This window comes from Tachyglossus aculeatus, chromosome 15 (genome assembly GCF_015852505.1).
Source record: "Tachyglossus aculeatus isolate mTacAcu1 chromosome 15, mTacAcu1.pri, whole genome shotgun sequence".
In the NCBI taxonomy this organism is placed as follows: Eukaryota; Metazoa; Chordata; class Mammalia; order Monotremata; family Tachyglossidae; genus Tachyglossus; species Tachyglossus aculeatus.
In genome coordinates this window covers 21212230-21284318 of record NC_052080.1, presented here as the reverse complement: position 1 = coordinate 21284318, position 72089 = coordinate 21212230, and the positions used below count along the sequence as shown (strand labels likewise).

Here is a 72089-nt window from a genome sequence, read left to right as displayed (position 1 = left end):
GCCGCTCGGAGGGCTGATCCGTCCTGGTTCGTTAGAAGCCAGACATTTGATGTTGGTGGCCAGATGTCACTGATGCGGATTATTTGGGGGAAAATGAAGTAATTGCAACGTAAACTCAGCTATGGAGCAGTCAGGGTGGCTGGAATCTTTCTACCTCCTCCTCTCCCTTGTGTTCAATAGAAAATGCCAACGCTAATTCATCCAAAAAAAAAAAAAATAATCACAGTCCTTGGACTCCGAATTTAAAACAATTCTTCAAATGCAGCAACAGAAATATGACAGGGAAGGAAGAGTGGAAGGTCACCAAGAAAGAAGAGCATTTCCTTTGTAAGAGAGAGCCCAGCTGACGGGGGAGGGAAAAGAAAGCCAAAACACAGAAGGAGAGTTCAAAGTAAAGACAGAAGGGGTAGCGGATAAAGGTAGATAGAACACCAGATCTAGCATTGAATTACACCTCAGCATTATCAGGGTCCAGCAAACGACAACCTGAATGAAACCCAAGATTCAGCATCTGGTAACTCCAATTAGAAGTCCCAACTTTTTATTTTAAGTGTAGGAGTGAACAGGAGAGATACGAGAGTGGGGTGGAGAGGCCAGGGGAAAAAATGACAGACAAACCCAACTGTGGTCTGAGAGGCAGACATGCAGGTATATGCAAAGGGGCACATAAGAAACAGTGTGGCCTAGCAGATTGAGTGTGGGTTTAGGAGTCAGAAGGACCTAAATTCTAATCCCAGCCCCTGTCCCACATGGGGCTCATAGCCTTAATCCCCGTTTTACAGATGAGGTAATTGAGGCAGAGAGAAGTGAAGTGACTTTCCCAAGGTCACACAGCAGGCAAGTGCTAGGGCCAAGACTAGACCCCAGGTCCTTCTGACTTGCAGGCCCCTGCTCTAGCAACTAGATCATATGGCATATTTCTGACTACTTCTATTGCTACTACTAACTACTACTACTAATAATAATGATAGCATTTATTAAGTGCTTACTGTTTGCAAAGCACTCTTCTAAGCGCTGGGGAGGTTACAAGGTAATGAGGTTGTCCCACGGGGGGCTCACAGTCTTAATCCCCATTTTCCAGATGAGGGCACTGAGGCCCAGAGAAGTGAAGTGACTTCCCCAAAGTCACACAGCTGACAAGTGGCGGAGCCGGGATTTGAACCCATGACCCCTGACTCCAAAGCCCGTGCTCTTTCCACTGAGCCATGCTGTTTCTCTACTACCACGACTAATTTCAGTAATAATAACGATACTAATGGTATTTGGAGAGTGTTTACTGAGTGTTTACTAAGCTGAGAAGCTGACTGGCCTAGTGGAAAGACCATGGGCCTGGGATGCAGAGGACCTGAGTTCTAATCCCAGCTCTTTATTTCTCTGGGCCTCTCAATTCCCCCATCTGCAAAATGGGGATTCAACAGCTGTTCTCCCTTCAACTTAGACTGGGAGCTGCATGTGGGACCTGATGATCTTGAATCTATCCCAGCGCTTAGTACAGTGCTTGGCACACAAAAAACACTACAAATACCACAGTTATTATTATTAATTATATCCTAGATCAGCAGGTTGGACAAAGTCCCTGTCCACATGGGGCTCACAGTTAAAGAGACAGGAGAGGAATTTTATCCTCATTTTCAGATGAGGAACCTGAAGCACAGAGAAGAGAAGTGACTTGCCTCAGGTCACATAGCAGGCAAGGGGCAGAGGTGGAATTAGAACCCAGATCCCCGGACTCCCCAGTTCTGCACTCTTTCCATTGGGCCAAGCTGCTTCCTACCATTACACCTGCTTAAAATATTCATTTATTGCTAGGAGAGTTTCTGAAAGTTGTGGACACTGAATATTTCTGTTTTCTTTTACTCTCCACACAGAGCAACTTACTGTATCACTGAATAGCAAGTGAGTCCTGAGAGAGGCCTAGTTGCTTTAAATTATGCCACGCACCTGTTCCAACGTGACCTGGGAGAGGCTGTATTCCTCCAGGTTAGGGATCTGCTTTGCTGCAGAAGGATCAGCCTGGGTGAGAGGATGCCATTTTCACTTTCACCCCAATCTTGTCAAATTACAAGCGAGAGTCACAGACCAATCTAGGCTGCAGAAAAACCCACCAATGTGGGAAGAACACAAAGTTGATCAATGATGGAAGGTCATTTTGGTCTGAGTACAAAAGTCTTCCAAGATCCCTGAAGAAGGAAATGAAGTCTTTTGTTGCCTAGACTCTTGCTCTGGGCAACAGTAGTGTGGCTTACCTCCTTTTAAATTGAAAAAGGCCTTGCCCACTGCACATCGAAGAGGAATGCCTAGGGGAAGAAAATATAAAATGGGATTGACTGCCACAGACACAATAAGCAGTCAAGAAAGGATTCTTTGTAAAATCAACTAGTAGATTTGCTTTAAACCTTTGTGGATATCAGACAGTGCACAGTCCTGGGAGAATACTTTCTGGAAGCCATGGAAAAATTCAATTTCATTTGTCAATGGAAAAAAAAAGCCCAAAAAATATAATTGTAGAGTTTTATTTGTTCTCCTCCAAATTCCTTTCTCCTATGCCTCTTGCTGGACATTTCAAACTGTTTAACTATTATAAACCTCCCTGAAGCATTGCCCAGTTTATCCCTAAAACGACAAGCTTTCTGACAATTTCTAATTCTATTTTGCAAAAGTGTTTCATATGCCTCCACTTTTCCGATGAGCTGTTCTGGCTGGTATTCCTTACAATCTTCCAACTCAACCGTATCACGTTTTCTAGGCCAGCTCGTTGGCTATTTCCTCCCATTCATCACTCAAACACTTTCAGTCCTCTTTTTGTTAGCTCCTGCAACAATTCCCTTGATCCCCGAGAACTCACAAACCAACCTTGAACGCTTCGAGGACTCTCAACACCCAGCTGGGTCGGGGTGGGGAAGGGGCAGAGGGGGTGGGGGGCGAGGTAATGATGGCCTTAAGGATTGTCCTCTCGTCTGATCCACCCACATTGCCACCTAACCGCCGTCGCAGACTGCAGGTCACCCAGCTCCTGGTTGGCCAGTTGGCCTTCAGTCTGAATATCGCAGGAAGTGCTCATATCCCCTTTAGGATAAGGCCTTATTCACAGCCAAGAGCCTACCTCAAAGCTCATCTGACCACCAACAGAAACGAGGCTCCCACCTCAAGCTGTGTGGCAACACCGCGGCTATCAAAGGTGACCTCTCCCGCAGGGTCGTCTGGGAAACGAGCCAAAGAATCTCAGTGTGAAGGGCCTCCATTTGACCAGTCTCCTTTGCCTTCATTTCTAGGACGTCACCTCTACCGAACTTGCTCTTCGGATGTTGGATAAAGCCGATACAGCTGGAGTAGAATAAGGTGAAAAGGACAGAAAGATGTTAAGAAAAGGAGCCACCCCTCATGGAACTCCTCATATTTAGAGGGCCAGGCTTCCTCCGCTCTGTAAATAACTAGGTTTGCCTCCCAAGTTTTATCTTAATAATAATAATAGTAATGATTGCGGTATTTGTTAAAGTGCTTTCTCTGTGCTAAACACTGTGGTGGATCCACTATCATCAAACCTAACACTGATCCTGACCCATAGTTTAAGGGGATGGCCACCTCTGAGACCCAGAATTGTCTTTCCCTCAATACCAAGAAGCAGCATGGATACGTGGCTAGAGCACGGGCCTGAGAGTCGGAAGGACCTGGGTTCTAATCTCGGCTCAGCCGCATGTCTGCTGTATCACCTGGGCAAATCACTTGACTTCTCTGTGCCTCAGTTACCTCAGCTGCAAAATGGGGATTAAGAGTGTGAGCTCCTTGTGGGACAGGAGCTCCTGTGTCCCACCTCGTTAACTTGTGCCCCGGGGCTTAGAACAGTGCTTGGCACATAGTAAGCGCTTAACAAATACCATATTAATCATCATCATCATCATCATCATCAATCATATTTATTGAGCGCTTACTATGTGCAGAGCACTGTACTAAGCGCTTGGGAAGTACAAATTGGCAACATATAATAATAATAATAATTAATAATAATAAAAAATTACTGCATGATGGAGATAGCATGCAGCATCTTCTTTCCTCATCCCTTTCACAGCTGTGTGTTTCTCCAGATGTTCTCTCTCTGTGAGGTTCAGCAACAGGGCGTTCCTCCTGAGGAAAAGTACCAGAAAAATCCAGGCCTCTCTTCTCCTGAGGGACTCATCAGCAACACCTGCATGGAACAATCTGTTCTGCTTGGGAAACTGGGAAAAAATTCATTCACTGTAGCATTAGTGCCAAGAAGGAGGGTGGAAAGATGGAATGGGGAAAAAGGGTGAAAAAAAGATGGGAGCCATGAGGGAGAAAGAGGAAGAAAGAAGAGAGGAGAGGATGAAGGGAGGGGAAGAGGGAACACTAGTAATGAGATAATGAAAACAGAATTATTCTCACGGGATTGGGTCTTTGTATAAGCAAGGAGATAAGACATCCTGATTTGGGTGGGACGGTCCTCAAATTTCAGGGCCTGCACAAACTTCCATTCTATGTCCTACAGGAAGACCGATGGTCCCGGGAGGTTCAGGCCCATCTCACCCAACGGAGGTTGGGAGACAGGGGGCTGAGATCACCTTGTAAGCTCCTGGCCCACTGATTTGCTGTAGCCTCGCAAGATTCTTGTCTCAGAATGAGCCAGTCCCACCCTGCTACCACTGAGCCAAAGCAGCAGTGAGATTAGGACACGAGCGAGAAAAGGACGTGAGTGTCAGAATCCCAGTGATATACAACAACGGCTCAGACCATTATGCTGATGTCAATGTACAGCATCAATTAAAATGAAGGGAATGATAAGACAAGAGCAAAGAGATTCCATGCACTTGATGTGAAGGTAACCAGGAAGAACAGCAGAGATGTCTAAAGCGCAGAGATCAAGTGTAATAGTTCTAGTGGACAAGACCCATATTTACACAGTTTTTTGTCTGCTGGGTGACCTTGACCGCCACTTCTTTTTCCTATTTTTTTTATGGTCTTTATTAAGCACTTACTATGTCCCAAACACTGTACCTCAGTCCTGGGGTAGATACAAGCTAGTCAGGTTGGACACAGTTTTTGGCCAACATGGGTCTCACAGAATAACTAGGAGGGAGTAGGATTTAATCTCCATCTTACAGATGATTTAATTAAGGCACAGAGAAGTTAAATGACGTGTCCAAGGCCACACAGCAGGCACGTGGCCATACTACTAATTGACTGATTGATATCAGCCCAAACAAGCATATTTTACAAAGAATAATTTCTAGCAGTGGTGATACATTAGTCTGATGTCTGCTAGTGTGATAGTTTTTTTCTCAATCATCAGTAACTCAAAGAGGCTTCTAGCCAACCAAAAGAAAGCAAGCACTCAATGCAATGGTTTATACTTGAACACAATCATTTTACTTTGTGTTGTTATCCTCATAGTTAATGGGCAGTATTTTGTTGAAATATAAAGCCAACCCCAGTTAAAGCACTGCATCAACAATCTATACACACATCTTCATATGAGAAACAACATTGTCTAATGCAAAGAGCATGAGCTTGGGTGTCAGAAGTCCGGGATTCTAATTCTCTCTCTGTCAAATGCTTGCTGCGTGACCTTGGGCAAATCACTTCACTTCTCTGGGCCTCAGTTCTCCTGTTTTCCCTCCCTTTTAGCCTTCGAGACCCATATGGGATAGAGACTGTGTCCAACCTGGAAAACTGGTATTTACCACACACTTGGAATAGTCTTGACACACAGTAAGCACTTAAATACCATAAAACAAACAGATGAAATGATACGACTGGAGAAGAGTCTCCTGAACCAACTGGAAAGATGATAATTACCTTGTAGCTGATTACCTTGGATCTCCCCCAACACTTAGAACAGTGCTTGGCACATAGTAAGCACTTAACAAATACCATTATTATTATTATTATTATTATTATCATGTTCAGTTCACTATCCACTTGGGAAAACTAAACCAGTAAACAGAGTAACTGTAAGAGGCCTGACTTTGAGGGGGAACAGTTTGGCAGAGGGAGAAAGATTCAGCTAGTACCAAAAAGTACATTATTTGGCCATATTTCCTGGGCCAGTTCACCCATGGTGGAAAGGAGACACCGGTCAGTCAGTCAATGGTATTTATTGAGCTCTCACTATGTGCAGAACACTGTATTAAGTACTCGGGAGAGTTCAATGTAACAGTATAACAAATACATTCTCTGCCCACAGTTTAGAGGAAGCTCACAGTCTAGGAAGCTACATTCACTCTTGGTTTTTGTTCATCCAATTCCCTATCATGGAGTGGCTATAAATCCCCCAGCCCCCCACTCCAGGAAGCCTTCCCCGGTTAATCCCCTTACAAATATTGCCAACCCAACAGCCACCTTTAGCACTTCTCTAAGCTTATATAAGGATCTGGGTTCTAATCCCAGTTCTACCACTTCTGTGATGTGTGACCTTGATAAATACTATTGATTGATTGAACACACTGACTGACAAGACAAAGCGGTTCACAGCTCTCTATATGTTCCGAACTCTCTTGAAAACACTTAGGTGTGCAGAGCACTGTAAGAAGCACTTGTGAGAGTTCAGCCCAACAGAGTTAGTAGACATGTTCCCTGCCCACAACGAGCTTACAGTCTAGACACCACTGTTTAATTAACGGGCACCCCCTGAGTTGTCACTCACCCCAGCCCCCCATTACGTGGCTTGGGCTTTTCTGAGGGGCATATGCGAACCCCAGTTTCAGGTGTTGTACTCACTTGTGTAATAGCAGCACTGATGGAGGATTGCCAAGAGATGAATCCTCTCTGCCAGAAATGCGAAACCACACAAGTCATGCTACCCCGCTCCTCAATGTCTGTGTCTTTGCTGTGGCCTTCAATAGGGAGGAAGCAAACAAAACAACTTGAGTGAAAGAGACTGAAAGGAGAAGGCTGGAGGTTGAATCTCTCATGATCGTGAATCGATCGATCAATGCTATTCACCGAGCACTTACTGGGTATGAAGTAATCTATAGATGGTATTTATTGAGATCTTACTGTGTGCGGAGCACTGTACTAAGTGCTTGGGAGAGTATGATACAATAGAATTAGTACACACGTTCCCTGCCCATAATGAGCATACTTAATCCAGGGCTCCAAGGCCTCCCGTGTGTACACTGTGTTAGCATGTTCCCCACCCACCAGGAGCTTGCTATCTAGAGCGGGTCAACACATCTCTCTCCTGATGCCTGCTCCCATTTTAGATGGCCCAAGGGGCTGGCTCGTATCCGGTTCCATTGAGGTTGAGGAGAGGCCAAATATAATCTTGTTTAATATAATTTGTTTTCATTTTCAGGAATTGCTGCTAGATATTTTCCTCTTTGTTATCTTTTCCACCCACATTTGAGAATGAGTAAACCCCGAGGAACATCTGGTGAAAACAATCAACAGTGATTTGAAACGCTCTTTCGTTAAATAACCCTCACCCTGTCTTTCAGAGTCTCTTAGGTCGGCTTTTGAAAGGAAGTGTCTTAATTAGGTGGGGGACGGGAGAAACTGCTTTTAAACAACTGCTCTTCCCCTGACATAATCTCAGCACAACAAGAATGTGGCCTTTTGGCCAAGAGCTATTTCTATCCACATTAGAAGGTTTCTAATAAATCTCCCTTTCCTCTTACTTTGCTTCCATGAGGGAATGACCACTGCTCAGGAAGCCCCTTTTGAAGGGCTGGCCTTTACTATTTTTTGATGGTATTTATTAACTAAGTGCTTACTACCTGCCAAGCACTGTTTTAAGTGCTAGAGGGTTATTTTCCCATCCTCAACCTCAATAATCTTTACACCTTCATACTTAAAAAGAAACATGACAAGATTCCTGGATCACTGTTATGAGCACTGGGGTAGATACAAGGTAGATACTATATTGATAATAATGGTATCTGTTAAGCGATTACTATGTACCAGGCACTGTACTAAATGCTGGGGTGGTTACAAGCACATTGGGTTGGACATAGGGCTCACCGTCTCAATCTCCATTATTCAGAGGAGAACTGAGACCCAGAAAAGTGAAGTGACTGGCCCAAGGTCCCACAGCGGACAAGTGGAGGATTCTGACGCTCAGGCCTCTGCTTCATCAAGCATTGGCCCCACTGCTTCTCCTATTTATTATCTGTTTACTACATGCCAGGCACTGTACTAAGCACTGGGGTAGATATAAGTTAACCTTTTAGACTGTGAGCCCACTGTTGGGTAGGGACTGTCTCTATATGTTGCCAACTTGTACTTCCCAAGCGCTTAGTACAGTGCTCTGCACACAGTAAGCACTCAATAAATATGATTGATGATGATGATGATCAGATTGGACACAGTCCCTGTCCCATGTGAGGCTCATGGTCATAATTGCCATTTTACAGATAAGGTAAGCGAAGCCCAAAGAAATTATGTGATTTGTCCAAGGTCACCTTGGCAAACAAGTAGAAGAACCAGGACGAGAACCCAGGTCTTTCTGACCCCCAGACTCATGGTCTATCCATTAGGCCGTGCCGTATTCTCAGCTCTGTACACATAAAGTGCTGAATAAATACCACCAACTGGTTCATTCAAAGCTACCTCCCGCTGGGATTTTCTTAAGACTTTGGTGCTTGTCATACAACAATTCCTTCAGCCAGATTTGGAAACACTAATGACCCCAAAGGGCTACAGAGTCACAAATTGGTGGTGTTCACTGGGGATGGCATTCTCAATTGGTTGATAGATAGGAACGCTTGGTCTTAAAGTTCACCTGGACATCTTAAAGATTCACCTGGACAGTCTCCTCCTCTTTTCTCCATTTTCCAAGTGTGTTTAATTGGTTTATTGGCTCGTGCTTAAATCTAGCTGCTGTAACAACTTGATCACTGCTCTGGAAAACACACAGACTCAAGCAAAGGCAAAGGTTAGATCCTCAAAACACAGCAGGTGGCAGGGCAGAAGGGGGGCAAGGTCGATTGGTGGGCTGAGCAAACCCCAAAGGAGCTGGGTTGTCTGCTTTGTGACCTTGGGCAAGTCACCTCACCGCTCTGGGTCTCAGTTCCCTCATCTGTAAAATGGGGATTGAGACTGTGAGCCCCACGTGGGACAGGGACTGTGTCCAACCTGATTTTCTTGTATCCACCCCAGCGCTTAGAACACTGCCTGGCACAAATCCCTGATGGGAGGCTGTGTGGCTTGGGAACAGAGCTGGATTTGGAATCCCTACCTGTCCAGCCCTCCAAATCAACTCATTACTTAGACGGTGACTCCCACGTGGAACCAGCTCTGGATACACTCTGAAGAATTTGTATTTACCTTAGGGCTTTCCCTCTCAGGATGGCACCTGGAATGTTTCCAGTACTCTACCATCTCGGTTATAGGAGGAATAGTCAACCAGAGACATACCAGCCCATTCATAGCTTGGGCAGTGGCTAGCGAGTGGAAGGCAAATCTGCTAAAAGTCAAAACTTACCTGTGCTGGGCAGCAGCGGCACGGGAGAGTCGATGGTGGAGATTCAAGTTTACTGTGTGGAAGAAGGCAACGGTAAACCACTTCCGTATTTTTACCAAGAAAACTCTACGGATTCAATACCAGAATGATTGCAGATGCAGAGTTGGGAATTCTGGGAGAGATGTATCCACGGAGTTGCTATGGGATGGATATGACTTGACAGCATAAGACCCCAGTGCTTAAAACAGTGCTTAACACATAGTAAGTGCTTAAAGATACCATAATCATGATGATAATCATAATTCCAGGTGATCCATACCTCCTTACTCAAATTCTTGAACATTTCTTATTTTTAACAGAAGCCGAGTGGCCTACTGGGAAGAGCCTGGGCCCAGACTGTAATTCTGGCTACACCTTTCACCTGCTCTGTCGCCTTGGGCGATTCAATCATTCAATCAACCAATCAATCATATTTATTCTATGCTTACCGTATACTGAACAATGTGCAAAGCGCTTGGGAGAGGATACTATAGTAGAATTGGCGGACACGTTCCCTGCCCTTAACACGTTTACTGTCTAGGGCCAGGAGACAGACATTACTATAAATTACAGGTAGGTACCTAAGTGCCGTGGGGCTGAAGGAGGGTTGAATAATACGTGCAAATCCAAGTACAAGGGTGATGCAGAATGGAGTGGGAGAAGAGTCGCTTAACTTCTCTGGGCCTCATCATCATCATCATCATCATCAATCGTATTTATTGAGCGCTTACTGTGTGCAGAGCACTGTACTAAGCACTTGGGAAGTACAAGTTGGCAACATATAGAGACAGTCCCTACCCAACAGTGGGCTCACAGTCTAAAAGACTTAGTTAAAACTTAGTCTAAAAGACTCAGTTTCCTCAGCTGTAAAAGGGGGATTCAGTACCTATTCTCCTTTCCTCTTAGGCTGTGAGGTCCACGGGGGACAGGGACTGAGTCCAATCAGACTACCTTTATCTACCCCAGTGCTTAGGACGCAGTAAGAACGTACAAACACCTCCTTTCCCAAGCGCTTAATACAGTGCTCCGCACACAGTAAGCGCTCAGTAAATACTAACAATCGACCGATTCCATGCTTACAACATCTCAGCCTTCGCCGTACACAATATTGAAGCACTCTGTACTGGGGGGAAAAAAGCAAGCCGGGCCAAGTTACATTCCTGCACAGGAGACGCGGGAGATTGTGAAATGCGTCCAGTCCCACTGGGCAGGATGACTCAGGACCAGCTGACCCAGCCTGGCACCTGGGGACCAGTCATGGTACCCTAGGACTTTTCAAAGATAACATACAACGTGGGGCAACTTCACCAACCTCCTTCTGTTGACTTTATAAAGACCGGTGATCTGTGTCGTCTGCGATGCCAGTGGTCTGAACTGCTGAAAAGAAGGTGCCGTAACTGCGACAAGTGTGTGTTTGGAGAACCTGTGTAAACGTTGGCGGCTGAGTTTCACCGGTGGAGCCGGGCTATTAACATGACCGTTTCTTGTTGACTCGTTTCTCCCTCGATACTTTTGTAGGCCAGCCCTTCTCTTTGTTTGAGAAGCAGCGTGGCTTAGCGGACAAGAGCATGGGCCTGCGAGTCAGAAGGACTTGGGTTCTAATCCTGGCTCCGCCACATGCCTGCTGTGTGACCTTGGGCAATCGCCTCTGTGCCTCAGTTACCTCAAGTGTAAAAGGGACTGTGTCCAAGTGATTAACTTGTATCTACCCCAGTGTTTAGAACAGTGTTTGGCACATAGTAAGCGCTGAACAAGTACCAAAATTATTGTGATTATTATTAATTCTGTGCCCTGTTTAAACCACAGCTCCAGATTTTGGGTGGCAGCTGCAAATAATTTTGAAAAACTACTCAACTATTCCAGAATTGGGAATATTCTGGATAAATTAATAAATTTATCTCCCTTCTTTTTGGCTGACTCTAGAAGGTTGGGTAATAACACTAATGATAATAATGGTGACGGTGATTAATTGTGTTACTTGTTAAGCACTTATACTATGTTCCAAGCACTGTACTAAGCACTGGAGTAGATACAGTACAGGAATCTAACATTTCTTCTCCAACCAGGCTTCTCTCTTATCTGAAAACATCCAGGAGGTAGGTACGCAGTTTGAGAAATGCGCTCATTCTTCTAGAGTGGCATTTGGTGCCTTCTGAAGTCTGGAGATAGTTATTGCCCAACCCAACCCTTCCAAGTGGCAAAGTTATTAATACAGGTAAAAATAATAACTAGAAAAATCATGGTATTTGTTAAGCATTTACTATGTGCCAAGCACCGTTTTAAGCCCTGGGGTCGATCCAAGGTAATCAGGTTCGACCCAATCCCTATCCGACATGGGGCTCACGGTCTTAATCCCCATTTTACAGATGAGGTAACTGAGGCCCAGAGAAGATAAGTGACTTGCCCAAGGCACACAGCAGATAAGTGGCTGTGAGAGACCAATTCATTTACTCATCTAATGATTACTAGTAATATTAGGAATTTAAGATTTGGCATTTCCCAACTTTTGCTACATAACATGGACACCATTCAAAGCCCCTGAAATGACCTTGGTTTTGTTTAATCCATGTTCATTTATTCATTCAATCATATTTATTGAGCGCTTACTGTGTGCAAACTTTTGTACTAAGTGCTTGGGTGAGTACAATATAACAATAAACAACTCCCTGAAAGGATCATGGAGTCCAACAGGACAGGACTGTTGTCTATTGTATTCTCTCAAGCACTTAGAACAGTGCTCTGCACCCAATCAAGTGCTCAGTAAGTACCACTGACTGACTGAACAGGAGTAAGATTCATCATCTAAGAGATTAACCAGCACTATTCTTGCTACTTAGCATCACTCCCAAGACCCATCATTCATTGAGCGAGGTTTCTTTTATTTCTTACACTACATTTAATGAAAAGGAGAAGATACAAGAAAAAGGAGGAGGGGAGAGATAAGCTCAAATTATTTTGTAAGTTTTCCTTTCCACTTTCTCTGAGTCCAGCTTCTGGGACAGGACACAGATATCAAGTTCTCTTCCTACTGTTTATTTTTTTTTCTTGGTACGACTATTCTCAGGACTTCCCCAATTCCTGAGAACAGAGCAGGGCACCCAGTAGATGTTCAGCGTTCACCACCACCAAACCAACCCACACCTCCTCGATCTGTTACGGGTAACAGCTGAAACCAGGGCTGTGACGAAGAAAGATAAAAATTGGCCAGGAGGGTCAAATGGAAACGAGGCTGCTACAAATATGAAAGAAAAGTCCATTATATTGGTATTTTATTGGCTTCATTTCATGCAGAATATATAGCCAGGATGGTATTTAAAACGCACAGAACTACTCCAACCTCTATACCTCTTCCATTACTGTCCTGAGGGCTCCTTTCGCTCCAGCCAACCAGAAAACAAGCACTTACCTCAGGGTCTATCTTATTGTGATAAACATAATCCATCCTTTGGTAAAAATATAAAATAGATTTCACGATGCTATTGTATTCTTTGAGACCGTGTACAAGTGTAATTACTGTTAATGCATCGAACTGCTATGTAAATTAGAGAAGAAGAGAGTTAGGCTCTAGGGGTCTTCCGAGGGAAGGAGCTTCCACTTTACTGTAAGGTCCAATTCCTCATCCAAGCATTCCAGGTCCTGTTCCCTTGTGAGTTCTAAGAATACCTGATATGCAAACAGGGAAGGAGAAAGAAATTCAAGTTTTTCCCCTAGTCCACGATAGTTGGGGACTACTGAAACAACATTGCTGGCAAATTAACAGTGCAAATCAGCCAACAGTTCTGATACAGAAGCCTTCTTCTTGGGAACAGCAAATGGTTAAGCGATCATCTGAAGCAATCCCCTTCACTACTGAGCAAATAATATTTCTATTCCAATTCTTTCCGTTCTCTCTTTCACCTGAGGATAATGAATCAGTCACATTTCAGTCAGGTTAAGATACTGATTCCAATTCCCCAAGGCAATGCTTGTGAGTAGATCCTTTATTATTTATCAATAATTAATAGTATTTATAGAGCGCTTATTCACTGCAGAGCACTGTACTTAGCGCTTAAGGTTTCTGCCCTCAAGGAGCCAACAATCTATTATCCCCCAATGTGGAGAGGGAGTTCAATGGGCAAAAATCTAGGAGGTTTAATTTGGATTCAAGTGGACAAACTTTTCTAAAATATACAATTACACTGTGCGAATGCTCTTATATTGTAAATGATGCACAGTCTCTTTTGCTACCATAAGAAAGCAGTGGCTTGATACTTTGTCACTATGATATCAGAACTTAACATTTGATGTGGGGATGAAGGGACAGATTTTAGTCACTTACGATGACGTACCTGTTCGAACGTACACTGAGAAAGGCTGTAATTCTCCAAGTCGAAGCCTTGTTTCACTGCAAAGAAAATGGCACATGGCGGACCTTCAGATCTTCACTTTTTTTAAATGCAAGTTCAGCGCTGGATGGCAATAGACTATCCAAATTGAGCTTGGGCCTTTATGGATGCCCTCTCATTCCACGACAATGTCTATGCTCTTCAGTTGAGAGTTGCCTTTTTCTATTACTAGGCGAATCTCCCAGGTAACTGGCTAGCTATGTCATTTCAACCTACCCGTGTCACGTTTGATCCACTTGAAGCATGAATTTGAGTTTCCCTATTAGCTAGATCCCGACTTTGAAGGAAGTCACTCTTACCTTCCTCCAGTTTCATAAAGGCCGCTGAGAGAGGGCACACATCGGTCATGGGTAATTTGTAGACCATCAGTGAGGAATACCTGTGCAGGGAATGAAGGGTGAGGGCAATCGATCAAGTGGCTTAAATACAGTAAAAAAAAAAATTGGTGTTATTTATTCAGAGTCTACTGAGAGCAATGGCTTCTTGATGGGATGTGTGTGTGTGAGTGTGTTATGGAGGGAAGGGGGCTTTCATTCTCTGCAAATACAAATCTCAACATGCATTGCCCCATATCCACAGACATGGGGCCCTTTCTGTTGGCTAGCACTGTCCTTGAAGACCTGTGAATTCAACCGAGATATTAATTGGCTGATGTGATGACTCTCAAGCCCACCTTTACCCCAAGACATGTGGGTCAACCTGAAGTTTAACTGGTTCCCACCCCAAACTCTAGGGTAACACCATGGCTAGCTATAGTATTCCCTTATTAAAATCCCCCTTCCTCCAGTTAGCCTTCCTAACTAAGCCCTCATTTCCCTTACTCCCTCTCCCGCCTGCCTCTCCCTTGCTCCTGGATTTGTACTCTTTCTTCACCCCGCCCTCAGCCCCAGAAGCACTCATGAATGTATCACGTAATTTATATATTTATATTAATCTCTGTCTCCCTCTCTGGACTGCAAGCTCCTTGTGGGCATGAAATGGATCTACTGAATCTGTCATATCGTATTCTGCTCAGTACAGTGTGCTTAGTACAGTGCTCTGCACACAGTAAGCGCTCAGTAAATACCATTTACCGATGGACTAATCGACGGTTTACCTCTCCTGCCGGGCCGCCTGGGGAAAGAGCCTAAGAATCTCGGCGTGAAGAGGCTCCATTTGACCAGGCTCCCTCGCCTTCATTTCCAGTACGTAATCGCTGCCAAACTTGCTCTTCAGGTGTTGGATGGAACCGATAAAGCTGGAGTAGAAGAAGAGGGGAAAGAACAGAAAGAAGATGGTGAGAAAAGTACCGGCCCCGTAAGGCGAACATGCCGAAGCTTGGCCACGGAGGGTGATATTTAAAAGCCTGGCCGTAGTTGATCGTGAGGTGGAACCTTCGGAGGATGAGGAGGGAATTGCCTTAGGTTACCACTTGGGCTTCAGGTGCCCTCATCTTGGGAGAGAGGAAGAGTTAGGACCTTGGCTTTATGAGGGCAAGTCCGGGCTGGCACCCACCGTAGCTGTCCCGCCACCACGATGGCCACCCGGTCACACACGGCCTCTGCCTCTGCCATGTTGTGAGTCGACAGGATGGCGCCTTTCTCCTTGCTTTTGCAGGTCGCGCGGATCATCTGCCTGCACACAAGTCAGTTAAAAACACAAACACACACATGTAATTAACGCACTCAAATTTAACTTGGAAAAAGAGGTTTGAACTGGCACAGATATGCGGGTGGGCATTAAGGAGAGACTCTTGGTTCAGCCGGTTCATGTCGGGGGGGCCCTTCAGTGGTACTTATTGAGCGCTTACTGTAGTCAGAATGATGTACTAACCGCTTGGGAAAATTAGCAGAGCTCGGCTAGGTTACAGAATTGGAGTCAGGGGGTAGAAAGGGCTGAGTGGGGAGTTTTCTGTTGGAAGCGGATTGAAGATGGGTTAAGCATCGGGGGAGCTCTAAGCTAAATTCTGTTCTATATTCAAACAGGAATCAAGACACAGAAAAATACATTTTGTCAATGAAAATTTACAGGAACCTAAACAAATGAATATTTTTGGGTACACCCCTGTAAGAGGAGCGTGGGTGTTGAGAAAACCCGAGACGGTGGTGCGTTTTCCTGGACTGATGTCACACACATGCTTATGACCACGGTTTCGTATCACACCCTATCTAAAGAGACGAGGTTTGCCAGAAGCACCTGCTCTAATTCCCCAAAGGCATTTCATCCATCCAAACCTCGTGTTACGGAGGAACAGGATATGCCTTACAAGGTTAGTTTAGGCCTCCCTCACGGAAAGAATTGGGTGTGAAATGGCAGTAACTCAAGAATTCACACTCTAGATTAAATTTGCTCATCAGTAGCCAACTGCATGGACTGGTCCCAATAATATCTATTAGAAAGTCCCTTTGAAAAAGTCTCATGCTGTTGGAGTAGACAACAATAGCACTTATTAAGCACTTACTATGTGCCAAGCATTGTTCTAAGACTTAGGGTTGGACACAGTCCATAGAGGGCTTACATTCTTAATTCCCTTCTTTTTTAGATGAGGTAACTGAGGCACTGAGAAGTTAAGTGACTTGTCCAAGGTCACAGAGCAGGTGTGTGGTGGAGCACGGATTAGAACACAGGACATCAGACTCCCAGGCCTGAGCTCCTTTAAAGCCCTACTGAGAGCTCACCTCCTCCAGGAGGCCTTCCCAGACTGAGCCCCCTCCTTCCTCTCCCCCACCTCCTCCTTCCCCTCCCCACAGCACCTGTATATACGTATATATGTTTGTACATATTTATTACTCTATTTATTTTACTTGTACATATTTATTCTATTTATTTTACTTAGTTTATATGTTTTGTTTTGTTGTCTGTCTCCCCCTTCTAGACTGTGAGCCCGCTGTTGGGTAGGGACCATCTCTATATGTTGCAAACTTGTACTTCCCAAGCACTTAGTACAGTGCTCTGCACTCAGTAAGCGCTCAATAAATATGATTGAATGAATGAATTCAATGCTCTTTCCATTACACCATGTTGCTTCCAGACTACTCACCAGATCTGCTGCTGCCCTTTTGGGTCCATTCCGGTCGATGGTTCATCCAGAAGAACGACTGTGGGATTTCCCAGCATGCTCAAAGCAAAGCACAGCTAAAATCATGATTATTATTGTTATTGTTATTAGTATGACATCTGGTAGGAGCTTACTACGTGTCAAGCAGTGTACTAAGCGCAGGGGTAAAATAAGTTTATCAGATTGGACACAGTCCCTGTGCCTCATGGCACTCACAGTCTGAGAAGGAAGGAGGACAGGTAAAATTTGTAAAATCCTCATTTTACAAATGAGGAAACTGAAGCCCAGATAAGTTAAGTGACTTGTCCAAGGTCACATGGCAGGCAGCTGATGGACCCAGGGTTAGAAGCCAGATCCTCTGACTGCCAGGCCCAAGCTCTTTCCACTAGGCTAGGCTGCTTACCATGTAACAAGTCCCTAAGCAGAAAACCTCATGAGGACTTGACCCGTTTTTAAGTGTCATTTGTTAGCGCTTACTATGTGCCAGGAAAAGTACTGAGTGCTGGGGAGATGCAGGATGATCAGGTTGGACACAGTCCACGTCCCACACAGGGCTCACATTCTTAATCCCCATTTTCCCAAAGAGGTAACTGAGGGACGGAGAAGTGAAGCGACTTGCACCAGATCACGCAGCAGACAAGTGGCGGAGCTGGGATTAGAATCCAAGTCATTCTGAGACCCAGGCCAATGCTCTTTCCACTGGGCAATGCTACTCCTCATGGGTAATGTACATAATAATAATAATAATAATAATAATAATAATAATAATAATAATGGTATTTGTTAAGCGCTTACTATGTGCCAAGCACTGTTCTAAGCGCTGGGGTAGACACAGGGTAATCAGGTTGTCCCCCGTGGGGGCTCACACTTTTAATCCCCATTTTACAGATGAGGTAACTGAGGCCCAGAGAAGTGAAGTGAATTGCCCAAGGTCACGCAGCAAACATGTGGCAGAGGCGGGATTAGAACTCACATCCTCTGAGTCCCAGGCCCGAGCTCTTTCCACTAAGCCAGGCTGCTTCTCCAACATGATAGACCCTTTCTAGAAACGGCCTGGCCTAGTGGATATGGCACGGGCCTGAGAGTCAGAAGGAACTGGGTTCTAGTCCTGTTTCTGCCACTTGTCTGCTGTGTGAACTAGGGCAAGTCACTTTACTTCTCTGGGCCTCAGAGTGCTCATCTGTAAAGTGGGGATTAAGACTGTGAGCCCCATATGGGACAGGGACTGTGTCCAATTCAATTACCTTGTATCTACCCCAGCGCTTGGTACAGCATAGCAAGTGCTTAACAACTACCACAATTAGTATTGTTATTATTATTATCAGCATTCCACTCCGAGCCTCTGAGGAAGTGGACCCCCGGCCCACATCCTCCCCCTGGCCTGGAATGCCCTCCCTCTGCACATCAGCCAAGCTAGCTCTCTTCCTCCCTTCAAAGCCCTACTGAGAGCTCACCTCCTCCAGGAGGCCTTCCCAGACTGAGCCCCCTCCTTCCTCCCCCCCCCTCCCCACAGCACCTGTATATATGTATGTAAATATTTATTACTCTATTTATTTATTTTACTTGTACATATTCATTCTATTTATTTTATTTTGTTAATACGCTTTGTTTTGTCGTCTGTCTCCCCCTTCTAGACTGTGAACCCGCTGTTGGGTAGGGACCATCTCTATATGTTGCCAACTTGTACTTCCCAAGTGCTTAGTACAGTGCTCTGCACACAGTAAGCACTCAATAAATACGATTGAATGAATGAATGAATGGAAGTCCTTAGAGCACAGCCTCAGCCAGTTAACTAGCCCAACAAATCCCGTCTGACTGAGGAACCGCAAAGAGCAGGGGACGTACCTTCCGGATTATCCCCACAGACAGTTTCTTGACCGGAACTTTCAGATGTTCCTGCAGCTTGAGGATCTCAGAAATTCTGGAAGAGAGCAAAGGAAACGTTTGCTCACATCCCAGGGGCCGGTGAAAACCTGAATCAACAACAAACAGCCAATATCTTTGGAGAAGCGACTCTTCATTGCGAAAATGATCAACCCGGTCATACTAAGACGAACTCTCTGAGGCATGGAAGAAGTGCTCGTGTTCCTTGGAAACTTGAAATCAATCAAATTGAGCTCTTTCTATGTGCACAGCATTGTGCGAAGCTCTTGGGAGCATACGATACAATAGAAATAAGAAGCTCAGAGTCTAGAGGATATCTGATCACTGTACTTGGATTGAGTTACTTGTGGATTAACTTTTTAGCAAATTTGGATGGCCTGATAAGGTCATCAAAATCGTTAGGCTACTCCAATAGTATGGTTGATAAATCAATGGTTTGTACCGAATGCTTACTGGGCACAGAGCACTGTTCTGAGCGTTTGGGAAAGTACAATACAACTGACTGGGTAGACTGTGTCCAACCCTATTATCTTCTATCTAACCCAGCACTCAGTATAGTGCCTGGCACTAAGTGCTTAACAAATACTATTAAAAAGTACCTTGTTATGGAGGCAGTGGCATCTTCCTTTGTCATTCCTTTCACAGCTGCATAAACCTCCAGGTGTTCTCTCACCGTAAAGTCTGGCCAAAGGGCTTCCTCCTGGGGACAGTACGCAGGGAATCTCCTCTCCTCATCTCCCCGCAGGCTCCCAGAAACTAATTCATTCTGTTTGAGTATCACCTATGCACACACACACACACAAAAAAAAACCTCTCTGAAATTCAGATTCCACACTTAACCCATTTTCGCCCATCTATTTTTAAGATAGATTTTTGCCAGGAGGCTTTTGTCAATAGTCAAAAATAGGTCAGGAATAATCTAGAGGTAAAGATTGTCCTCCATCATTCAACATTGTCAACCTGCATGAAATGATGTCTGTATCACGGTTAATCTAGTCGTAGTAATACTACTTCTAATAGTAATAATATTCAAGTGTTTACTAAGTGCTAAGCACTGTTCTAAGCACTGGGGTAGAAATAAAATAATCAGATTGGACACAGGCCTCACTCCACATAGGGCTCACAGTCTAAGTAGAAGAGGGAACAGGAACTGAAACCCTGTATTTCAGAGGAGGAAACTGAGGCACAGAGAAGTGACTTGCCCAAGGGCATACAGCAAGCCACTGGCAGAACTGGAATTAGAACTCAGGTTCTCTGACTTCCGGGCTGGTGTGCTTTCCACTAGGCCATACCGTTTCCTAGTAGTCGCACTAGCAGCGTGGCTCAATGGAAAGAGCAAAGGCTTGGGAGTCAGAGGTCATGGGTTCAAATCCCGGCTCCACCAATTGTCAGCTGTGTGGCCTTGGGCAAGCCACTTAACTTCTCTGTGCCTCAGTTACCTCATCTGTAAAATGTGGATTAAGACTGTGAGCCCCACGTGGGACAACCTGATCACTTTGTATCCTCCCCAGCGCTTAGAACAGTGCTTGGATAAATAAATGCCATTATTATTATTATTATTAGTAGTAGTAGTAAAAATATTTGCCGAGTACCTGTTTGGTGAAATGCATTGTACTAGGTGCTTGGGAATTACTATGGAAGAATAAAGCATGGAATAACATACAGAAGAATAAAGAAATAACATGCTCCCTGCTCTCAGGGAGTTTATACTCTAACAGGGGAGACAGATGTAAAATTTATTGTTAATATATAATTCCTGTGTTGATAGGAATGGCACTAGGGAAGCACACATGAGGTGACTGTCAGAACATCTTGTGAGATTTGATCCCGGGGGTTCAGAAACCACTCAAGACCCCAAATCCTTCCTTCTGTTTGACCCACCTTCCCTGCAGAAGGTGTCGTTTCTCCAACAATCATCCTGAGCAATGTACTTTTCCCAGCTCCGCTGTGTCCGAGCAACCCCAACACTTCTCCTGGAAGGAAAAATAAAGGAAAATCAGTCACCTGACTGCTGGATAACCCTTCTTCAGTGGCAGAGAGCCCGGTGTGTAATAAACCCTCACATCATGATGACAATCCCCTCTGACAGAGTCCGCTACTTCCTAAAGTGGAACTATAATTTGGATGTAAATGAACTGCTGTCATCCCTGGCAATGAGCCAAATGGATTGCAGTTGAGGCATGTTAATGTGGTGGAGGAAGCCCCTTTGCTATCTGCTTCTCCTAGTGAAATGGACAGACAGAGATGGCACCTGGCTCCTTGCCCACAATGCCTACCCATCCCTTCCACCTCTCTGACTCAAAATTCCAGTCCTGAGACTTTAGAACTGCAAACCTGTGCAGAGGAGTTGATTACAGTGAGGGTGGCTTGCCACTCTCCTAAAGGCCTCTGATGATTTCGACTGCCCAGATTTCCCTCCATTTCAGGTTGAAAAATCCACCATGAGTCCTGCACGAATTCTGTGGCCTGACCAGCGTATGAAACTTTAGCTACTTAGTTGGAGGGGGTTTGCTATTAGAACTTTTTCATGTAATTCGGGACAGAGGGTTTTCCCAACTGAACTGGTGCAGATTTTCGTGTGAGATTGATCGATGGGCTTACCATGGAACTGCTGAGGTGGGGAGGAGGGCACCCCACTGCCAGGCTGCTGGGACTTTGGGAGACCACCAATAATAGCAGGGAGGTCCTGATGGAGTCCCCTATCTAGAGCGTGCAATGAACTCCGATCCTCAGACTTCAGGATCGAGAAGACACACAGAGGAATAGACTCTTGTGTTTCCTTTGGAGCACAGAGCAGGGAAAATGGGGTTCATCTATCCACTGGATGGGTCAAAGCTTACAGTCCTGAGCAGGCTTAGAAATGCCATCAGGGGCTTCTCTCGTCAGCCCAGCCACAATCCCCTGGAATTCAAGTGCACAGCTAGCCCTTTGGATTCTGGCAAAACCCTCAAATTCCACGTAAAAAATCCCTTTTAAAGACCACGCTTCTCCCAGGCAGTGCCTTCAAACCTTGTTTTACGCAGAAAGAGACATTCCTTGAAGCCACTTTCTTCTTTCTCTTTGAGAAGCAATTTCTCTTCTTGCCTTCATATTCCTTGCATAGACAACTAGCGATGATAACTGGTTTCTGGGGAAAGAGGGTAAAGCATTAGAATATTTGTGTTGACTAAACTGTCAGAGCCCAGCTATCACTTCTGCATTAGATTCCCTTAAACGCTTCTCCTTCTAGTTCCTCTCTAAAAACCAAGAAAAATGAAAAAGACAACTGAACAATGCCAAACTTCAGAGTCTGCTCCTTGAACTTTAGATGCTCAAAAGGCTCTCCCAAACGATGCACGTTTGGCGAATGTGAGAATTAAAGGATCCCATTTTGAAAAATTTAAGGCAGAATCAACCAACTTCAAGTGTCTCAAATATTTCTGGGAAAGTCTTTTCCCAAATTTTCACCTCCTGAGCATTTGAAGAATCCAGGGCATCTGCCGTTCTTGCTCTTTCGGCTGAAACGTCGTCATCTTCTCCCTCGGGTTCTTCCAGGCTGGGATATGCACTATTGATTCTTGGGGAAATTCTGCATTGGAGAAGGAAACATCAGACGCATCTGGGGCCTCTGATTTGAGTCTATACCCTGATCTCGGGTCTCATGATCCTGAGGATTAAATTGACGTGATTTTAGGGCTGGTGTCAAGAATCTCTAGTTTTGCAACTGGAGCTTCTGGCCAAAACCGGGCTTTGGTACCTTGCCTAGACTGTTAGGCAATGTTGGATGCTGCTCTGGCTCTGACGCGGATTGAGCAGTGTTAATGCCAGAGTCCAGGGAGGTGTGGGTTCTTACATAGGACTGGGGGCAGGTCTGCGAAGAATGCAGCATGATGTGAAACCAATTCATCAATCCTAGTTATTGATCACTTACTGTGAACAGAGCACGGCACTTAGCGCTTGGGAGAGTACAGCATATCCAAGTTGGTAGACACAACAAGTTTAGGGTCTAGTGGGAGAGACAGTCATTATTATAAATACGGATATAAAGAAACTTAGGAAATGAAACGACACATGAGGGAGCATCTTGTCTTGCTCCTATTATACTTTACAGAGCTCTGAATATAGTGTCTCTGGACCATAAGCCCATTATAAGCGGGGAATGTGTCTACCAATTCCGTAGTATGGTACTCTCCCAAGAGCTTAATACAGTACTCTGCACAGAATAAGTGCTCTATCAATACCGTTGATGATGGGGATAGTATCTGTATCTGTGACTTTAGGGGGAGACTTTAGGTGTTCAGACAATCAGACAGACACATTGGCTGAATAACGGGAGGGAGGATGCAGAGACACAGAGAAGATATTTATCCATCGATCGATCAATCAATGGCATTTTTTGAGCACCTTCCCAAAAGAAGAGGTCCTGTATTCACCCTGCAGCATTAGACTGTAAGCTTCTTCGGGGAAGGGAACACGGATTCAGGTCCTGCAGTGCTCTCACAAGCACTTATTACAGTGACGGACTTGTATTAGGGTTCTCAATAAATGCCAAGGATTTATTCATTCATTCAGGGTGTTTTTTCCCCTACCTGAAAATAGGATCCCTTTTCATCATTTTCTTCCCTTTCTTAGCCTCCAGGCAGCGCAGGATAAAAAGGAAAAGGAGGCACTGGAGGCAGGGCTGAGAAAGATAAAGAAGTCCACTATTTGCAATTCCACAGCTACCACTTAAAACTTACCGCTATAGCAGGAAGCAATGGAAAGCAGTAGGTCAAGAGGATCGGTTGCTTGCACATTTGAGAGAAAAATCAGGCTGACGCTTGAGATCAAAATCCAGCTACGACCTATTAACTTTTGACTTGACTGCAAGCTCGCTGTGGGCAGGGAATGTGACTGTTACATTTTATTCTCCCAAACGCCTACTACAGTGCTCTGCACACCGTAAACATTCAATAAATATGACTGACTGGCTTGTGGGAAGCCGGCATGCACAGGCCTGGGCGTCAGAGGACCTGGGTTCTAATCCTGGCTCCACCACTCGTCTGCTGCGAGACCTTGGGCAAGTCACTTGGACTTCTCCGTGCCTCAGTGTCCTCTTCTGCCTAATGGGGATTCAATAACCGTTTGCCCACCTGCCTAAACCTGCCTAGAGTGAACAGGGATGGTATCCGGCCTGACAATCTGACATCTACCCCAGAGTAACAGTGCTGGGCACACAATAAGCACTCAACCGACACCACACTGTCGTTAACTTTGTTCCCTTCAATAGAAATCTACATTGAGTGACGGAGTTTCCCATCAGAGATGAGGGTCGAACGCATGCCCCGAAACTCCAGGACAGAGAACCTGCTCCGAGCATTTGACTGTAGAGTGTGATGGTTGGTGAGCATCACCACTCCCTCTCTCGCCAGTCGAGTTCGTTCGTTCATTTAATCATACTTAGCGAGGGCTTACTGTGTGCAGAACACTGTACTAAGCGCTTGGGAGAGTACAATATAACAATAAACAGAGACGCTCCCCGCTCACAATGAGCTCACAAAGTCTAATCCACTGGGGCCAGGAGCGTAATGAGGAGGAAGGCGAGGAGCAGTGCACCCCACTGCCCAGTACATGTGCGGTTATTGCTCTACTGAGCTTCTTGTGGGCAGGGATCGTGTCTACCAACTCAACTGTACTGTACTCTCCTGGACAGCATGGCCTCATGGATAGAGCACGGGCTCTGCTGCTTTTTTGTTGTGTGACCTTGGCCAAGTCGCTTCACTTCTCTGGGCCTCAGTTATCTTGCCTGTAAAACGGGGGATGAGACCGTGAGCCGCATGAGCTACAGGGACTGTGACCATTCTGATAGCTTGTATCTACATCAGCTTTCAGGACGGTGCTTGGCACAGAGGAAGCGCTTAACAAATACCATAATTTATTTTTTTTTCATTATTTTTACAGTGCCCTGCACACAGTAGGAAAAGATGAAGAAGGAAAAGGAGAAGGGGGGAGCAGGGGGAGGAGAATATTTGTTACAAGGTGCCAAGCACTGTTCTACAAGCTGGGGTAGATATAAGATAATCAGGTTGGACACAGTCCCTGTCCCACGTGGGGCTCAAAGTCCCGATCCTCACTTTACGGATGTGGTAACTGGCACAGAGAAGTTAAGGGACTTACCAAAGGTCACACAGCAGACTCATGGAGGAGCAGTGATTAGAAACCAGGTCCTTAGGACTCCCAGGCTCAGATTCTTTCCACTAGGCCATACTGCTTTCTCAGTAAATCCTATTGATTGGCTGGCTAGAGGCAGAATCAATAGACAGTGAGCTCCTTGGGGTACATTTGATTCCCTCTTGTCTATTATTTCCCAGTCCTTAGTTCAACGCTCTGCACGGAGTAAGCATTTAATAAATACAATTACTTCTATTACTACCAAGAAGCAGCATGGCCTAATGGCAAAGGTCATGAGCCTCAGAGTCAGAGGACCTGGGTGCTAATCTCAGCTTTGCCACTTATCTTCTGCATGACTTCACTTCACTGTGCCTCAGTTCCCTCCACTGTAAAATGGGGATTAAGACTGTGAACTTCACGTGGAACAGAAGCGGTGTGGCTTAGAGAAGCGGCGTGGCTCAGTGGAAAGAGCCCGGGCTTTGGAGTCAGAGGTCATAGGTTCGAATCCCGGCTCCGCCAATTGTCAGCTGTGTGACCTTGGGCAAGTCACTTCACTTCTCTGGGCCTCAGTTCCCTTATCTGTAAAATGGGGATTAAGACTGTGAGCCCCCCGTGGGACAACCTGATCACCTTGTAACTTCCCCAGCACTTAGAACAGTGCTCTGCATATAGTAAGTGCTTAATAAATGTCATCATCATTATTATTATTAGTATTCAAACCTGATTATCTTCTATTTCCTTCAGTACTTAGTACAGTGGCTGGCAAAGAGTAAGTGTGTAAAATACCATTTCAAAGGTACCCTTAGAACCCAAGTCTTTGCCCTGGAGACCCAGGAGGGCTTTAGTGTACAGAACAGCAGAGAACAGCGTAATACATCTGTTGCAAGCATACGCCCGAATTCTGGGAAGCATCTCTTTACTACCAATAATAACAGGAGAAAATAGTCACTGTTTTCTCTGTAGGTATCATCGTCCGGCGCTACGGGTCCCAAGTACATAATGGTGAGCTGCCAAAAAACAAAAACAAAACAGAACAGAACAGTAGAAATCACATTCCATTTCCTTTCGCATGCTCACCCCCATTCTTCACTAATAGGAAATCTGGGCCAGTGCAGATGGGGTCCCTCAGGGCAATTTTTAATACTGAACCCCACCCCCGAGCTCACAGCACTTATGTTGAAATCCCTATCCTCTGCCACTTCCTCTCTCTGTAAGTTTAGCGTCTTCATCCATCAATCGTATTGATTGAGTGCTTACTGTGTGCAGAGCACTGAAATAAGTGCTTGGGAGGGTACAGAGTTGGCAGATATGTTCCTTGCCCCAAATGAGCTTAAGGTCTAGAGGGGGAGACAGACAGTAATAGAAATAAATTACCGATCTGTAAGTGCTGTGGTGCTGAGGGAGGAGGGGTGAATAAAGGGTGCAAATCCAAGTGTGATCTGCAGTCTTGATTTAATACACTTAGTCTCTATTGAATGGTAATCTCCTTGAGGGACGGAACTCCTTGAGGGACTCGTATTGTACTGTACTCTTCCAATTGCTCAGTACAGTGGAAACTTCAATAAATACCGCTAATCAGGCAGGGCGACTAATCCATACCCCTAAACCCCACAGAGTTATGCCCTGATGGATGCCAGGATTCCATGCCCCTAATAATAATAATAATAATGGCATTTATTAAGCACTTACTATGTGCAAAGCACTGTTCTAAGTGCTAGGGAGGCTACAAGGTGATCAGGTTGTACCACGGGGGGCTCACAGTCTTCACTCCCATTTTACAGAAGAGGGAACTGAGGCACAGAGAAGTTAAGTGACTGGCCCAAAGTCACACAGCCGACAATTGGCGCAGAGTCAGAATTTGAACCCATGACCTCTTGACTCCAAAGCCCGTGCTCTTTCCACTGAGCCACACTGCTTCTCGCTGACCTTGTGGCAGACTGGTAGGGGTAGGAGACAGGGCAGATCTGCTCTTGAAACAACTATGCCAGAAGGGATGGTAATGGTATTTCTTGAACATCCGCTATGCTTTGCTACTTTCAATGAATTCATTCATTCATTCATTCAATCATATTTACTGAGCGCTTAGTGTGTGAAGAGCACTGTACTAAGCGCTTGGGAAGTACAAGTTGGCAACATATAGAGACGGTCCCTACCCAACAGCGGGCTCACAGTCTAGAAGGTGGGGGGGGAACTTCTGCCCTCTGTCTTCTTCTGCCTAATGGGGATTTGATAACTGTTTGCCCACCTGCCTAAACCATGAACCCTAAAGGGAACAGGGATGGCATCCGGCCTGACAATCTTACATCTACCCCAGAGTAACAGTGAATGCAATCTCCTTGTGGACAAGGAATGTATCTGGTGCTTCTGTTACACTTTCCCATGTGTTTACTGCAGTGTTCTGCACCCTGGAGGAATGCAACAGCGCTTAGAACAGTGCTTTGCGCATAGTAAGCACTTAATAAATGCCATCATTATCATTCTTCTGGGGGAGCAGGTGTTGGGCCAAGAAATGGCATTCATTCATTCATTCACTCAATCATATTTATTCATTCATATTTATTATTCATATTTATTCATTCATTGGAGCCCCTTCCTTCCTCTCCCCCTCGTCCCCCTCTCCATCCCCCGCATCTTACCTCCTTCCCTTCCCCACAGCACCTGTATATATGTATATATGTTTGCACACATTTATTACTCTATCTATTTATTTATTTATTTTACTTGCACATATCTATTCTATTTATTTTATTTTGTTAGTATGTTTGGTTTTGTTCTCTGTCTCCCCCTTTTAGACCGTGAGCCCACTGTTGGGTAGGGACTGTCTCTATATGTTGCCAATTTATACTTCCCAAGCGCTTAGTACAGTGCTCTGCACATAGTAAGCGCTCAATAAATATGATTGATGATGATGATGATGATGATGCAAATACTCAAACCCAAGTACTCCCTTCTCAGTAGACTCCTGCTGCCCTACTGAGAGCTCACCTCCTCCAGGAGGCCTTCCTAAACTGAGCCCCCTTTGTCCTCTCCTCCTCCCCATCCCCCCCACCCTACCTCCTTCCCCTCCCCACAGCACCTGTATATATGTTAGTACATATTTATTACTCTCTTTATTTTACTTGTACATATTTACTATTCTATTTATTTTGTTAATGATGTGCATCTGGCTTTACTTCTATTTATTCTGATGACTTGACACCTGTCCACGTGTTTTGTTTTGTTGTCTGTCTCCCCCTTCTAGACTGTGAGCCCGTTTTTGGGTAGGGACCATCTCTATATGTTGCTGACTTGTACTTCCCAAGTGCTTAGTACAGTGTTCTGCACACAGTAAGCGCTCGATAAATACGATTGAGTGAATGAATGAATGAATGCCATTTCTGGGCCCAACACCTGCTCCCCCAGAAGAATGATAATGATGGCATTTATTAAGTGCTTACTATGCACAAAGGACTGTTCTAAGCGTTGTTGGAAGTTCCCCGGTTTGCACCTTACTGAATGTGCAGCAGGAGTTGGCATTCATTAGTCACAAGCATCCAAGCACAACCGACTGAACACCTACAGAATACAAACCACACTACTAAGCACTTCAAAGCGTTCCAGCATGGCTCAGTGAGGAAGCATCACTTGGTAGTAAGAAGGACTTGGGTTCAAATCCCAGCTCCTCTACTTGTCTGCTGTGTGACCTGGGGCAAATCACTTCATTTCTCTGTGCCTCAGTTCCCTCATCAGTAAAATGGGCATTGACCGTGTGAGCCCTAGGTGGGACAGGGAATGTGTCCAACCTGATTGCTCGTATCCTCCCCAGTGCTTAGTACAATGCCTGGCACATAGTAAGCGCTTAACAAAAACCACAATTGTTATTAACTCATTATGGGCCGGCTTGTCAACCTTGGGCGGGCAGCCTATTCTGATCCTCGGATCGGTGTTCCCCAATTCCCGGACAGATGGAAGTGTTACTTACATGGAAGAAAAGGATTGTGCAGCCAATCAATGTGCAGAAAGGAACCAATATAATGCAAGGCAGCATGAGGAATAAGGAGAAGTTGAATTGCACGAAGAGCATAAATGAGAAAATAGAGATCTGAAAGAAAGGACGTGACAAAGAGATATCACCACACACGAATCACGATCCATTTGGAGAATTTTCTTATGCTGCTAAGTAAAATGAATTTGTTAGAACCCCGCACCATCTCTGTGAGCCCGTTGTTGGGTAGGGACTGTCTCTGTATGTTGTCGATTTGTACTTCCCAAGCACTTAGTACAGTGCTCTGCACACAGTAAGCGCTCAATAAATACGATTGAATGAATGAATGAATATCTTTCCAGAGGTGGCTGGTTTTCTGGGCACATCAAGACCATCCCCTATACTGGGTCTATACGATCCTGAAATTCATCAATGAGGAAACATTCTTCGACGATATCGACACATGCAAGGATATGGCAAAAATACCCCTCTGTAGGATGGGAAGGAATCTACCTGCTCTCAGCCATCCTTCTTCCTGAAATCCTAATGAACCAATGGCATTTACTGAGTGCTTATTGGGAACACAGGACTCTATTCAGTGCTTGGGAGAGTACAGATACCGTCCCTGCCCACAAGAAGCTTACAGTTGACAAGGACCCCTCCCTTCACATCTCTCAATCCAACCATCAACTGTATTTTCTGAATGCCTACTGTGTGTCGAGCGCTGTAGTGAGCACTTGGGAGAGTACGATATAATGATATGACAGAGTTGGTCGGCATGTTTCCTGCCCACATGGAGCTTACAGTCTAGAGGGTGAAACAGACCTTAATATAAATGAGTTACAGAGTTGTACCTAAGTGCCGTGAGGCTGATGGAGGGGTGAAGTAAGGGAGCAAATCCAAGCATAAGGCGATGCAGAAAGCAGTCCCTATGCTGTTGTGTAGGGACTGTCTCTATGTGTTGCCGACTTGTACTTCCCAAGCGCTTGGTACAGTGCTCTGCACACAGTAAGCGCTCAATAAATACAATTGATTGATTGATTGGAAGACACTCCATCCCCATTGCCCCCTGCCTTACTTCCTTCCCCTCCCCGCAGCACCTGTATACATGTATATATGCTTATACATATTTATTACTCTATTTATTTTATTCGTACATATTTATTCTATTTATTTTATTTTGTAAATATGTTTTGTTTTATTCTCTGTCTCCCCCTTCTAGACTGTGAGCCCACTGTTGGGTAGGGACCGTCTCTATATGTTGCCAACTTGTACTTCCCAAGCGCTTAGTACAGTGCTCTGCACACAGTAAGCGCTCAATAAATATGATTGAATGAACGAATGAATGAACAAAATGACAGCTTGGTCTGGGAAGGCCTCTTGGAGGCCATGTGGCTTCAATAAGGCTTTGAAGGTGGGGAGAATAATCGTCTGTTGCATATGATATATCTGACAGACCACCACCGTCCCCCCCCCATCTTCAAAGCCTTACTAATATGCTATGTCCTCCAGGAAGCCTTCCCTGACTAATATCTCATCTTTCAACCCTGTTCTTCCTCCTGACCAAGTGGCCTTCGCGTTTGGGGCCGCACCCCTCCCTTATACTCTGTCGCTTCCCCTACCTGTAATTTATTTTCATGTCTCCCTCCTTCACTAGGTTGTAATCTTCAGGGCAAGGATGACACCTACCAACTCTCCCATCCTCTTCCACATGCTTCCAGTGATCTGCACACTTTAAGTGCTCAATAAATACCACTGAGTGCTTGATGGATACAAGAGCCTCTCTGGTACCTCGTTTTCCTCAAATGACCTATGGGAGACTGGACTGGGAATCGTACTTACGACAAAGAAGCACAGGCACCAGAAATCATTACTACTCCTCTTGCGAGACATGAACGAGACCACGTACATGAACGCCACCATCGAAGCCGTACAGCTAATAATGCCCGCCACCTGGAACAACAGAAATGGAAAACCAGCATCAGACACTCTAGTAAGCTCCGTGGTTTTTTTAATGGCATCTGTTAATCGCTTATTATGTGTCAAGCACTGTTCTAAGAGCTGGGGTAGCGCTTAGTACAGTGCTCGGCATACAGTAAGCGCTCAATAAATACAACTGAATGAATATAAGATAATCAGGACAGACTTGGTTCCTGTCCTATATGGGGCTCAGAGTCTACATAGGGAGGAAGAACAGGTATTGAATCCCCATTCTGTAGTTGAGGAAACGGACGCACAGAGAAGTTAAGTGACCTGTCCAACATCACACAGCAGTTAAGTGGCAGAGTTGGGATTAGAACTCAGATCCTCTGGCTCCCAGGCCCGTGCTTTATCTGCTAAACCACAATGACTGCCCTTCAGGGCAGGGAACACGTCAACCAACTCTGTTATAATGTATTTCCCTAGCACTTTTCACAGTGCTCTGCACCCAATAAGCGCTCAGTGAATACCACTGATGGATTGATGGAACGGATAGTCACATACCCTTTAGCGGAGTTGCAGCAACTTCTAAGTATTCGCAAACACGGTGTTGCAACTCCCAAGTCGTAAGCCTGTCCTATCAAGGTGTACATTTCTGTATTGTATCTTTAGGGGGCCTATTTCTCCAGTGGTTTCTGCTCACAAAGAAGGGCTTTTAACCTAGCCATTACCACTGTACAGATGATGACGGTTGGCAGCATCAAACTGTTCAGCGCCAGAAAGTAGTTAGGTGCTGACATGCAGATGAGGATGAACATGTTCAGGGGCATGTCCACGGCAGCTTGCCCGCACCAGTATGCAGAAGGGAAGAGCCCCGAGAAATGCAGCCGGGAACGGATTTTTAGCTGAAAAAGAAATGAGAGAGAGAGAGGTGGAAAAGGCTTTAGGAAGAACGACGGGATTAAGTGAGCATACGTACTAGACATCAGGACACAGTCCCTGTCCTCTACCTCAGGGCTCTAGAAGGCAAAAGACACGGACAGGAACAATCTTTTATCCATTTTGCAGGTGAGAGAACTGAGACCCAGAACAGATACGTGACCCACTCCAAGTCACACAGCAGGCCAGGACCACAGTTGTGATTAGAACTCAGGTCTTCAGGCTCCCAAACACCCAGTTTGTTCATTAAGCCACAATTTGCTTTCAAGGTTTGGTTTCATCTAACAAACTCTCATCGAGAACTCTTGGAGATATGGGGAGCAGAAGGCACAAGCTAATTTAGATGGTCAGTTACACATCAGTTTTCTCATTTGATCCTCAAAAATATGCCGATGAGATGGGATGAAGCGGTTACTATTATCTCTATTTTACAGATGAAGAACATGAGGCCCAGAGAGATTAAATGACTCGCCTAAGGACACTTAGTAGAGCTGGAACTAGAACACAGGTCTCATGGCAAGTAGAATGACATGATTTTCAAGAGTTTACAGCAGGGAAGGGTTATCAGATCAGAAACAATCCACGACAATGTAAAGAGGAGGAAAAACAGTCATTTAATACCCATTTTACTGATGAGGTAACCGAGGAAAAGGACAAAAAGAAGTATGTGTGTGGGGCTGCGGGGGAAAGAATGGTCATGGGGCAGAAGGGAGAGGGGAAAAGTCTGACAAGGAAGGGAGAAAGAGCAAAGAGAGAGAGAACCAAAATGGGAGAAGGGGAGAATCACTTTGGTTGCAAAAAGGTACTGGATGTTTGGAAAGCTCGAATGAGCACCGATCCGTTACAAAAACCTACCTCCGACTATATGCAGTCAGTGATCTTTTTAAATTGTTACCTTATAGTCACCGATACTGCTCATTCCAATGTAAGGAGAGATGCTTGCTGCCATGAATATCCAGAAAAATGAGCTCTCAAAACTTTCAAATCCCATGTAAAAGTCTCTCTGAAAAAGGGAAATACACTGTGAGCTGACAGTCACTCCTGGAGTTGTTGCCAATGTGGGAAGGGAGTGGAGGGTAGTTCTGCGTGAAGAATGGCAGGGACCACTTATTAAGCCAAAATTTAAACAGAAATCACTTCTAGTTGAAATGTACAAACCATAGTATACAACAGTAGAGATATGATCATTTACTGTGAGCAGGGAATATGTTGATCAGTTCTACGGAATTGTATTTTCCCAAGTGCTTAGAACAGTGCTCTGCACAAAGTAAGCACAAAATAAATACCATTACTGATGATAATAATTGTGATGTTTGTTAAATTCTTACTATGTGCCAGGCACTGAGGTAAGTGCTGGGGTAATCAATCAATCAATCAATAGTATATATTGAGCACTTATTGTATGCAGAGCACTGCACTAAGCACTTGAGTACAATTTAATAGTTAGGAGACATGCTCCCTGCCCACAAGCTTCCAGTCTAGAGGAGGACCCAGGCATTAATATAAATAAATTATGGATATGTACATAAATGCTGTGGGACTAGGGAGAAGCTGAATAAGCGGTGAAAATCCAAGTGCAAGAGTGACACAAAAGGGAGTGTGAGAAAAGGAAACGAGGGCCTAGTTGGGGAAGCCCTCCTGGAGGAGATGTGCCTTCATTAAGACTTTGAAGGTGGGGAGAATGATTGTCAGTTGGGTATGGAGAGGGAGGGAGTTCCTGGCCAGAGGCAGGATGTGGGTGAGAGGCTGGTGGCGAGATACAGTGCTCTGCACATAGTAAGCGCTCAATTAATACGATTGATGATAGAGGGACAGTGACTAAGTTGGCTTTAAAGGAGTGAAGTGTGCAGGCTGGACTGTTCTAGGAAATCAGGGAGGCGAATAAGAGGGGGCAAGGTGATCGAGAGCTTTAAAACAGAGGTGGATAGGCAACCACCAGAGGTTCCTGAGGAGTGGGGAAACATGGCCTGAATGTTTTTGAGGAAACTTAGGCAACCGAGAAGTTAAGAGATTTGCCCAAGGACCCACAGCAGGCGAGTGGTGGAGTCAGGGTTAGACCCCAGATCCTCTGACTTCTACGCCCATGCCATTTCCCCCCAACCATGAGAAGGATAGTGCCGAGCTTCCCCCTACGTACCTCTGCAAAATAGCCTCTCTGGATTTGAATCTGTTCGGTAGAGTTAAGAATCCCAAGTAACGCATTGCTGATTATGTTGATGAGGACAGGAAAGCAATTCAGTCTCTTGGTATGACATACGGCTGAGAACCTGTAATCCTGAATTCGGGGAAGACAAAATGTCAGTTTGGAAGGATAGGTGAAACGACCACAAACGTAAGCGTTGGACTGCTCTAATCCTTTTCCATCATTGTGGCCATTTTGGTTTCATTTGGAATCTCCCTTAATCAATCAATAGTATTTATTGAGCGCTTCTTGTATATAAGTGCTGGGAAGAGTACAATACAACTGAGTTGGTAGACATGTTTCCTGCTCACAGTGAGGTTACAGGCTAAATATTGAAAACATTTCCTTAATCTCCTTGCAAACCCAATTTATTTGGACTATAAAATGACCTACATGGCCAAGTGGTTAAGGCTTTGGACTTGAAATACAAGGGGATCTAGCCTTCGCTGACTAACCTCTCATCTCCAGAGCCAGCCTGTTCTCCCCTACCTTCTGCATCACCTTATGTCCTAAAATCCAAAACCCCTAAATCCTTTGGACTCAACCTCACAGCACATACGTACAAACCTGTGATTTTATTTCTATTTACGTCTGTCCCGCCCTTTGGGCTGTAAGCTCGCTGTGGGCGGGGAATGTGTCTGTTTATCATTGCACTGTAGTCTCTCCAGTGCTTAGCACACTGCTCTGCACACAGTAAGTGCTCAATAAATATGACTGATTGACTCACTGACTTGTCTTTACACCCCGTTGCTTCCCTCTCCCTGAAATGTATTTGCATGGCTTTCTCTTCTGCGAGATGATTAGATCCTTGAAGGTAAGGATCATGTCTACCAACTACACTGTATTCGCCAAAGGGCTTAGTACAGTGCTCTGCACATAGTAAGCACTCGGCAAATACCACTGACTCATCGAGGGAATGTTTTTTTTAATGGTATTCATTAAAAGCTTACTATTTGCCAAGACCTGCACTCAAGTGCTGGGGTAGGTGCATGGTAATCAAGTCGGCATGTCCCTCATGGGGCTCACAGTCTTAATTCCCGTTTGACAGCTGAGGTAATCAAGGCACAGAGAAGTGAAGTGACTTGCATAATGTCACTCGGCAGACAAGCGGAGGATCCGGGATTAAAATTCAGGTCTTTCTGAATACCAGGCCCATGCACCTTCCACGAGGCCACATATTTTTCTTGGTCAAGTATTTATTCTTCCATTCATTCATTCAATAGTATTTATTAAGTGCTTACTGTGTGCAGAACACTACACTATGCGCTTGGGAGAGTACGATACAACAATAAACAGATACACTACCTGCGCACAATGAGCTCCTAGTCCAGAGGCAGGCAGTGGTATGGATTAGTCTGGTTGGCTGAAGGGCAAATATTAAACTGGAGGACATGATCTCTTTGGAATGAGAACAGAGAAAAACTCACCATTTCTTGCCGGGATACTACGATTGCCCCATTGTGTGAGGGATCATAGGTGCCATTTTTACTTGCAAAATCATCTACGTCCAACACTATATTCTGCCGCTCGAGAGAGTGTATAAGATCTTCAATAGGGGAATCTATGGTCAAAGCACATAAGCCACTGTCATTATACCCTCAGGGTTACCTTGGTCAATACGCAGAGAGGCTGGTCCGTTCATGTTTGAAAAGGTCCTCGCAAAGTCACTTTCGTGGTTGCCTCCGCTGCTCAGGGAGGAAGGGTTGAAAGGAGTCACCTCGCTAAAACACCCACAGTTGGAAGTATTAAGAGCCCGCCAACCAGGCATTAGGTAAGCATTAGAAAATCCCAAGCCTGGGAGTCAGAAGACCTCACTCATTCATTCCCATGGCTTTCATCCCACCTCCATATGGATAATAACAATAATAATATTAATTGTGTTTGTTAAGCACTTACTCTATGCTAGGCACTTCACTAAGTGCTGGGGTTTTGACCCCCCAGGGGATGGTCTAACATAACTTGCCTTTCAGGAGGCCTTCCCAGACTGAGCCCCTTCCTTCCTCTCTCCCTTGTCCCCCTCTCCATCCCCCCATCTTACCTCCTTCCCTTCCCCACAGCACCTGTATAGATGTATATATGTTTGTACATATTTATTACTCTATTTATTTATTTATTTTACTTGTACATATCTGTTCTATTTATTTTATTTTGTTAGTATGTTTGGTTTTGTTCTCTGTCTCCCCCTTTTAGACTGTGAGCCCACTGTTGGGTAGGGACTGTCTCTATATGTTGCCAACTTGTACTTCCCAAGCGCTTAGTACAGTGCTCTGCACACAGTAAGCGCTCAATAAATACGATTGATTGATTGATTGATTGATTGGGGTGGATACATGCAAATTGGGTTGGACACAGTCTCTGTCCCTTGGTGGGCTCACAGGCTTAATTCCCATTTTACAGATAAGTGAGTCCCAGAGAAGTTAAGTGACTTGCCCAAGGTCACACAGCAAACAAGTAGTGGAGACTGGATTAGAACCCATGACCTTCAGGCTCCCAGGCCCATGTTCTATCCACTGCACCACACTGCTTCTCAGGATTCCCAAATCTCCATCTCTATCCCTGATCTCCCTCCCTCTCTCCAGGCTCCCATTTTCTCCTACCTTCAGACCATTTCTATTTGGATGGTCTGACAAGTTCAAAACAGAACTCTTTATCTTCCCACACAGACCCTTTCCTCTCCCTGACTTTGTGATCACTGTAGACAGCACCACCATCCTGACTCACTAGCACGTAACCTTGGCATTGTCCTCGACTCATCTCTCCTCATTCGATCTTTCACTAAATCCTATCGATTCAACCTTCACAGCATGGTAAAAATCCACCCTCTCCCCTCCATCCTGACTGAATGCTCTCAAACCTTTCGTATAGTGCTTTGCAACCAATACCTACTCAGTAAATGATGATGATGATGATGGCATTTATTAAGCGCTTACTATGTGCAAAGCACTGTTCTAAGCACTAGGGAGTTTACAAGGTGATCAGGTTGTCCCACGAGGGGCTCACAGTCTTAATCCCCATTTTACAGATGAGGTAACTGAGGCCCAGAGAAGTTAAGTGACTTGCCCAAAGTCACACAGCTGACAATTGGCGGAGCTGGGATTTGAACTCATGACCTCTGACTCCAAAGCCCGTGCTCTTTCCACTGAGCCACACCACCAAATGATGAGAGCTTACACATGGCCTTTTGAAAAGAGCTCAGGGCTGGGAGTAAGAACACCTGGGTTCTAGTCCTGTCTTCCCCACTTGCCTGCCATGTAAACTTAGCCTCAGTTTTCTCATCTGTAAAATGGGGATTAAGTATCTGTTCTCCTTCCCCTTCAGATTGTTAGGAACAGGGACTGCATCTGATCTGATTATATTTTATCTACCCCAGAGGTAATCAGTGTTTGGAATATAGCAAGCATTTAGAAAATACCACAGTTATTATCACTTCGTGAAGAGGACTATCACTGGGGAGAGCAGATGAAAATAGGAGAAACAGTTCCTGCCCTTACAGTTAAATGAAAAAACAGATTACCTTCTGTTTCTGGATTCATATTTCTCAGTTTCACCTTTCTATATCTCACTGTCTTTCTGCCTTCAGTCTTTTTTGTTGCTGCATCAAACTGTCTCTTCTTTATTGCTTTCTTTCTTTTCTCCCTCAGATCGATCTCTATTTTTAAATAATTCTGGTATTTGTTAAGTGTTTACTATGTGCCAGGCACTGTATTACGCGCTGGGGTGGATACAAGGAAATCGGGTTGGACACAATCCCTGTCCCGCATGGGGCTCACAGTCTTAATCCCCGTTTAAAGATGAGGTAACTGAGGCGCAGCAAAGTGAAGTGACTTGCCCAAGGTCACACAGCAGACAAGTGGCCGAGCCAGGATGAGAATCTCAGTGCTTCTGACTCCCACGCCTGGGGTCTATCCACTAGACCATGCTGCTTCTCAGTTACTGTCAGTTACTTCTATTGCACTCTCCCAAGCGCTCCCAAGCATCACTTTGATGGGGAGAAGCTCAGAAGAAAAGGTGACCAAATGCTGTTTTTCCACCTATTTGACTCACCTGTGTTATTTAAGATCAAGAGAGGGGTGAGATGAGCATGTGGCTTCTGTCCAGAAGAGAGGAAATAGAGACCAGGATTAAGTGGCCAAACACGAGGTTGAAGAAATATTTTCAGTAGTAAATGTTCCAGAATCAGCGGTGAAAAAGAAATCACTAGTAGGAAGAATCTAAACAAAAAGTAAGATGAGAGCCCGTGAAAAATACTTTTCTTCTCTGTAGAAAGAAAAGAGGATTAATGGCAATCCAGATTTTACTTCACATAAATCCTTGAAAGCTGGGCTCCACGGTTGAATTTTTAATTCATCCTGATTTTAGTACGGAGGAAAATATGGAAAAACAAAACAAAACAAAAGCCACTACATAAGCTTGGGGAGTAGCAAACCGGAAAGAAACAGACTCATCAACCAATTGTACAAAACTCTGAGCACCCTCAGGAGGAGGACGGGGGCAAGGAAACCGTTAATTTTCATTACAGAAATCATTTTCCAAATCTAGAACGGAATGACCCAAAGGCTGCTTTCAGCGAGAAAAGACAACAGATTTCAATGAGCTTTCAAAGTCAATACACAGATAAAGCAGCATGGCCTTAAACCAGCACAGGCCCAGGAGTCACAGGACCTTGGGTTCTAATCCTGGCTCCACCATTTACCTGCTGTGTGACCTTGGGAAAGTCACAATTTCTCTGGCCTGTTACCTCATCTGCAAAACAGGAATTCAATACCTGTTCTCCCTTTCACTTAGACTGTGAGCCCCAAACGGGACCTGATTATCTTGCATCCACCTCAGTGCTTAGTACAATTCATAACACACAATGAGCACATGAAGACCACAAGTATTCTTAATATTAAAATGATCAATAACAGCTCTGTGACCTAGTGGAAAGAAGCGGGGAGTACAAATAAAGTGACACAGATTCTTAGTCCCATCTCTGTCACTGGCCGGCTGTGTGACCTTGGGTAAATCACTTAAACTCTCTGGGCCTCTGTTTCCTCAGCTATAAAATGGGGATAAGCGACACTTCCACCCTAACAGAATGTGAGCCCTGTGTAGGTGGCAGAGAGATTGAACTGTGCCCAATCAACTGATCTTGTAACCTCTAGACTGTAAGCTCCTCGTGGGCAGGGAACTCTCTTGTATTATACTCTCCCAAGCACTTAGGACGGTGCTCTGCCCAAAGAAAGCGCTCAGGAAATATCCATAATTATTTTCCTTCACACTCAGTGATGTGGCACCTAGTCAACACCAACTACATCATCAATAACATTAGCAAACATTGATAATAACCAGTATTTATGTACATATCCTGACATTATATATTATGAATTATTTATTCATATTGATATCAGTCTACCCCTCTAGACTGTAAGCTCATTAAGGGCAGAGCTACCGCACTCTCTCAAGCACTTAGTATAGTGCTCTGCATGTAGTAAGCGCTCAATAAATACGATTGATTGATACGAAAAGGGTCAGTGGTCCAGCCAGGATGCACCGGTTTTATCAAGAAATTCTCTAAATAGGGGGTGACTCAATCCCAATCTCGTTGGCTGGTTAACCCATACCGTGGGCTTGTTGTGACCCTCCCCTGAATTAAACTCCTCCAAAGATTTCAGCCTGAACTTTGCTTAACGTCTCCAGAGGCTAAAACGCGCTGCTTGTCGGGAACCCCGGGACACTCACAGGGAGCGGAGAGGTCTCTTCTCACACTTCAGCTTGAGGAAGCGGATTCGTGCCATGGTCCTGAACTGTTGTCTCCAGAGAGCCAGGCCGCTGAGGAAGTCCCTCTTCATCTCCGGGAGTCTTGGCGTAGCTTGCTCCGGTTCAGAGGGCTTTCCACCGCCTCCGGGCTCCTGTCCCAGGATTCCTGGGCCTAGGGCACATTGGGAAAGAGGAGCACGGGGTTAATCTTGAGAAGCAGTGCGGTCCAGTGAAAAGACAGTGGGCCTGAGAGTCTGAGGACCTGGGTTCTAATCCTGGCTCCCCCACTTGTCTGCTGGGTGACCTTGAGCAAGTCACTTCATTTCCTCTGAGCCTCAGTTTCCTCATTTTGCGCTTAATATGGTGCCTGGCACATAATAAGTGTTTAATAAAACTATTATTATTATTATATAAACAAATCCCCGTTCTCCCTTCTAATTAGACTAAGAGCTCAACGTGGGACAGGTACTGTTTCTGCCCTGATTAACTTGGTTCTACCTGGCACTTAGAATAGTGCTTGACGAAGACCCTAATCATCACCAGGGCTGGGAGGCAGGAGATGTGAGTCTTCACCCCAGCTGTGCCACTTACATACTGGGTGACCTTGGGCACAGCCCTGAACTTCTCTGGGCCTCAGTTTCCTCACCTGTCAAGTGGAGATTCAAGACCTGTGCCTGGCACTTAGGAAGAGCTAAACAAATACCATTAAAGAATATGGTTTGGGAAAGCTCTGAGCCTCTCACCATTTTCCCAAAAGGGCTTGTATGGGAGACAGACAGAAAGTCTCCCTGCTGCCTCTCTCTCTACACTACGATGGGCCCAGGGAATGAAGGATGAGACGGAGTCAGGAGATCTGGGTTGGAGTTCAATCTATCGCATTTCAGCTCTGCCATCATCTGGGCTGCTATGTAACCTTGGTCAAATCATTTAATTTCTCTGGGCCCCAGTTACCTCAATGGCAAAATGGGGTTAAGCTATATACTGGGAACCCTGGGTATAACCCTGTATCTATCCGGGCACTTTGACACTTAAGTGCTTAATACATGTCATAGGGCTCTTAATATCACAAGTAACAATCGAAACCTGACTGCTCTTCAATTTCGTGTATGGTATGCTCTGACAAATTGACAAATAGTAGATGCAGCTTGATGGAACAAAAAACTTTGGGGATATAGGAAAAAAGGTATCTTTCAGCCTCCAAAAAACTGATTTTCTGTGGCCACTAGCTCAATCTTTAGGCAGAAAATGGACCACTAACCAGTAACAAAGGGAGTTCGTTATTGGCTTGATTCCTCCATTTCTACTGCATTGCTTTTTACCTGCTTCATCCACTGCTGTTTTCCCCTCAAGTTTCAGGAACACTTCATTCAAAGTTGTCATGGAAACTCCATAATTAACAATCCCTTGGTCTGTACAGCTGTCTAGCTCACTGTAGAGAGCTAGAACACACAAGGGAAAAAAAAAGAAACCAAGTTCAAGTCTATTGCTGAGACTGCAAACAAATATACGAGGTAGCATGACCTGGTGGAAATCAGTATACCCGGGTTCTGGTCCTAGCTCTGCCGCTGCCCTGTCTCAGTTTCCTCATCTGTAAATGGGAATAAAATATTTACTTATTCTCCCTCAGATGATGAGCCCCACGTGGGATGGGGTGTGCATCTGATCGAATTACTTTGTATCCACACCCGCGGTTAGATTAGTTTATAGTGAGCACTCAGCAACTACCATTCTTGCTGTAAAGCAAAATTATCTATCTGGAAAATCTTCCTCTTATTCCTGAGAGTCTGAATGAACCACTTACAAAATCTTTCAAAGAAATACAGGTACACCAAAGTCTTTTTCTTGTAAGTGATGCGAGCTGTTCTATTCTCATTTCAGGTACCCATTATCAGGCCTGGCCTACTCATTTCTTCTGCACGGCTTACACTGGGTCCCAGATTTTCCTCTCCCACCGCCTTGAGCCGAATCACCTGGAAACTTATCTGTCCTCTCCAAGGGCAATATATACACCAGTTTCTCTTCATTTTTGCCAGCCAACTTTGCATCCGGGATGTGCCTTTGAACCAGAGAGGTTATTCTCTCCGAGTTGCAGGTTTCATTCACACGCAAACTGGTGAAAGAAGAGGTTGTGTTATTATGTAATCATGCCTGTCTTTCTGCTGCAAGGAATAAAGCAACTCCTTAAAGATGGGGGATAAAGGGGAAGAGAGGCTTTTGGCTGCTCAAAAGCCAGGGAGGCCAGATTGTAGCTCACTAGTTACCCTGGACTCTTTCTTGATTGTTCTGCAGTTCACAAACCGATGCCCAAGGAGCTGCTGCTACAATCAATCAATCAATCAATCGTATTTATTGAGTGCTTACTATGTGCAGAGCACTGTACTAAGCGCTTGGGAAGTACAAATTGGCAGCACATAGAGACAGTCCCTACCCAACAGTGGGCTCACAGTCTAAAAGGGGGAGACAGAGAACTGAACCAAACATACCAACAAAATAAAATAAGTAGGATAGAAATGTACAAGTAAAATAAATAAATAAATAAATAAATAGAGTAATAAATATGTACAACCATATATACATATATACAGGTGCTGTGGGGAAGGGAAGGAGGTAAGACGGGGGGATGGAGAGGGGGACGAGGGGGAGAGGAAAGAAGGGGCTCAGTCTGGGAAGGCCTCCTGGAGGAGGTGAGCTCTCAGCAGGGCCTTGAAGGGAGGAAGAGAGCTAGCTTGGCGGATGGGCAGAGGGAGGGCATTCCAGGCCCGGGGGATGACGTGGGCCGGGGGTCGATGGCGGGACAGGCGAGAGCGAGGTACAGTGAGGAGATTAGTGGTGGAGGAGCGGAGGGTGCGGGCTGGGCAGTAGAAGGAGAGAAGGGAGGTGAGGTAGGAGGGGGCGAGGTGATGGACAGCCTTGAAGCCCAGGGTGAGGAGTTTCTGCTTGATGCGCAGATTGATCGGTAGCCATTGGAGGTTTTTGAGGAGGGGAGTAATATGTCCAGAGCGTTTCTGGACAAAGATAATCTGGGCAGCAGCATGAAGTATGGATTGAAGTGGAGAGAGACACGAGGATGGGAGATCAGAGAGAAGGCTAGTGCAGTAGTCCAGACGGGATAGGATGAGAGCTTGAATTAGCAGGGTAGCGGTTTGGATGGAGAGGAAAGGGCGGATCTTGGTAATGTTGCGGAGCTGAGACCGGCAGGTTTTGGTGACGGCTTGGATGTGAGGGGTGAATGAGAGAGCGGAGTCGAGGATGACACCAAGGTTGCGGGCTTGTGAGACGGGAAGGATGGTAGTGCCGTCAACAGAGATGGGAAAGTCAGGGAGAGGACAAGGTTTGGGAGGGAAGACAAGGAGCTCAGTCTTCGACTGAGCTACAAGCCCTTGAGGTATTACTACTATTATTATTAATAATAATCATAATTAAATACAAGATAATCCAATCAGAACAAGACCCTGTCCCACATGGGGCTCACCATCTGAAGGGGAAGGAGAAGAGCTACTGAATCCTCCTTGTACAGATGAGGAAACTCAGGCTCAGAGAAGTGACTTGACCAAGGTCACACAGCAGGCTAGTGGTGAAGCTGGGAGTAGAACCTGAGTCTCCAAATTCCCAGTCCTGTGCTCTTCTCACCATGAGAAGCAGCATGACTCAGTGGCAAGAGCCCGGGCTTGGGACTCAGAGGTCGTGGGTTCTAATCCCGCCTCCGCCACTTATCAGCTGTGTGACTTTGGGCAAGTCACTTCACTTCTCTGGGCCCCAGTTACCTCATCTGTAAAATGGGGATTCAGACTGTGAGCCCCATGTGGGACGTGGACTGTGTCCAACCTGATTATCTTGTGTCTACCCCAGTGCTTAGTACAGTGCCTGGTACTAAAGTAAGTGCTGAACAAATACCATAATTGTGGCTCTTAGGTTCTTGTGGCTTGGCCCTCATTCTTCTAAAATGGTACCAGTCGTAGCAGTGTTTATTGGTACCCTCTTGATGTCAGGCACTCTACTGGGTGTTTGGTAAGTACAGAATAACAAAGGGACGCATTCCCTGCTCACATGGAGTCTACCTAACTCTGATCTCCATCACCTTAGAAAGTGTCAAGAAGCATGGAAAACACTGTTAGAAAATACAATCTGTTCTAATTTGAAATGAAAGAGCTAGTAAAACAAAATATTGAGCCTCAGTTTCTTCCTCTGTAAAATGGGGATAATAATAATAATAATGATGATGGTATTTGCTAAGCACTTACTAGGCAGTCAGCTTGTCCCACGTGGGGCTCACAGTCTTAATCCCCATTTTACAGATGGGGTAACTGAGGCACAGAGTTGCCTTGGGCAAGTGAGTTGCCCAAAGTCACACAGCCAGTAAGTGGTGGAGCTGGGATTAGAACCCATGACCCCTGGCTCCCAAGCCCGTACTCTTTCCACTGAGCCGCGCTGCTTCTCATAAGCTAAATAGTGAGCCACAGTGTGGGAAAGGGGTTGCATCTTCCCCAGCATTTAGATGATACTAATGAGCACTTACTGTGCGAAGCCTAAATGCTTAATCAATGCCATCCTTAATCTCAATGAAACTCCTCAGCAGTCACATTATGAAGAGCTAAACATATAATTTGCAAATGACCAGAAAAGTCGTTTCTAAATGGTTGGCTTTTTTCTTCAGAAAATACAAAATGTTTCTTTGCCACTGGAGGCAATTCATCTTAACAATGCAGTAGTTTTCTGTACCTTAAGTGATATCCAATCCCCCATTTCTTCTTCAGGAACAGAGACGATCCGGCACATTTCAGCTTCCCATTGGAGATAAACACTTTCCTATCTGAACAAAAACAAACAAGAGCTGGGGTGGTCCATTTCAAGTTCAAGACGAATGGATATTATTTATTCAGCCACAAAAAGTGAGAGGAGAAATAGCCGTGAAGGAGCGGCAGTTTACGGAGTCTAGGTTTAAGCTGATGCTAGTAGGTGGCAAATCCACGGAAGTGGGTTTATTCTAATCTCAGGAATGTTTTCCACTTTAGGTCGGGAAAAATCCAAACTGGATTCTGTCTCCCTATTCTGAACATTTAATAAATATCTGGGTTTTCCAACTGAGCAGACTTCACCGTGATCAAAATGATTTAATCGGATCACACCCGGCTTCGGGTTAGTGTCGATTGCTGCCTGAATTGTAGAGGATGAGTTGACCTGCCGTGTTAGGTGGTCCGTTCAGATTGGCACCCTCGTGAATGGATGCTCAAATGAATGGGACACAGATCTCTGAGCAGTGGCTTTGCTAAATCCTAAATCAAAGCACTTATGACTATATATATATAGATAGATAGATATACATATATATGTATATAGATATATGTATATATATATGTATATCTATCTATCTATCTATCTATCTATCTATCTATCTATATATACACTCATACACGGCCGCTTCCTCTATCTGTAATTTATTTTAATGCCCAGCTCCCCCCATTAGATTGTACGCAGTTCTTCATGGTGCCTAGAGCACCAGCCTGGGAATAAGAAGGACCTGGTTTCTAATCCCAGCTTGTCTGGCTCAGTGGAAAGATCCCGGGATTGGGAGTCAGCAGTCGTGGGATCGAATCCCAGCTCCACCACTTGTCAGCTGTGTGACTTCGGCCAAGTCACTTCACTTCTCTGTGCCTCAGTTACCTCATCTGAAAAATGGGGATTGAGATTGTGAGCCCCACGTGGGGCAAGCTGACAACCTTGTATCTACCCCAGTGCTTAGAACAGTGCTTGGCACATACTAAGCGCTTAGCAAATACCATCATTATTATTATTACTATTATTATTATAACTGTGTGACCTTGGGAAAGTCACTTCACTTCTCTCTGTCATCATCATCATCATCAATCATATTTATTGAGCGTTCACTATGTGCAGAGCACTGTACTAAGCGCTTGGGAAGTACAAATTGGCAACATATAGAGACAGTCCCTACCCAACAGTGGGCTCACAGTCTAAAAGGGGGCTCAGTTATCTCACCTGTAAAATGGAGATTAAGACTTTGAGCCCCATGTGGGACAGGGATCGTGTCCAACCTAGTTTGTAGTTAGTCATTCATTCATTCAATGGTATTTATTAAGCACTTACTGTGTGCAAAGCAACGTAATAAGCGTTTGGGAGAGTACAATAGAATAATAAACAGACATATTCCCTGCCCACAGCGAGCTTACAGTCTAGAGATGAGCTTATCCTAGCGCTAGCAAAGTGCCTGGCACATAGGAAGTGCTTAACAAATGTGATAAAATAAAGAAAGCTCCCCGAAGGCAGGGAGCTGTATCGTTTTGTACTCTTGCCAACCACCTGGTAAAGTGCTCCGCACGCGGTAAGCTCTCAGTAAATACCCCTGATTAACAGATTGACCTCTCTCCCCCCGCTGGGCGGCCTTTCTGACCGAGAACAGCCGAGGGCGGGGGCGGCTCACCGGCCAGGACGTCGGCCTCATCCATGCGGTGGGTGCAGAGGAGGATGACGCGGTCTGACTTTCGGGACTTCAGCAGATCCCACACCCGGAGTCTGGAGCGGGGATCCAGTCCACACGTCGGCTCGTCCAGCAGCAGCACCTGCCGGCCGCACACCCCGGGAATCGCTGAGTCCTTCCCGGCCCCATCAAACCGGCGACGGGAGGGTGAGGAGGGCAGTGAGCCCGGGAAGAGCCCAGGAACGGGGGGGGAGAGAGGGTGCCAAGCCTCCCTACCTTCCCCGGCTCCCGGCCTCCACCGGGCCAACCCCAGAGAAGCAGTGTGGCCTAGTGGATGGAGGCCTACGAGTCACAAGGACCTCGATTCTAATCCCGGCTCCACCATCTGTCTGCTATGTGACACTGGGCTTAATAATAATAGTAATTATGGTATTTGTTAATTTGCTTACTATGTGCCAGGCATTGTACTAACTGCTGGGGCAGATACAAGCAAATCGAGTTGGACACAGACCCTGTTCCTCATGGGGCTCACGGTCTTAATCCCCATTTTACAGATGAGGTAACTGAGCCACGGAGAAGTGAAGTGACTTGCCTAAGGTCACACAGCAGACAAGTGGTGGAGCGGGGATTAGAAATCATGACCTTCTTACTCCAAGGCCCATGCTCTATGCACTAGGCCATGCTGTTTCCCTTCACTTCCCTGAGCCTCAGTTGACTAATGTGTAAAATGGGGACATGGACTGTGTCCGACCTACTGTGCTGCTACTCCAGCGTTTAGTACGCTGCTTGGCACATAGGTAGCACTTTATAATAAAAAAAACAAGCTTCCTTCCAGATGCTCAGACCCACTACTTCCTCCCACTGCTCACGCCATCCCAGGGACAGTAATGGATAGAGACAGAGGGTGCAACAGAGAAATCAAAGCATTAGATCCCAAACAAGCTAGTATAAGCCTTATAACCTGTTTGAACAGTATTCATAACCCTATACTGGTGTTTTCCTATTAGTCTCTAAGCTTCCAAGAAGGATTGAAATTCTACTAATCGTCGTGTCAGTTTCAAGCTGATTAGATCCAAAATACCTGAGGATCTCCCAAAATGGCGATGGCGAAGGTCAGCTTTCTCTTCTGTCCATCACTTAAACTGGAACCTCGGGTGTCCTGGATGGCTTTCATTTCCAATTCCATTAAAACCCTCTGTATCTAATCAAAAGAAAAAAACAAATAGGCTATTTTTTTTAAAGAGGCTTCTTTCTGCTGCTGATTCAATCAATCAGATGTATTTATTGAGTGCTTACTGTATGCAGAGCACTGTACTAAATGCCTGGTAGAGTTGATAGGCATGTTCTCAGCCCACAAGGGGCTTCCAGTCTAGATGAATTCAATGGTATCCTTGAATGGCAGTTTATTCAACGCCACATCATACCCAGAATGATAGGAGAAGCTTCATGGCCTGGAAGTCAGGAGTCCTGGGTTCTAATTCCAGCTCTACCACTTACCTGCTGGGTGACCGTGGTCAAGTCACAACTTCTCTGGGCCTCAGGTTCCGCATCTGTTCAATGGGGACTCAATACCTGTCCCTCCTCCTTAGACTGTGAGCCCTATATGGAACAGGAGCTGTGTCTGACCTCATCATCTTGCATCCACTTCAGTACAGAGTTTGGCATATTATAAATGCTTAGTAACTACCGCAGTTGTTAATATTACTTTGTAGAACAATCCCTAGAGTGGGGTGTTTCTGCAATGATAGTTGCAATATATGCTCAAAGTATCAAGGGTGACAGGTAACTTTCTATTGACTTTCCTTTTTTGTTTTTAAATGGTACCTGTTAAACATTTACTAAGTGCCAGGCACTGTAGTAAGTACTGGGGTATATATGAGTCAATCGGGTTGGATACAGTCCATGTCTCACATGGGGCTCACAGTATTAATTCCCAATTTTCCTCAGCAGAACAAATCATCAACACTCTTTTGTGGGGTGGGGATGATAGAAAGGAAGCGGCATGGCGGAGATGTTAAATTGAACATCTTTGCTGGAAAGGAAATGGCTTTTTCATTTGATGTAATGATTTACAGTTTATGTGTGGTATCTCTCTTTCTAAATAGGCCACCTGATGGAAGTATGCTGGGTGAGTTCATCAGACATCTGGATTTGGGGAGGTTAGACTTTGCGGGGGGGTCTGGTCCAGCCACCACCGAGGCCTAAGGGAGGACCCCCTAAGCTTTGCCTCTGTTGGAAATGGCTATTGGTAGCCAGGAGGATCAATTTGGATGAGGTGGAAAGCAGGCTGATCTTGCCTATCTGTCAGTTAGGGGTGCAGCTTTGCATGGTCACTTGGTGGTGGTGGTGAGGGAGTAAGCTCCTTGAGGGCAGGGATTGAGTCTTCTAACTCTTGGACTCTCCCAAGTGCTTGGTTCAGTGTTCAGCCTGAAGCAGGTGCTTTATAAGTACTGCTGAGTGACTGACTGGCAGTGACCACCCTCTCTCGTCATCCAGGAAGCTAGTAATGGAGGTCAGTAGAAGATGGTGGGTCAGTAGTCCAACAGTGCCAGCAACAGGGCACAGGGGAAGTCATTTCTCCATCACTCTGTCCCTCCCTTCACCTTCTTCTCCCCACATCTCCCCCTTCTCTCCTGGCACCCCTCTTTGTATCCCCCTGCCCTCTGTCTACCCCTTCCCACCAAGAGGACCAGAGTGGGAGGAAAACAGATAGGAGTCCAGCTATCTTGGCTCATCGGTTTTAAATGTGGACCGGCAATTGAACAGAAACCCAGCCTATCCCCAGAACCATCATCAACATTTCCAGTTCTACTTCTGGGTCAAAAACAATCCATACCTCTTGCTCCATCTCTTCAGGAAGAATCCCTTTGATTTTAGCAAATAAGCTGAGGTTCTCTTTCACAGTTAGAGAGTCAAGATGAACACTGAATTGTGGGCAAACTCCAGTGATCTTCCTAATTTCCTCCACGTCAGTCCTTTCAGTGACACTGTAGTTATAGATGGTAGCTGAGCCTGCAAGCAGATGTTTGAAAAAAAGAGATTATCAACAAGGACGAAACTCAAACTTAGGTCCTGTTCAGGTGGAAAAAAATTCCTCAGCATTTTTATGATTGAAAACAGAATATCCTATTTATGCCACTTATAAAAATGCTATTTATCCAGTGCTTTCTCTGTGCCAAGAACCATGCTAAATAGTGGGGTTGGTGTAGATAAGAGAATCACATCAAACACAGTTCTTAACCCACAATCTAAGAAGTAGGAGGAACAGATACCTCATCCCCAATTTATAGAGGAAGAAACTGAGACATGGACAGATGAAGTGTTGTGCCCAAGGTCACACAGCAGGCCTGGGGCAGAGATGGGACTAGAACTCACTTCCGTTCCCTTTCCAAGAGCCTCCCTGATATTGACAGAAATAATAATTTCATCTGGAGTGCAAAACCATAAGGGATTTGGGGTGACTCATATTACTGCTTTATTTTCTGATCAGCGATTGGGTAACTCGACAAACAACTGGAAGTGAGAAAGGAACGTGTCTACCAACTCTATTGCACTGCACCCTCCCAAGCACTTAGTACAGTGCTCTGCACACAGCAAGTGCTCAGTAAATATTAATGATGATGATGATAATGAGAAGACACTGCTCTTCTATCCACCTGCTTTAAGACTCGATTTCCACAGGCCCGCTTAGAGAATTCTCCATGTTCTTTCACTTGGGACAACTTGGCTGCAGAAAAATCACTCTCACCTTCAGAAGGATCCAACAGTCCACAGAGGATGTTTAACAGGGTTGATTTTCCAGCCCCGCTGTGCCCGAGGATTGCCGTGATCTGGCCTTCGTAGATGTCCAATTGAAAACCTGGTTTAGAAAGGAAAGAATTCAGACTGAGTACCAAACGCGAACGATTCAACATTTGCTAAAAGTCACTGTGGGTGGGGGTCACACCTATTAACTCTGTTGTATTGTATTCATTCACTGAATCGTATTTATTGAACACTTAATGTGTGCATATCACTGTACTAAACACTTTGGAGAGTACAACAATAAACAGACACATTCCCTGGCCACAATGAGCTTACAGCACTTAGTGCAGTGCTCTGCATCCAGTAAGAGCTCAAAAAATACCACTGATTGATTAAATGGGCAACTGCTACCAAGCTGGCTTGAGACTATCACCTTAGAAGCAGTCTAAGAATATCTAAGGCATATAGATACATTTCAGGTTGATTAAACCGGAAAAGAAAGAGTTCACAAATTCTAGTTCTTAAACTTGAAAATTTCATGCTTTTAAGTGGAATTATTTTATATGTGTTTCATCATCTCTCAGTGGTATTTACTGAACAATTACTGTGTGCAGAGCACTATACTAAGCATTTGGGAAAGCTGTCCAATATTCTCAGAGGGTGAAGGTCTGAGCAGTGTGGAAGGTTTCTCTCATTCCTCCTGGGTGTTAATTCGATCATATTTATTGAGCACTTATTGTGCACAGAGCACTGTTGTAAGTGCTTGGGAGAGTACAGTACAACCATCAACAGACACCTTCCCTGCCGACAATGAATGTTTTATACCTCTTGGTATGTTCGCACATTTTCTCCAGACCTGGTGCTCAATAAACACTGTTGATGTTGACCAGATAATGCTAAGGAAGATTTGGTACTTGGTTCCCACAAGGGACAGGGGCTGTGTCCAATCTGATTAATTTGTACCTACCCCAGCGCTTACAACGGTGTTTGGTGCATCGTAAGCGCTTAACGAGTACCATAATTACAATATTATTTTGGGTAAAATTCAGGGTGAAATGCACTGACAACAATTCCGGAGAAGTAGGGCACGTCCATAGCGGTTGGCAACCGACTCCCTGGGCTTTTTCATCTCAGTTTGCGGAGGAGCTGACTGAGAGGCCAGTCACGGCTGCGAAGGCCCCAGATGATGGCCTTCGGGTTGTTTGTCCTTTGAAGCTCATTCCTCCCCTCCCTCAGCCCCCACCACTGAAATCCCTGATCTCAATTCACCTCCACCCTTGCCACCCAGAGTTGAAAAGCAATAGGCTTTGCTAATGCAGACCAGCTATTTTGCCAAGAGACTGCCTGGGGAAAGAGAGAGTAATCCAATCTTAGGGTTTTCTCCTTACCTTGCAAGGCCTCCACTGTTTCAGACTTCTTTTTGTATTCTTTTTTAATGTTTTTAATTCTGGAAGGAGAAAAAGCAAGTTGGAGCTGATGAAAATGAGCTTTGTTAGGGGCTAAGTGTTCACCATGGGACAACCACTGTGCTAAGCACTGGGACGGACATGAGATAATCAGAATGGACACAGTCCCTGTCCCACATGGGCCTCACAGTCTAAGCAGGAGGGAGACTAGGATTAGAATTTCAGTCCTGCGGTCTGATCCTTCTTGGGAAGGTGGGTCATTAACCTCTCATCCCTCTGGACAATCAAACACGTAAGGTGCGTGCCTTACCTGATGGCTTCTTTCCCATGGAATTCTGGGGACACGGGTTCAAAGGAGTTGTCGGAAGAATGGATGGGGTTGTTTTCGTTCTCAAAGACCACCCGTCCAGACCTCGGGATTGGGGACCAAAACGAAGACTTGAGGAAAAACAAGGGAGAGTGTCTGTGCCCGTAATCACCTAATTAGTAAACAAGAGGCAATTACAATCTGGGTTAACACACTCGAATCCATGGGATGGGGATGAGTTTTGCTTTTTCATTTTTATCCACCCATGGGCAACTCTTGGTATTTCTTCTCATTCCTCAGAACCATTTTAGACATCAACCACTTTCTTGGGTGCTTAGTTTTAAATAAATAACTCCGGAGGGCGAATCCCCAAAGGAATTTTTGTGCTCATGATTGCCACTGAATCCACTGGATAAACACAACTGATCAAAGGTAACAAAAAGGAATTATGGTGGCCAGGGTGTGTCACCTATTGGACATAATTTTTACTTGGCCAAATCCCTAAAGATTTATTGCAAAACTCTAGGAGCCTAGGAGACATAAAAGACAGCATTTAAATTCTGCATCAGCAACCCAAAAGATGCTCCTTGTAGGGCTTCTCCCTGACACTGGAGGAATTGTACAAATATACAATTTCACCACTGTGCAGCCTCCTTGTCCTTCCATACTTAGAAAGTCTCAGACATTTAGTGGAAAACTGGAACTCCAAAATAGTGAAGAGTTGAAGAATTTGATAAAATTGATGGGGGAAAGGGGCTAGAGAAATAGAGAACCATCTCATTTGGCAATAATAGTATTCATTAAGTGCTTACTGTGGGCAGAGCACTGTACTGCACACTGGGAGAGAGTGCTAAGGTAGGAATTAGACATGGTCCCTGCCCCTCAGGGAGCTAATAATTCCTTTTAAAGTATTTGTTTAGCAGTTACTTTGGGCCAGAACTGTAGGTGCTGAGGTAGATACAAGCTAATCAGGTGGGACACATTCCATGTCCCACAAGGGGCTCATCCCCATCCTACAGATGAGGTAATCAAGGCTAAGAGAAGTGAAGTGACTGACCCTAGGTCACACAGCTGACAAGAGGCGTAGCTGAGCTTATAACTCGGGCCCTCTGACCCCCAGATCTATCTGGTAGGCCACACTTGCTTCCCCATTAAAGGTATATCTGTCTGTTCCATTGAATGATAAGCTTCCTGTGGTCAGGGTTGGAGTCTTCTTCCTCAATTTTACTCTTCCAAGCACCTAGAACAGTCCTCTACATGTAGTATGTGCTCATTAAATACCGTGATTTGATTGAAGGAAAATTGGAGGTTTTCAGTTAAGACTTAGGAGATTTCGAAGGACACTTCCCTGTCCAATGACTCTTTACGATGTGCCTCAGATAGATGAATTACAACAACTAATTAGAGATTGTAGTGGAAACTAGATGCTAGGGTCACATGAAGGTGAGAAAAACAACAGAAAGCACTTTAAGAATCGTACTGCTTTCACTATCGGGCAAACAAATTCTCAAAGTTATTGTTATGTCACAGGGAGGCGGGGGCGGAACACATTTCTAGCAGAACAGAACCAAAACAGATGGTTGTTGTGTGAGGAGAAATGTGTTTACAGAAAAAGAATTCTGGCCAGATAGCCCAACCCTAGAGGCAAACCAGAGTCAGGCTCCTGTTTGTGCCAATATTTATCTTCGTCCTGTGAGAATGAGAATCTTTTAAAAAAGACGAGGTTGGAATAGCGGCGGGGGAGAGAGAAGGGGATGCACACATCTTCCCCTTCCTTAAACATTTCTCTTTCTTCCATGCTCCAGCCAGCTGAGGAAGGTGGCAGACGGGAAGAGAGGGGAGAAGAATTTTGGTGTAGTGGAAAAAGTCCGTGCTGGGAATCAGAGGACTTGGTTTCTAATCCTGTCTCTGCCATTTGTCTGCTCTGGGACCTTGGCTGAGTCATTTGACTTCTCTGGGCCTCTCATCCGTAAAATGGAGATTAAGACTGGGAGCCTCAAGTGGGGCTGTGTCTGACCTGACTAGCCTGTATCTACCCCAGTTTCTACTGCAGTGTCTGGCCCATAATAAACACTTGACAAATTGACAATTTTTTTTTAAAAGGATCGATCCCAGAGTTGACAGAGGTGAGGCAATCCTCCCACAGCCTGGAGAGTGAGTTTATGCAGTGGCGGAGGGAATGATCCAGACAGTAACTCCCCAAAACATCAGGTTATGGCACATAATTGATGTTATTTATTGAATGCTTACTGGGTCTAGAGGACTATACTAAGCGCTTAGAATAATAATGGTATTTGTTATGTGCTTACTATGTACCAGGCATTGTACTAAGCACTGGGGTGGATACAAGCAAATTGGATTGGACACAGTCCCTGACCGATGTGGGGCTCACATTCTTAATCTCTATTTTACAGATGAGATAACTGAGGCACAGAGAAGTTAAGTGATTTGCCCAAAGTCACACAGCAGACAAGAATACAATGGAGCTGACAGACATGATCCCTGCTCTCCAACAGCTTACAATCAATCCATTATATTTACTGAGCACTAACTGTGAGCAAAGCACGGTATTAAGCACTTGGGAGACTACAGTAACTTGTCTGCTGTGTGATCTTAGGCAAGTCACTTACACTTCTCTGTGCCTCAGTTACCTCATCTGTAAAATGGGGATTAGGACCATGTGCCCCACGTGGGACATGGACTGTGTCCAACCTGATTAGCTTGTATCTAACCCAGTGCTTAATACAGTGCCTGGCATATAATAAGCACCTAACAAATACCATAAAAAACGGGAGTCTGGGGGGAAATTCCCTGGAAATGTGTATGAATACACTACTTACCGGGCAGGAGTTTGTCAAAATACACTGTCAATGCCATATAGAGAACAGTATCCAGGAGCAACATGACAAAAGTTGCCATCATTAGGGAGGAATCTCCCTGAGGGTCATTATCGAAGACAATCATCTGAAACAATAAAATATATGTGCTAAAAGAGAAAATGGACAGTTGGAAAGGAAATGATCAGTAGGACTTTAGGTTCCGCCTTTCCTCATGCTCAGCCAAACTACTGTATAATAGATGTTTGATTCGGTCAATCAGTTGCATTGATCGCTTACCGTGTGCAGAGCACTGGACTAAGCGCCTGGGAGAGTATAATAACTTGAGTTGGTAGACTCATGCCCTATCCCCAATCAATCAGTGGTATTCATTAAGTACTTACTGTGTGCACAGCACTGTACTACACACTTGGGAGAGTACGCTATAACAGTGTTGGGAGACAGATTCTATGCCCACAACCAATCAATAGTATTTACTGAGAGCTTACTGCTGTTGGCAGAGTACTGTACCAAGTGCTTAAGAAAGTACAAATCAACCGAATTGATAGACACATTCCCTGCCAGCACCCATCTTAAAGTTTAGAGGCATTTAGAAGTTTAGAATACAGGCATTTTGGTTTCTCAAAAGGTGGTATTGTCACGTAAGCAGCAATTGACGGAGATCAGAATAACTAGAGAGGGAATGAAGCTTAATAGGAAGAGTCTGGACCTGGGAATTGGGAGACTGACTGATAGGGACCAATGCTGCCACTGGTCTGCTGTATGACCTTGGGCAAGTCACTTAACCTCTCTGGGCCATGATTTCCCCCTCTGTAAAAGAGAGATAAGAATGCTAGTCTTCTTACCTCTAAGGTTGGGAATTCATGTCTGATCTGATTATTTCATCTATACCACTTAGCACAGTGCTAGACAGACAGTGAGCACTTAACTCCCATAATTATTATATCAATCAATCAACAGTATTTATGGAGTACTTACTATGTGCAGAGCACTGTGCTGAGTACTTGGAAGAGTACAATTCAAAAGAGAGGGTGCGCACATTCCCTCTCCATAAACTTGCAGTCTATAAAGCTAGAGGGAAAATGGCATATACTACACTACACTACAGTTCCACAGATTCACCATTTGACCATTTGACGACCACTGACTCTCCCTTCAAAGCCCTACTGAGAGCTCACCTCCTCCAGGAGGCCTTCCCAGACTGAGCCCCCTCCTTCCTCTCCCCCTAATCCCCCTCCCCATTCCCCCTGCCTTACTTCCTTCCCCTCCCCACAGCACCTGTATATACGTATATATGTTTGTACATATTTATTACTCTATTTATTTTACTTGTACATATTTATTCTATTTATTTTATTTGGTTTATATGTTTTGTTTTGTTGTCTGTCTCACCCTTCTAGACTGTGAGCCTGCTGTTGGGTAGGGACCGTCTCTATATGTTGCTAACTTGTACTTCCCAAGCGCTTAGTAGAGTGCTCTGCACACAGTAAGCGCTCAATAAATATGACTGAATGAATGAATGAATGAATGACCATTTCTGTTACTTCCCAATTCCAAGAACAACTTGAAGACAACTGAAAGCATGCACCAGTCTAAGAAGCCCAGTATGGGACAGAGACAGTGTCTAATCTGCTTATCTTGTATCATCATCATCATCAATCGTATTTATTGAGCGCTTACTATGTGCAGAGCACTGTACTAAGCTCTTGGGAAGTACAAATTGGCAACATATAGAGACAGTCCCTACCCCACAGTGGGCTCACAGTCTAAAAGTGTATCTTGTATCTACCTTAGTGTTTGGCATAATGCTGGGGCACCTATTAAGTACATAATATATATGTAGCATTACAATTAGGGTATTAACATAAAAGAAATGTTGAGAATTAATTGTTCAGTGAATCAGTGTTTCCTGATTGTGCCAGGATCGGCAGCCGTAAGGGAAGGCAGCACGGCCTAGTGGAAAGAGCCCGGGCCTGAGTGCCAAACGACCTTAGGTTTTCATCCTGGCTCCACTACTTTGTCGGCTGTGTGGCCTTGGGCAAGTCACTTCACTTCTCTGTGCCTCAGTTACCTCATCTGCAAAAAGTCGGTAGACACGTTCCCTGCCCACCACGAGCTTACAAGTCTAGAGGGGGAGGCAGACATTAATAGAAATAATTTATAATATATAATTTAGATATATACTTAAGTACTGTGGGGTTCAGGATAGGGCAAATATCAAATGCCCTAGAGTCACAGATCTAAGTGCACAGATGACACAGAAGGGAGAGCGAGCTGAGGAAAAGAGGGCGTAATCGGGGAAGGCCTCTTGGAAGAGATGTGACCTTGATAAGGCTTTGAAGGGGAGGAGAGGGGTGGTCTGGTGCATATGGAGGGGGACGGAGTTCCAGGTTAGCGGGGAAGACACGGGAAAGGGGTCGACGGTAAAATAGACAAGATTGGAAGAAAGTAAGTTGTGCTAGCAGAGTGAAGTGTGCAGGCTGGGTTGTAGGAGGAGATCAGTGAGGTGAGGTAGGTTAGGGCGACCTGATTGAGTGTTTTAAAGCCTATGGTGAAGAGGCTGATGCAGAGGGCAACCAACGGAGGTTCTTCGGGAGTGAGGAGACGTGGACTGAACGTTTTGATAGAAAAATGACACATGAAGTAGAGTGAAGTATGGACTAGAGTACGGGTGAGACAGGGACATCAGCGAGGAGACGGACGCAGTAGTCAAGGCGGGATAGGATAAGTGCTTCGATGAACACAGTAGCAGTTTGGATGGAAAGGAAAGGGCAGATTTTAGCCGTGCTGTGAAAGCAGAACTGACAGGATTTGGTGATAGACTGAATAAGTGGGTTGAATGAGGGATAAGAGTCGAGGACAACATCAAGGTTAAAGGTTTGAGAGATTTGGAGGATTGTGGTACTGTCTATAGAGATGGGAAAGATAAAGGGCGGACTGGGTGTGTGTGGGAAGATAAGGAGTTCGTTTTGGACATGTTTCGTTTGAGGTGTTGGCAAGACAATCCAGATAGAGGTAGTGTAAGAACACAGGTCTGGGAATCAGAGGACCTAGGTTCTAATCCCAGCTACACTGCTTCTCTGCTGTGTGACCTTGGCCAAGTCATTAAACTTCTCTGTGCTTTACTTTTCTTATCTGTAAAAGAGTGATTCGATATCTGTTCTCCTTCCTACTTGGACTGTGAGGACCACATGGGACAGGGACTGTGTCCAATCTAACTTGTATCCCCAGTGCTTAAAACAATATTTGACACACAGTAAGTGTTTAACAAATACCACAATTATTCGCATATCATAATTATCATTATTCAGACTCTTACCTGAACTATTCCAGTAGTGAAAGCAAAGGGACTGAGAAGACTTAAAATCCATTCCAAAGATACAGGAAGTTTCCTATACAATACCAAAATGCCCAAACATCCCCAAAATAGGGTCAGGAAGAACACAGCCAAGCCAGTAAGAACAGGCCTCCTGATTAACACGCTCAGCAGGAAAGTCAGAGCGATCTAGGGTGGGGAAAAGAGAGTCCATGTCAATATCAATCGGTGTCAGTATCAATTAATCAATGGCATTTATTGAGCATCAACAACAGCAGAATCGAATGAGAACTCCCAGTTGGCAAAGTGCTATTTGGCACTTGGAGAATACAGAAAAGAAGTCATGTGTCATATTCCTACCCTCAAGGAGCTTACTAGGGGAAACAGCAGGGAGGGTGCTATGAAAATACTGTTCCGAGAGTGAGAGAATCCATTCATGTAATTGGAGAAAGTGAAGAAATGAACAGTTAACAGATAAAAACTTAAGTACTTCAGTAGTTGTCCGTATGACAGAACTAGGACAGGACTAAGACAGCACAGTACTCTGAACAAAGTAATCACTCAATAAATATGATTGACTGAACGAATAAAGGAAAGGAAGGCCTGTGGGGGGAGAGGGGGATTAATCAGGAAATGCCTCCTGCTGATGGTGACATGTTATGGAGGCTCTGAAGGAGGGGAAAGGAGGCAAGACACAGAGGAAGTTTGATGAAGGGGGAAAGGTAACATCTGTTACTCTGGAAATGGTCCCACAGTAATGCAGTTTTTTCAATATGAAGATTATTTTTCATACTTCTGGGCAATCTCATCTAGAAAGAAAGAAATCATCCTAAAAATTCAGAGAACTAAGAAAAAAGGTTCTCTTGTTTCTCGAACCGTGAGCCCGCATAAAAAGACCTGGGTGTTTTGGAGCAAGGACGTTAGCATCCGATCTCAGCCACTTTTAGAAACTTGGGAAAAATCTCTGGACAAAACATAAAAGGGTGGTGACCAATAAGTCAATTGTAAGAATGCTAGGTAGCGTAAAAAAAAAAAGTCAATCAAGACCTGAAATGGAGGAATTGATTCTCTTTTCAGAAACTCACCAAAGACAGGCCATACAGGATAAACAGTGAAAAGATTGTGAAGAAGCCAGTCATATATACAATCTCGGATGTCAACAGCGCCAGAAGGGTGGCTATGACGGAGACAAAACCAGCATACAGCACACCCCACGACAGCCTAAACCAAAGGCAGAGCGGAGATGGAGACATTTTCATGCAGCAGAAAAAAATTCGTGATATTTTAAAATTTAAATCATTCTAGAAATTTATAATTTAGCAAAACACCCCCTTCCTACAAGTCAAGATAAAGAGGGACACCCTGCCCCCCAAACAAATAAATTCCAACAAAACAGGTAATCCCAGCTCCTAATTGGATGCCTCAGGAGAGAAGAACAATGAGTCATCAGGCGAGGCTAAGGTAAGAAAAGAGTGGACCATAATGGACTGCAAGTGCCTACCCAATTCTGGGTCACCAATCTAAAATGGTCGGGGGGAGCGGGGCATGCGGGGCTCTGAGCACCAAGGACATAGCCAAATCCCACTTGATACCTCATGGCTGAAGGGATGGCATGATTGGGAAAGTGGGAAGATTTTTAATAATAATAATAATAATGATGGCATTTGTTAAGCACTTATTATGTGCAAAGCACTGTTCTAAGCGCTGGGGGGGATACAATGTGATCAGGTTGTCCCACGTGGGGCTCACAGTCTTAATCCCCGTTTTACAGATGAGGGAACTGAGGCTCAGAGAAGTTAAGTGACTTGCCCAAGGTCACACAGCTGACAAGTGGAGGAGCCAGGATTCGAACCCATGACCTCTGGCTCCCAAGCCCAGGCTCTTTCCACCGAGCCACGCTGCTTCTCTATAGCAATCAATAGCAATGGCACAGTACTCGGTGCTTGGGAGAATACAATACAATTTGTAGACATAATCCCTGTCCTCAGGGATAATAATAATAATAATAACAAATACCACAATAATAATAATAATTATACCATTATTATTATTATTATTATTATTATTATTATTATTATTATTATTATGGTATTTGTTAAGCACTTACTATGTGCCAGGCACTGGACTAAGCGCTGGGGTGCATACAACCAAATCAAGTTGGACACAGTCACTGTCCCATTTGGGGCTTGCAGTCTCGATCCCCATTTTACAGCTGAGGAAAGTGGGGCACAGAGAAGTGAAGTGACTTGCCCAAGGTCACACAGCAGACAAGTGGCAAAGGTGGGATTAGAACCCAGGTCCTTCCGACTCCCAGGCATGGACTCTATCCACCAGGTCAGGCTGTTTACAATCTAGTGGGGAGAACGGACCCTGACATGAGTTACACTTAAGAGAAAGGAGACATGGATTAGTGTGAAACTAATAAGGAATGTAAATCGGTATGATCTGGGGATGTTTCGCTCCTTAGGATCATCTTTTTATTGTGATGTTCATTCAGTTGTGGTCTATTAATCATAAGGTGTCAGGACTTACCAGAAGGCAGTATCCTTAAGACCCATCAACTTCATCAACTCCTTACGCCTTTTTCTCTCCCGGGTGACATGGAGTGACAGAAAGTAGGTGAAGGGGGAGAATGAAATCACGGAGAAGAAAATGCAGAAATCATACATAACTCCATGCTGAGCAATGAACGATTCGACTTTCATAGTGATCCCATTAATGGACATCAAATCCTTCATCACTGAGTGATTGGTTGTGACCTAGGGCAAGATATTAACCAAGTCATTACATTCGACTATAGGATTAATAATAATATTCATTCATTCATTCAATCATATTTACTGAGTGCTTACTGTGTGCAGAGCACTGTACTAAGCGCTTGGGAAGCACAAGTTGGCAACATATAGAGACGGTCCCTACCCAACAGTGGGCTCACAGTCTAGAAGGGGGGGGGGAGACAGAGAACAAAACAAAACATATTATCAAAATAAAATAAATAGAATAAACATGTACAAATAAAATTAATAAATAAATAGAGTAATAAATACATACAAACATATATACACAGTAAGAGATACTGGCATTTGTTAAGTGCTTACTGTGTGCCAAATGCTGTGCAAATATAATCAGATTTGTTGTAGTCCCAGTTGAACAGGGAACACACAGTCTAAGGTGGGAGGAGACTACTTGTACATATCTATTCTATTCTATTTATTTTATTTTGTTAGCATGTTTGGTTTGGTTCTCTGTCTCCCCCTTTTAGACTGTGAGCCCACTATTAGGTAGGGACTGTCTCTATATGTTGCCAACTTGTACTTCCCAAGCGCTTAGTACAGTGCTCTGCATACAGTAAGCGCTCAATAAATACGATTGATGATGATGATGATGATGAGACTAGGGATTGAATCCCCATTTTACAGATGAGGACACTGAGGCGCAAGAGAAGTTTAAGTGATGTTCTATTTCTGAATAACGTGTTTCTGACTAGATCCCAAGGTTAGCAACTTTTCCTTTTTCCCTTATGCCTGTTTTCCCCCTCTCAGACTGGGATCTGACCGTTCCTTTCCTGGGGCTCAACTCACAATGGGTACTTGATAAATACCATCAACATCACCCATCTTTTCACAGGGGACTACATGGAGTGGGAAGAGCTAAATTGCCTTCCACCCGATACCCATCCATTAGTGTTATTTACTGAGCATGTACTGTGTGCAGAGCACTGTACTAAGCACTTGGGAAAGTATAACACAACACAGTCGGTAGACACAGACCAATCCTAGCTCCGCCACTCATTTGCTGTGTGACTTGCAGCAAGCCACTGAAATTTTCTGTGCCTCAGTTACCTCATCTGTAAAACAGGGAGAGATTGAATCCTCCTCCCTCCTTCTTAGACTGTGAGTCGCATGTGGTACAGGGACTGTGAGCCCACTGTTGGGGAGGGACTGTCTCTATATGTTGCCAATTTGCACTTCCCAAGCGCTTAGTACAGTGCTCTGCACATAGTAAGTGCTCAATAAATACGATTGATGATGATGAGGATGACTGTGTCTGACCTGATTATCTTGTACCTTACCAACACATTGCCTGGCACATAGGAAACACTTATCAAGTACCAAGAACAAACAAACAAATAAATAAATAAAATTCACAGATTCCTTTTTGTCTCTGAAACTTGACAATATTATTTTTCAAAATTAACAATGCAAATGTGATTCAGAACTGTTCACCCCAAGAGGAATTAGATGGGTAATTAAATACCTATTGAACGGGCAAAGGGCTAAAGTCTGTTTTGTTCTTCCAGGCTAATGTTTATTCAAGCATCTAGCAAAGGACAAGGTTATTGTTTGGACTTTTATCTCTGTCCTTCACCTCAAGAGGGTGATATGAAAGACCTCTAGGTCCTTTTTTTTTTCTTCAACTGGCTTGTCCAAATTCACTATGCTGTCAATCCTAGGACTAATTGTTAATGAAATCCAAACCATTAATTAGATACGCCTTGAGTCACTGTTCATGTTCTAAGTCTTTAGACTGCACACAATTCCCGTTCTTAACCCCTCGGGCTGACAAAAAGAAATGTTAATTTACCTACGCAGGTACACTCATGAACAGTTTGAATTTCTTAACCTCTCTGGTTGGTGCCAATCTGCAAATAAACAAATAAGCTGTGGACAAATTCAACTCTTCTACTTACTTCTATAATTGCGGCATTAAGGCTAGCTTGGAAAGGAATAAAACCATAGTTCCAAAATGTCGAAATCATACATTTGAAAACTCCTTCTTGGAACTCTGAGCAATGAGCTTTTTAAAAAAAGAAAAGAAATAAGAGTCACGATTAACAGATTAACGATTAATGATAACTGGATATAGACTTTCCTTCGGGTTGGCTCTCGTAGTAAATGATAACCAATTTGGCATAGGTGGAAAATGCAACCTTGAACCCTATCCTGCATTCTTTGATCCTGGAAAGAAGTTAGGCACGGAAGCTTAAGGGTAGCATTTACTGAAAACCAACTTGTTTATTCCAAAAGAGCAACTCACACAGGCAGTTAAAGGAGAAGGAACAAATTTAGGGAATGGAAAATAAACGATGGACTAGTTGCTGAGGGCCACTGAAAAGCAAGTTATGTTAGACCGTCCCCTGTGTGGGTCAGGGATTGTGTCCATCTTTATTCTCTTAATAATAATAATAATAATAGCATTATTAAGCACTTACTATGTGCAAAGCACTGTTCTAAGCGCTGGGGAGGTTACAAGGTGATCAGGTTGTCCCACAGGGGGCTCACAGTCTTAATGCCCATTTTACAGATGAGGGAACTGAGGCCCAGAGAAGTTAAGTGACTTGCTCAAAGTCACACAGCTGACAATTGGCGGAGCTGGGATTTGAACCCATGACCTCTGACGCCAAAGCCTGTGCTCTTTCCACTGAACCACGCTGCTTCTCCCTAAGCCAGCGCTTAGCATATAGTAAGCGCTTAACAAATACCACAATTAATGACATTCCTTGCCTTAGTGAATCAGATTCATCCTATACCCATTTTGGGAATATTCACAGAATGTGCTGTTGTAGTGGTTTTAAAATCATTTTTACTTCACACTTTCAACCATGGAGGCAAATCAATCAATCAGTGGTATTCACTGAGTGTTTACTGTGTGCAGAGCATGACACTGAGTGCTTGGGAAAGTACAACGTGTGGCTCAATGGAAAGAGCACGGGCTTTGGAGTCAGAGGTCATGGGTTCAAATCCTGACTCTGCCAACCGTCAGCTGTGTGACTTTGGGCAAGTCACTTAACTTCTCTGTGCCTCAGTTACCTCAGCTGTAAAAATGGGGATTAAAACTGTGAGCCCCCCCGTGGGACAACCTGATCACCTTGTAACCTCCCCAGCGCTTAGAACAGTGCTTTGCACATAGTAAGTGCTTAACAAATACCATCGTTATTACCATTATTACAATGTAAGAGACTTGCTAGACGCTATCTCTACCCACAAGAAGCTTACAGTCTTCGGCGGGGTGACAGACATTAAAAATAGAAAAAAAGAAAAGGTACCTGAATGATCCATGAATTCATTGGTGAATGGGACTCTATAAGCCCAGTTAAACTTCAGCTGATAGGAGAAGGTATCTTTAAAGATGATTCCCACAACCTCAGAATGATTTTCCTGAGAGTATGTATCCAGGGTTTCTAGATCTTCAACGGGAATGACTTCTGCGTCTGTCGCATTATGAAGAAGCAAAAACTGAGATTATTTTTCCACATCAATTATGGCTGGTAGTTCACTGTTGGCAGGGAATGTGTGCTATACTGTTGTGTTATACTCTCCCAAGTGCTTGGTACAGTGTATTAGCACGTAGGATGTGCTCAATAAATATGAATGATTGATTGCAAAGGTGACCCAGAATGGGGTAGGACAAGAGGGAATAAGGGCTTAGCAGGGGAAGGCCTCTTGGAGTAGAGACACTTTTAATATGGCTTTGATTTGGGGAAAGTGATCATCTGACAGATATGAAGGGGCCGGGGGAAGGTGCGGGAGGCCAGGCGTTTCAGGACAGAGACGGGAAGTGGGCAAAAGTTTGGCGGTGAAATAGACAAGAGCAAGGTACAGTGAGTAGGTTGGCATCAAAGGACCGAAATGTGCGGGCTGGGTTTTAGCAAGGAATCAGGGAGCTTAGGTAAGAGGGGGCAAGCTGACTGAATGCCTTAAAGCTAATGTGACACATTTCTATTTGATGCGGAGGTGGATGGGCAACCACTGGAGGTTCTTGAGGAGTGAGGAAACATGGACTGAACGTTTTTGAAGACAAGTGATCCGGGCAGTAGAGTGAAGTATGGACTGGAGTGGGGAGAGGCAGGACGTATTTAGTGTTGAAAGAAAAAAAGATAGAATTATGGTATCTACCAGTGACTATTCCCATCCATGTTTGTCCACACCTTTCATAAAAGAAGCAGTGGCCATTATCTTCATGATCGCTTCTGTCGTCGGGGTGAGTGGCGTATAGGCACATACAAAGTGCGTGTCACTGAATGCATCGATGCTTCCGAGGTCTTGGGAAGGAAGTTCAGGGAACAGCTTCAGTTCCGGAAATACTGAAATGAATGTCAGCTGCAGCAGTAATAGGGCCAGGGGGAATGACCATTCCTGAACGATCCGGGACAAAAATAAAAGCAAATTAGAAGGTTGGCACCACCAGGAACATCTGGATTTTCCTTTTCTTCTGTTAGGTATCTTCAACAGTGATCCCCCATTTTTATTGTACTTCTTAAGCACTTACTATGTGCCAAACACTGGCCTAGGCAATAGGGTAGACACAAGATAATCAGGTCGTACACGGTCCCTGTCCCACATGAGGCGCTCAGTTTAAATAGGAGGGAGTAGGATATAATCTCCATTTTATAGTTGAGGGAACTGAGGCACAGAGAAGTGAAGTGACTTGCCCAAGGCCACACAGCAGACAAGTGGTGGAGCTGGGATTAGGAAGTAGCATGGCCTAGTGGAAAGAACATGACTGTGGAAGGATGTGGGTTTTAATCCCGGCTTCGCCACGTCTGCTGTGTTACCTTGGGCAAGTCACTTAACTTCTCTGTACCTCAGTTACCTCATCTGTAAAATGGGGATTAAGATGGTGAGCCCCATGTGGGGCATGGACTGGGACCAACTGGATTCTTTTGTATCTACCCCAGCGCTTAGAACAGTACTTAGAACATAGTAAGTGCTTAACAAATACCAAAATTATTATTAGTAGTAGTAGTAGTAGTAGTAGTAGTAGTAGTAGTAGTAGTAATTCTCCAAGTTCTTCAATTCTCCAAATCCCAGGCCTTGTGGTCCTTCCACCAGGTCATGCTGCTTCCCTGACCAATTGACTCATTGACATCAATGGGAGAATAATTCCAGCCAACCAAGCTGCCATGACAACTTTTCAGGGCTTTATCAAGGCAGCAAGGCTGTCGTTTAACCACTCCAGTCTCAGGGCCAGGCACAGGAGTTCTTTGAAGGATGTGTGTGTGCGCACAGGTGTGTAAACCTTGATTTTAAAACATACCAATAAGCACTCCTTCTTTACCCTCCATTTGACAAGCAAATTCTTCCACAGAAGGGCCCTGGTTTGCCGACACAAGCTTATCTTCTGCTTACTCATTTCGGCCTGGAGATTCAGAAAGGAAAAAGGGATGAGGCATAAGAAAGGGAAGGCTCACGGTGGGAAAGACTGAGAAATTCGACGTGATGTCCTAAAATTTCTAATCCTCACTGTGCTTTTGCTCATAACAGCTGTGTACAGCATATTCTTTTTGCAAGAAACTTGTTTGTTCACCCTTAGAGACATTACTTAGTGTCCTGCAAAGATTTTCTAGGAAACTTCTGAAAGTACTGTGGGTGAGTAAGGGGTTCCATAAAAGCTATTACTCAGTGGGCACTTGAATTCTAGCAGAATAAGCACAGTTATTGGCTCCATTTCCCTGGTCCCGAGAAGTACAGTGCTTTGCACAACATAGGTCCTCAGTGCAAAATAATGATGGATTGAGTTACAGAGACACTAATATCCTCCAGGTCTCCAGGACTGGGTTTTCTAGTCTTCCCCATTCAGCAGGGCCACAATGCTCCACTCTTCAGAATAGCGTGTCTACTAAGTTGGTCATTAGAAATTTCATCGACAGCTAGCCGAGAATATTAAAATGCTCGTCAGGCTCTCTCTCCCTCTCCTTGCCCCTCGTAGCACTAAGATCCATACTTATATTCTATTCCTTAATAATTGAGGTATTCCTTAAGCACCTACTATGTGCCTCACATTGAACTGAACAATAGAGTGGATAAAAGCTCACTGGATCGACACAGTCCCTGTCTCACATGGGCCTCACTTTCTTAATCCCCCTTTTACAGATGAGGTAACTGAGGCGCAGAGAATTTAAGTGATTTCCCCGAGGTCACAAGGCAGACAAGCGGCAGAGCCGGGATGAGAACCAAAGTCCTTCTGACCCCAAGGCCCGTGTCCTACCTACTAGGTCGAGCTGCTTCTCATATTCTTTCCCTTATTTATTCTCCATAGTTTAACTTAGCACCCAGCTCTTCCACTTGATCGTGTCTACTTATTCTATCGTGCTCTCCCGGGTATCAGTACAGTGCTCTGCACGCAGTTGGTGCTCAATCTATATTACTGCTTCGGAAAGACACGTCAAATTGTCTTTACTGTTACTATTAAGGAGAACAGAAGAAAAACAAGCTCCACATCACTCTAACTAAATGTGGGGCATCTCTAAGAGGGTGGTTTCCAGAGTTGATCCTTTTTGCTATCTTAATTATCACCCTGTTGTCTAATTTCTGGTTTGATACCGTTCCAAACTAAAGCCGAGGCAACTGCCGAACAAGTACCCTTGGGAGGGCACATGGATAACAACAAAAGGTCGCAGGAAGGTTTTGCGTGAAGACAGGGTTCATTGCAGATGGCTTCTGACAGCAAATCTGACATCTAGAGCATATTTATCACCCCAATCCCACTACTCACTCTGCAAAGGTCAGAGAGCTGGATCTGAAACCAGCTACTGTCCCTTTTGATAGCCGCTTTGGAATTGGTTCTTCTCTGCTGTATTCTTCAGCCAGTATATCATTTCTTAGTGGCGAAGGAAGCTCTTTTGGAAGGGCGATGAGCCAGCAAATGCGATAGGGTCTTCCTCAAAGGGATCGGAAAGAGTTAATTGTCTCTACACTGTGGCTACCTTAGCCCTCAGTCATCAAGGACAGACTGCAAGAATCTAGATGAGATCCCGAAATTGTTGCCAATTCAATCAACTGTATTTACTGAGTGCTTACGTATGTGCAGAACACTGTACTAAGCACTTGGGAGTGTACAATATAACAGAGTTGGTAGACATGTTCCTTGCCCACAAGGAACTTACAGTCACCTCCTACAAATCTTCAGTGCTCATCTTAACGGATTCAATTCTCTGCTTGGATGTGTATTTGGGAGTGAAATTCTTATCGACTTAGACCAGTGAGTTATTTTAAACTCATCTGCCAAAGGAATCCTGCCTCCTAGCTACCCATGCGATCCACTAATAACCAACATATTCGTTTTCCATAGGGGTTCAAAGGGTCCAGATCTGCATTTTCATGCGGCAAAGATAAAGTCTAATTGTCATCTGGTCCCTCAGGTTTAACAGCCTGGGATTCTGAGTCGCAGTTTGGACTGCAGAAGCGTTTTTTTCCATCTAATCCATCTTTTGTAAGGTGGAAAAAGCCCCCTCGAAATTCTCCGTAAATGACCCTCTGAAGCCAGACAAAAGACGTCCCAGTGTCTACAATTTAAAGCAGGAACAGAGGGAAGTTTTCGAACTTGGTCCCAGAAATCACTCATCTCTGCCAGTGCGCAGCTCACGACTTTTAACAGCTTCACCTAAATACCGCCCTATCTTTTCAAGGACCGAACTTGGTTTCTCCCCCTACATCCTAAACGCCACTATCGCATTTCTGAGAGCAAACACAAGCGATGGAGCTTAACTTACCGTCAGACGGGCTGGAGAAGGACAAGGAATCTCGATAAACTGTTGCTAATCCATTTGTCTCTTAGAGACCGGGAAATCCGTTCAAAATCCTTTCACTGTCTCGTGTGCGTAATGTCTTAAATGTTTGCTTATTCTTGTCAGTGCCTATTCAGCCTTGCTTCTAAAAGGGATCGTGTTCTCAATTACGTCAGGCTGCCAAAATGAACCGGTCACGTGATGACTTGAAGTAACCTTTCCATTTCTTTCTTCCCCTAACTGGATACGATGGCTGAACGCACTGAACTATAGGGGCCGTTTCATGAAAACAGATTATGTAATTCTAACTTTGGTGGTCAACTTCCAAGGCTAATGGGAAAGAGGCCAGATAACAAGTGTGGCAAGACCAGAGGGTGATGAACCCAGGATTCTCTTTAACTTAAAAAGGTGAAAGTCAAACTAGGGGAACGTGGGATGGAACAGGGTGGAACTTACAGTCTCTCTAGACTTTAAGCTCGATGTGGGCAGGGAATGGGTCTGTTTATTGTTATATTGTCCTCTCCCAAGCGCTTAGTACAGTGCTTTGCACCCAGTAAGTACTCAATAAATAAGATTGACTGACTGCCTGGAACAAGATGCATTTGGTTTAAAGGGAAATACTGGGGTGATATCTACCTTGTTGAATAAGGACATAGTGAGTTTATGAGAGTGACAAAAGTAGAGCAGCAACGGTAAAATGATGAAGAGAAGTAGTCAGGCTATTTACTAACTGCTTCATTGTACTAAGCACTTGGAAAAATACAGATTACTACTACATGTTCCCTGCCCACAGGGAGTCTACAGTGTATTTCTCTCCATCTCTTATTCTTCTCTTCACTGAAAAAAAATGAGCAAGAGAAGCAGTGTGGCCCTGTGGAAAGAGCGAGGAACAGAGAATCAGAGCACCTGCATTCGAATCCCAGGTCTGCATTTGCCCCTTGTGTGACCAAGGAAAAGTCACTTAACTTCTCCATTCTTTAGTTTCCTAATTTGTAAAATGGAGGTTCAATATCTCTTCTCCCTCCCTCTTGGACCCACTGTGGGATAGAGACTGTGTCCAACCTAATTATCTTCTGTCTCAATGTTTAAAACAGTGCTTGACAAATACTACAATTATTATTATAATTATTATCATGTACATGGGTTAGGAGAGGAAAAGCAAAGAAGCTTTTAGAACAGTACTTGCGGCTGTTGAACTTGGGGCAATGCCCATGTAGTACAGTTCCTATCTTGGACGCATTTTGTAGAAAATTCCAGAAGACTGTTTCCACCCTGTTGATTGGATTTACTCTTCAATTTGCTGTGCATAATGCAAGTCATTTGAAAAAATTATTTTCAGGTGGATTAAATGGAATGTGGAAATATCCAGGGAAAGTACAGGTTAGCCTGAATGAAGCCTTAAGTTTCAGGACCGAGTAACAATAGCGGTTCCCAATGAGAGATTCCATGCAAATCTATTCTGCGATGACATTTGACAGATCACTGGTTGACACATAATCAGTGTCCCTCCTTAAGGTGCTGTGGGGATGCAAGAGTGAGCTCATGACTGAGGCTGCACAGTTGCATACACATGACCCAGAATCCTTCCATTAAAAAACAAAAAACGAAATAACGAAAAAAGAGGGTCAAAGGAAAAATTCCAAATCAATCAAATGATCGTATTGAGCGCTTACTGTGCACAGAGGACTGTATTAAGTGCTTTATCTGCTGTATCTGCTAGGCCATGCTGTCCTCAGAATTCACTATCCGCCTTTCAAACTCCAATCATACAATCTAATTAAGGTTATTCAGATACTTCCTCCTAAGAATCAACTTGGTTCCCCATGTCTTCACTCCAACCCTATCAATTATTCTACTTTCCCGGGAACTTGGCTGCCTTTACCAAGAATCATGAAGCTTTGTGCCAGATTTGAAGAGCTGTATTTTTCCAGGAAATGCTTTCACGACTTGGGAAAAAATGGTAGTAGAAACTTACAATATCAGTTCGTACTGTCCCTTCGGTAGGCCATTTTCTTACTCTTTGTCTTGACTAGACTTCCTAAGGAGGATTCAATCAATTTCCCAAATCATTTTGTTTTAGAACGGTCTCATCTATCAAGGACTGAGTAACACTGAAGCAACATGCAAGCAAATTACCCAAGAAATGATGGTGCAGCAAGCGAGGAAACAAATCTCATTTGGTAAAATGTATTTCTCTGTACTTTCAAAACCATCAGTGGCATTTATGACACTAGTTGTGAATGTGATGCACTGGAAGAGTGCAAGAGAAGCAGAACACATAATCCCTCCTCTCTGGGATTTTACAATCTAATGGCCGGGGTGATAGGCAAATGAAAATTTTTTACACACAGTGACAACAGGAATTGAACAAGGCAGTACCTGCCTAATACCCTTATAATGTCTAGATAAGCTTTGTAATTGACTTTTTTTCCTTGACTTTTACCCATTAAAGGTGCCACGATCATTTCTGTCCTCAAGTTGCCCATGAATAGAGCAATCCTACCATTTCTATCAACTTCCCTGATTTATCATTTCCAAAGATTATTTTCTTGGAAATCTGTGTCATTTTGTCAAATAAATCCACAGAAAAAACAATCAATGGGGCATTTTGAAAGCCAGAGCTATATTGATGGTACTGACTTTTTTAACTATAAGGAAGCTTCTAGAAAATTAAAGCCAGGAAATTTATTCAAATATATGCAATTAAAGGAAAATAAAAGAACAGTAAGTTCAACCTGCTTTCGTGGCCAAATAGATCCCGAAATGCGGATTCTTGGGTTGTTTTTTTTTAACATTGTGGCAGCTCGTAAACCTCAAATTGAGTGCATTTGGGTTGAGCTAAATTGCTCTCCTTCCAATTAGAGCCCTATTTCACTCTAATGATCACTTACCTATTCGAAATGTATGTGAAACTCCTTAGAGATGCGGTTGGGTCACTGTACGTGCCATATATTGATAGACATTTTTCTCTATCCTTAATTTCATTTAGGGTCCAATTTGTTCTTTACAAACCTAATGGCAAAAGGAGATTTTAAGGTTATTGGGGCTATGCCAGAGGACTTCTAAGGAAGCTTATCTCACAGCACTGCTGACTGAATTAACCTGAGCACACTGTAGGCAGCTAATGTGGCTACCATTAGAGAAGCAGCGTGGCTCAGTGGAAAGAGCACAGGCTTTGGAGTCAGTGGTAATGGGTTCAAATTCTGGCTCAGCCAATTGTCAGCTGTGTGACTTTGGGGAAGTCACTTAACTTCTCTGTGCCTCAGTTACCTCATCTGCAAAATGGGGATTGACTGTGAGCCCCCAGTGGGACAACCTGATCACCCTGTAACCTCCCCAGTGCTTAGAACAGTGCTTGGCACATAGTAAGCACTTAATAAATGCCATTATTATTATTACCAATTCTGTTATCCCCTACTCTCCCTCACGCTTAGTACAGTGCCATACACACAGTAAGAGCTCAATAAATACCACTGATTCAAAGAGGGAATCTTGCACAGATAAGCACATATCTAGTGAACGTGCCTTCGTTGGACTGTTAACTCTTTGAGGGCAGGGACTGTGTCTGCCATTGTACTTTGCCAAGCACCTAGGACAGTGCTCTTCACACAGCAAGCGCTCAGTAAATGCCATCAATCGATTCAATCCACCATGGAGAGCACTGAAGAAGCCACTGAAAGCTCAGAGAACTGACGGGTGTGAAGGAATGGCCACAGTTCCAATGTTCAGGGAAGCAACTCTGAAAGACAAAGTTACAAACAAAACTCAACAGTTGCACAAAAGATACAGACAGCAACAAAAATTCCTGTGGGGAGGGATAGTGTCTGTGAACTCTGTTGTACTGAGCTCTTATCCACCTCCGCATCTAACAGGAGCTCCTTACCATCGGATTTAAAGCACTCA

At 44.5% G+C, this 72089-nt stretch overlaps 2 protein-coding genes across 3 annotated transcripts; both read right to left on the bottom strand.

The window, feature by feature from the left end:
- Positions 1-3051: 3051 nt before the first annotated feature.
- On the bottom strand, positions 3052-4085 carry LOC119937474 (ATP-binding cassette sub-family A member 10-like). The gene is made up of 2 exons (XM_038756985.1): positions 4017-4085; positions 3052-3324 (listed from the first exon to the last, which is right to left on the bottom strand). Exons 1-2 carry the CDS (start codon positions 4040-4042, stop codon positions 3105-3107), a joined length of 246 nt encoding a protein of 81 aa, XP_038612913.1. The 5' UTR covers positions 4043-4085; the 3' UTR covers positions 3052-3104.
- An 8610-nt stretch (positions 4086-12695) lies between these two features.
- On the bottom strand, positions 12696-68396 carry LOC119937489 (ATP-binding cassette sub-family A member 9-like). Of its 2 annotated transcripts, XM_038757006.1 has the most exons (39): positions 68172-68395; positions 67175-67336; positions 65717-65818; positions 64608-64815; positions 63726-63890; positions 62370-62476; positions 60212-60438; positions 58765-58900; positions 57683-57868; positions 54367-54490; positions 51530-51698; positions 51202-51260; positions 49818-49928; positions 48906-49081; positions 47151-47270; positions 46073-46211; positions 44353-44443; positions 41604-41743; positions 40953-41072; positions 39616-39805; positions 37939-38105; positions 35322-35455; positions 33850-33987; positions 32608-32715; positions 31505-31678; positions 30696-30806; positions 28851-28970; positions 23329-23420; positions 22208-22328; positions 21770-21887; positions 20642-20733; positions 19360-19541; positions 18722-18797; positions 16859-16953; positions 15334-15453; positions 14936-15076; positions 14139-14218; positions 13783-13838; positions 12696-13117 (listed from the first exon to the last, which is right to left on the bottom strand). In XM_038757006.1, exons 3-39 carry the CDS (start codon positions 65810-65812, stop codon positions 13019-13021), a joined length of 4788 nt encoding a protein of 1595 aa, XP_038612934.1. In that variant the 5' UTR covers positions 65813-65818; positions 67175-67336; positions 68172-68395; the 3' UTR covers positions 12696-13018. The 2 variants fall into 2 exon arrangements, with proteins under 2 accessions (XP_038612934.1, XP_038612933.1); XM_038757005.1 differs by lacking the exon at positions 67175-67336 and having other exon boundaries at positions 13019-13117; positions 68172-68396.
- Positions 68397-72089: the final 3693 nt, after the last annotated feature.

Coding starts and splice junctions, on each gene's coding strand:
- LOC119937474 (XM_038756985.1), bottom strand. CDS start 4,042: ATGCTGCATGCTATCTCCATCATGCA. Junction 3,325..4,016: donor CATGCTATCTCCATCATGCA/GTAATTTTTTAT, acceptor ATTCTACTCCAG/CTGTATCGGCTTTATCCAAC.
- LOC119937489 (XM_038757005.1), bottom strand. CDS start 65,812: ATGAGTAAGCAGAAGATAAGCTTGTGTCGGCAAACCAGGGCCCTTCTG. Junction 33,988..35,321: donor TAGTATCCCGGCAAGAAATG/GTGAGTTTTTCT, acceptor CCCCGAATTCAG/GATTACAGGTTCTCAGCCGT. Junction 20,734..21,769: donor CTCTTTCTGCGTAAAACAAG/GTTTGAAGGCAC, acceptor TTTTCCTTCCAG/GAGAAGTGTTGGGGTTGCTC.